This window comes from Notamacropus eugenii, chromosome 2 (genome assembly GCF_028372415.1).
Source record: "Notamacropus eugenii isolate mMacEug1 chromosome 2, mMacEug1.pri_v2, whole genome shotgun sequence".
NCBI classification, from domain to species: Eukaryota; Metazoa; Chordata; class Mammalia; order Diprotodontia; family Macropodidae; genus Notamacropus; species Notamacropus eugenii.
Genome location: NC_092873.1, coordinates 10,906,777 through 10,974,232, shown reverse-complemented (window position 1 = coordinate 10,974,232; position 67,456 = coordinate 10,906,777). Strand labels below are relative to the sequence as shown.

The window sequence follows — 67,456 nt, the reverse complement described above, 5'->3', positions numbered from 1 at the left end:
GGAAGAAGAAGTTGTTGCTATTAGACATCATCTGGAAATTCTTAAGCTAAAATGCAGCTAAATGGCACAGAATAAAAACATGATCTTGATGAACGAGCATGGCTGGAAACTGATGAAAAACCAAAGGAACTCCATACATTCCTCCAGGTAACTTCATTTACCACGACTATGATTGTCAAATATTTCAATGTAAATGAAATTTTAGGATATTTTTCCCGGTTCTACACCCAAAGTAAGCATTCCCGGAGATTCTGGAGTTGAAGACAACTTTTGGAATTATACATGTTTTTTGGAATGATCCTAATACTAGCACCAGAGTAAGTACCAGAGTGCAAACTAATGACTAACTTCCTGTAGAAATAGGGCTGTTGTTGCTTTTAGTTAAAATTTAATTCAGATGAACTTTATGATCAATACTTTCAAAGTTCGAATGTATTTTTAGAAATTCAGAATCGGTCTCTGGATCTCTGACTGAAATTAAAGTGAAAGCTAAAAAGTAGACATCTGTTAATTTCCACGATAAAACTGGGCAGTTTCTCATTAATTTCATTCTTTGTTTTCCGTTTGGTTTAGACTCAGCAGAGACAGACAAGTTAGAACAATGAAGAGAAAATAAATTAGAAATATTTATAATTACAAATTAGAAAATAAGAATGCTGATCTAAGGAACCAAATGGAGCAACCAATAAGAGAACTGGAATCCCAACTCTCAAGAATGACAAACTCATTTCAAGACGGTACTGAGGGAGAGAGAGACAGAAATATGCCCAGCTTTCTTTTGAAGATTTAAAAATGAGACAATTATTGTCAAACAAATTATACAGGAAGCCGAGGCAGAGAAATAATACTTGAACTTATCAGATTGCTCTTGAGCTTTTCGATGATGATTTTTAACAAATCCTTAAGTCACAAATCCATGACTCCATTGGGAACTCGGTATCAAGAGTAGACATTATATTCATTAATAGAAATGAGTAAACCATTTTTTTTCAAAGTTAACTAGGTAGACAGGAATGAAGTGTGGTCCATTGGAGAAACGTTGGCTTGGCTGTAGAAGCAGAGGACCTGAATTCAAATTTTGCCTGTGATGCTTAGTCCCTGGTCTCTCTCATTCCCTGATCCTGAAACCTCTGGTTATTTATTCGCTGTGTCTATCAGATAAAACACAAACTGAAGAAAATGAGTAATAACCTTCATCTTTAAAAAACAATCTTATGTATCTGCTTTCGAAAGGCTGTTAATGTTCAGACTCTTGACAGCAAACAGTGACTGAAGAAAAATGTAGGCAATAGGAAGTCAGAAATATAGATAGTAGGAAATGAGTTCATTGGAATCAGGAAGAAAAAGAAACAAAGAACTCTCTTACTTTCATAAAGTTTGAGGGAGGGTATGAAGGCCTCAGTCTATACTGGGAGTTCTTATTACTGAGTTTTACCCAGACATATGTTTTCCCTCCCGAAATTCATTTATTCAAGAATAGGTTATGCTTTTTGCTCTCACCCTTCTTTGCACCTTTTGCCTCCTTTTCTTGGCGTGTTGCTATCTTGATATGTAGTCTAAGGATATTCAAATGTGGTGGGCATAGGGTAATGTACAAAGTCAAAAAAAATATTTCCAATACCCAGCAGAAAAACACACCTTCCAGGAAATGTTCAGGAGATGAAGGAGCGCTGCCTTCTAGGACCCTTGACAGTAGGACTCTGACCAGTCTTAATTCATCCTGCTCGTCTTCACTCTCATTTTTCAGCCAAACTGCTCTACCACTTACTCTGTATTTTGTCCTGCTCTGTATCCATTCGGGCTATCTGTTGAAATCTCTCTCTTCCTTCAGACACTTTCACAGGTGTAAATTCCAGGAAGCTTTCCTGGATTTTGCTCATCTCCCTGATAATCATTTCCCAATAAATTGATTTATTTGTTTCTTTTAAAGGCATACTAAATAAAAACTCTATCAATTAATGTAACAGAGTACCTACTACTACATGCATGATAATGTAATCCATCCCAAAGTTTGCCAAACTTTGACGTAACAGCCATTTTTTTTCTGAACTATTCATAAAGGGAAAGAGTGGACCAATATTAAATAGAAATGACAATGATTATATGTAAGTGTTCAATTATCCCAGGGATCCCTGAATTCATTGGTCTAGACTCTAGCCCAGATTCCCTAAAACTGATACAGATTGAACCCGAGAACCTTTCTCCATCTGGTCTGAGTTACCTAGAGACTTTTTTATTCACTTCTCAGCAAAAACAATCAGCACCTTATTGCCAGGATTTGATTGATCCCCACAAGAATGTACATATAGGGACCAACTTTGATCACATCCAGTAGCATAAGCTATCCCTCTCTCCTGGAAATTAAACCCGTCTTCCAGTTGCCAATAACAATTCCACTGTATCCTTCCTCAACCTGAAAATGCTTCCAGTATGTATGTCCTCTGTTCTCAAAGCAGACCAAAATGACATCATTGTGCTTGAGTCCAGATTCAGTGTGTCTGACTGTGGCTGATGATACCAGTTCCGACTAGCAATGGTCTACCTCACTTTAGGCAGAAATGGTCCTTGTGAGTAGTTGTGAACAAATTTGGGTATCCTGTGTTTCCTTTGAGCTATCTCAATTCAGATTTGTTCACAGAGCACAACACCTTTTATGATGTGGTCACCCCATGATGAGCAGTCCTGTGCCAGTGTCTCCGATGTCACATAATGAATTTCAAAGTTCTTAAGAGAGACCATGAGAGTGTCCTTGCATTGCTTCTTCTAACCACCGTGTGAATGCTTGTCCTTTGTGAGTCCTTCAAAAAAGAGTCTTTTTTGCAAGCGTAAGTTTTTCATTCAAACCATGTGACCAGCCCATCAGAGTTGGAGAGTTTGAAGGCCTGAACATTCAATATCTAGAAAAGACCTCAGTCTGGTACCTTGTCCTTCTAGATAATCTTCAGAATCTTCCTAATACCATTCAAATGGAAGAGATTCCGTTTCCCGCCATGGACCTGCTATAGTGTCCAGGTTTCACAGGCATACAACAGTATAATACAGTTTCTCTTCCATAATATGCTTTGGACCCTCCCAAACACTGAGTTAGGTCAGTGAGTGCCTGTGTCAGCCTCATTACCAAGGCTGTGATGCTAGGTAAGGTGATGAAAGAAAAAGACTTCAAAAAGTGTGATCAGATTTAGCAGTGAAGATACCATTGGCAACCTTGGAGTAAGCAGTTTGAGTAGAGTTTTAGGGTCACAGTCAGATAAATGGGTTTGAGGAGTGACTGTAAATAACTCTAATATTTAGACAGGGAAAAGGAGGGGAGACACTACATAAAAATATCCTGAAGGGATGCCAAATTCAATGAAGATAGGAGAAATTTTAAAAACCCAGAAATTAAACATATATTGGATAGTGTGGTGTTTATATCACCTTTCATACATCATTGTCCTTAATTTGCACTTTTTGAGCCTAGTATAAAGGTCATGTTATAATATCTGAAATGAGAATACATAAACTCTATAAATTGTTATTTGCATTTTAGATTTTTAATGCATATCGAAAGTTAAAAGGTTAATCATGAAGAATTTAGAGTAAACTTTGAACTACCTTATATTCTACTCACATTAAAATCCGTCCTTGGAATCCTAGCTAACTCTGTGGTGCTGGACAAGCCACCTAACATCTGTGAAATGAGTTTGAGTAATGTTTGTCTCACAAAATGGTTGTGAGGATGCCACAAGATGATGTATATAAAGTGTTGTGAAAACCCTCATGTGTGAGAGAAATGTTAGCCACCGTTATTATTTTAAAGATTTCTGATTTTTTTTTTGAATTTTCCCCTACTGTTACTTATTTTACAGGACAAAGTGGTGTGCAAATGATTGGGAGGACGTCACTTAGTCCTCTGAGACAAATAAAGAGGATGACGATTTATCTCCCTTAAACTGTAAGAATATTTTGTTATTGGTTGAACAGCTCAGTAGTGATTGCAAAGGTAAGTACAGTTTAAAATTTCCAAACATAATAACTGTTAAACAGAAATCGAGGACGTGCGTGTATACAAGAAGAGACCATTGCAACCTTATGCCATTCATTCACAACAAAATAGAGGAAAGCCAATCACTGACAGGCCTTGGCCAAGGGGAAAGGGATTGTGTTGATTGCAGGGTCATAAATTTTTCAGCCATCTTCTACTTGTGTCAGTTCAAAAACAATTACTAAGTACCTATTTTGTGCTGAATACACAAAGTTTGTATAAGTTATCTCACTGAGTGTGCAATCTAATAGGGGATATACCCTACCTAGGTAACTCGAATACTGATATGTATATTCATATAAATATAAGTGCATGTGTACCTAAGTAGATATATGTGTACACATGTATATACACGTATATAAATACATATATATGTATTTATATATATAAATAGTCATACAAATGCATATTTGTATATATACGCATATGTATGAAATGCACCGTCATAATGCTCTGTGAGCTTCAGTGGGGGAAAGAACACTAACTTTCAAGAAAAAATAACCTGTGTGTGAAGGTAGCATGTGAGTTGAGTTTTAAAGGATAGCTATAGATCATGGGAGTATAGGGAGGTGAAATGAACCTTTGAACTATGGAAACTGAGTAAAAAGGCAGAAAAGTGACAGCGAAAAATCGAGTTTTTCTGGACAGTATTTAGCAGTGAGAATTAAATATGGAAACTTAGGGGATTACAAATTTGCCGAGGGCCGAGATTTTTTCTGTTGCCAAGTCACTTAAACTTGGAGCTTCAGTTTCTTAATCAAGAAAATACCATAGTTCACAGGATTTTTTGGGGAGTGGAATGTATCTTGTAAGCCTCTAAGTGCTATATTATATAATGTGTGTTATTAATACTTCATGGTAGGATAAGGTGCATTAATTTTATTTGCTTGGTTGGTGAAAGGAGAACCATTGAAGAGATTGACTTGACTTCAAGTATCAAGAGATCAGGCAGTGATCTCTTTCATGAAAAGAATGGTTAAATTACTAAAATTTTCCATAAAACGGCACAAAATGTCAACAATCTTGTCAGTGTTCTGCCTAATTTTTGTAATTCTTCTGTCAACATGACATATAGTACAGTGTACTGGACACCATACCAGAAATGGCTAGGTTCAGATTCTGCCTTATACACATACCAATTGTGTGAGTATTAACATGCCTTTTGACTTCTCTGTGCCACAGCTTCTTCCTTTGTTTTGAATCTTTCAGCTTATCATTTCTCTTACCGTCAGCTTCACTTCCTGCTACAATCAGTGTGGCTCCATCTAGCAAGCGAGTTTTGTCTTGTTGCCTCAGTTTTGCTAAACACTGAAATATACGAAGAATTGAAAGTTACCAAGGGAAACCCAATATTCAAATCTGTTGAATCTGTAACTTGACATAACACACGTTACTACCTCTGGGTTAGGTAACAATTTGGCTCCATACCTCTCTGAAGAGTAAAGGGGCAGCTATTTTGCTTAATACTATAAAGAATTTTTCACTTTCCTCTGCTGTTTCAGCTATATTTGTTTCAAGTTACTAGAAGTCTGGCCAATGAATAAACGAAGATTGATATTACCATGTGAATCTTGAACGGTTTTTGCTATTATAAATCTCTAAAGGAGAAGCCGTGTTTCCACAGAACTTTGTAAAATAAAACGCATTTATGATACTTATAAAATCATTCAGTATATTTGAAATATATAGATATTAGGTATAGCATCCATTATATTAATCTTATTTGTCCCATCCAGAGTCCACATCAGAATATTTACTTTCCACATATATTTTTCTCATAATGTGAAGAATTCTGAGTTTTCATATATTTTTTTCTATTAAGTAATTTATCCCTTAGTGATCTTTTATCATTTTCTTCAATGCTCACAGAAAAATAGGTTATTCTGATACACAATGTGAAGTTTTTGACCAAGTAATATTTTGTTATATTCTCCGGATTTATGCTTTCATATTATTTTGCCATTGCAAGAGCATTTCAGTTCTGGGAATACTGCTACTGTCTTGCAGATTTTAAAATACTCATATTTTTATTTTGTGTTTTTGTCTGTATACATCTTATTAAACTTGTGAAACCTGAGGATGCTGTTCCTGGATAGGACTGATCACTACAACGTGAAAAAAGGCATTGCCCACTACTCACCAGAAAAGTTAAGAGTTTACAAAGCAAGATTCGTGGACTACAGGAAGAATGGCCAGAAACAGGACAAAGGATATGTGAGTTCGTACACCAAAAAGCAGAATGGAACAGAGAACTCCATGGCCTTAGGTATGAAACTCGCGATTTTAAAGAAAGCCTTGGAAGCATTTTTCTTACTGTTGAAGAAATGTGACAGGGGATTTGAGATTAGAAAGGCAAAAGGACTACGTCATTAAAACAGTATTATTGTTGAGCCTTACTTATTCATTTGCACTCTAGGGATGTAAGGAAGAGATGTATTTTCAGTGAAATTTGAAAATGGTAGCACAATTATTTGTGTTTTATTTTTCAAAATGAAGTAAAAAAGTCAACTCTGAATAATCAATAGTGATGGGAAAATGGATAGAATTTTATGTACATGCCCTTCTACACATTTCTCCAGAGTCATCCCAATGCATCAAAACTCAGGAATAATGAAAAAAGTCTGTTGTTCTAGCTATATAGAATTTATGGAATTCCTTTTCATTGAATACAAAAAAGAAGTTGTACACAAATAAGAATATGACCCATTTTTCATAGAACTATAATGCCCTAAAGTAGCCTGGATAAAAAATGGGTTCCTCACTGATTTTGATGAAGGCTAGAAGGGGGGCAGTGAGACCCTTGCCAAGATCATAGTACAAGGGGCAGTTCACTTCGAATGAATGCAAAGACTCAAGCATTTCTGAACTCAAAGTAAAGATTTACCTTTTTCAGCGGACAAGGGTCCTTAGGGCACCTGCAACCTTATCTGTGTACAGGTAATGTTTCTAGAGCATTTTCTATAGTAAAACATGTGTCAAATAGGCTAACTAGATGATTCAAGGTGGGATTAGGGAATGGTTACTTCTTAAAGGAACATGTAGTTTTGCTACTGGGGAGGTATTTTACCCAGCATGCGTCTGGAAACGAATAAGTGCCACTCCATGGAGGTATGATTTTAGGCCTGAAACCTCACTAAGTCAACTAGTGGTCAGGACTGACCACTGGCCACAGGACTGGCTAAAGAATACCGTCCTGATCTCATGAATATCTTGTTGGAGGAGATAAATGAAAGGGAGTGTACTTATATCGAAGTCTAAGATACATATGATTGGTCAGTGAGTAGTGAATGTCATTATGATCAAGTACACAAACAGGTCAGCCAGCATACAGCTGTTTAAACTCATGAATTCTCTAGTTGGAACTTGCTACTGTATCAGTAAATGAGAAAATAGTGGTTGCTGGGGCAGGCTGTGTTCTTGGCCTGGGGGGAAACTGCCTGAGATAGGGTTTTGAGGCTAAGAACAAATGTTATCTTTGAAGAGAAATGTGATTTTAGAATAGGAGTCCAATCACATGCACCCAAGCACCCCATCAATTTCTAACATGTCCTGACTTTGTGGGCCTGTGCAGGCCAACAAATTCTCAGTGCCACAGGTAATACGAAAAGGTAAGCTTCAAGGGGTAGAGCACGGACCACTCTGCATCAATAGAGGGAGTTTCTTGACAATGAGTTCCCTACATGGATTTAGTTCAGCTGAAATGAACATTCTTTTTCTTTTAGACATCCAGATGAGTATATTCAAATGGCATTTATTACTTCCTTCCACTGAACTGTCATTGAAAAAAGGCAATTTTCACGTAGGTTTACTCTGAAACAAGAGGAAATGAAGCAAGTGACTGCAGAAATGCTATTTGAAAATATTAGACATCAGTTAAGGAAAAAAGAATGATGATGTAAAAAAGTGGAGCTCAACAGAAACTTCAATGCTTTCTCAGAATTCTGGACCTTGAACTGAGAACAGTAGCAAATCATTTGAATCAGGGAAAATGAAATTTAAAAGACACGATTTCCATCTCTTTTTGTTAAGAATATGTATGGGTTGCCTGGAATAGGGAGGTGAGTATTATAGTCTTTTTAATCTTAAGAAAGGGCTATGATTTTTATATCACATAAATCTAAATTGGTCCCAGGTCATAGAAGAGCTCAGAAAGGATTTTGAAAATCACATAAGAGAAATAGAGGGAAATTTGGAAGAGAAAAGAGAGTAAGGCAAAAAAAATCATAGGCAAAATAGGAGTCAACAAGTTCATAAACGAGACCAAAAATATCTTGAAGGAAATAACGTGTTAAAAAAGTGGACTAGACCAAAGGGCAAAAGAGGTGGAAAAAATCAATGAGGAGAAGAATGCCTTAAAAAGCAGAATCATCCAAATTTTAAAGGAAACTCGAAAGTTCGTTGAGTAAGTGAGTCCTTAAAATTAGAATGGAGCAAACAGAAGATAAAGAGTGTATCAGAAATGAAGAAATGACGAAGCAAAACCAAAAGAATATAAAACACAAAATAATCTGAAATATCTAACCGAAAAACATCTGACCTGGAAAATAGATGCAGGAGGAATAATTGAAAAAATCTTCGACTACTTCAAAGACATGATATAACAAGAGTCTCTACATCATATTTCTAAAAGTTCTAAAGGAGAACTGATATTCTAGATATTCTAGAAACAGAGGATAAAATAGAAATTGAAAGCAGGCACCTATCATCTCCCGGAAGAGATACGAAAAGGAAACCTCCCAGAATGCCATAGCCAAGTTCCAGAGGTCCCAGGTCAAGGATAAAAAGCAGCCAAAAAGAAATCATGCAAATATTGTGGAACAACAATCCCAATACCACAAGAATTGGGCGCTTGGGCAATATAAAAGTCAGAGAACTTGGAATATATTCTAGAGGTCAAAGTAGCAAGGATTAAAACTGAGACTTACTTACCTATCAAAACTGAGTGGGGGAAAATTATATTCAATGATGCAGAGGAATTTAATACATATTTGAGTAAAACAGAGCTCAACAGAAAAAGAATCTTACAAATACAAGACTTAAGAAAAGCATGGAAAGGAAAGTAGGAAAGAGATATCATAAATAACTTATTAAAATGAAACTGTTAACATTACTATATGGAAAAAAATTTGTAACTCATGAGACTTTTCTCATTATGATAGTTGGCGGGCACTGGGTGAGTTGAATATCAAAGGATGGTATTGAAAAGTAATATAAAAGTTGAAAGAGGAATGTACCGGGAGGAGGAGAAAGGAACAAGGGACAGGTGGAAGGGAGCAATTTATCTCACACAAAAGTGGTAAGAGAACGCTTTTACAGTGGACGGGAAGAGGAGGGAGGTGAGAGTGAGAGAGTCAACCTTACCATCATCAGAATTAGCTTAAGGAAGGAATAACATCCACACTCTCTTGGGTATGGACATCTATCTTACCGTACAGGAAAGTAAGGGGAAGGGCATAAGAGGGGGGGATTGACAGAAGGGAAGAAGTTTGGGGGAGGGGGTAATCCAAAGCAAACACTTTGAAGGAGGAACAGGGTGAAATGAGAGACGAGAATAAATGGGAAGTGTGATTGGATGGAGGCAAATATAGTTATTCTTTCACAATATGATTATTTTGGAAGTATTTAGTATGACTTCAAATGTATAACATATATTGAATTGCTTGAATTCTCAATAAAGGTGGGTGGGGAGGGAGGAAGGGAGAGAACTTGGAACTCAAAGTTTTGAAAACAAATGTTATAAAATTGTTTTTACATGGAAATGGGAAATACAACAGGCAATGCAGTTTACCAAGCTACTTCATCCTAAACAAGACATAAAATAAATAATGTCTTAAATAAATAAGTTATGTTCAATCATTTGTAAATATGTACACATAAATATAAAACAAACAAAAAAATTCCCGTCTAGTATCATTTGAATGTAAAATTACAGTCTAAAAGGCCATGGAAAAGTACAATGGAATTGGTACTTTGTGAAGTATTTCTCCCAATACAGAATCAGCATGATGTAATGAATACAATAAGCCTCAAGTCTTCTGTTTTAGGGAAGCAAAGATTTTCCCGAACTTGAGGAACAATAAGTTGACTAAATCATCTTGAACGATTTCTTAATTTGTAAGGATTCTAGTGTTTGGTAATATTGAGACATTTTCCCAACTCCCAGCAGGAGTTGGGGGAAACTCCTAGAGAGGTTTTGAAAAACAAGTGTTCAAATGTGTTCCCACTGATAATGCTTAAAGTGGTATTTAAATGCTAACTAATAGTAATACTCTTTTTTTCTATGTCAAGTGACTCCTTGGAAACATATCTTAACTCTCATCAATGTTGATAGATGATATCTTCTGTCTTGCAGTTCTCATCAATATTTACCATAAAGAATTAACTTCTTAACATTTATTGAGGATTGGTCCTCTGGAAGGCAGTGGTGGCATATTTTTTTATTGATCACTTATTTCAGTCTGTCCTCTAACCCCTGGGTCTGAAGGAATAATGATCGAGTCCTGTTTAGCTTGTTGGTTTATTCTCTTAAAGCACATGGGGAGCAGGAAGAGGGCCATTTGACAACAGAAGCTCTGAGAAACGATGTGCTGTCCCTGGGTACTGTCACCTGAGTGTTGAGAAAGACCTCTCTGGTTTTCCCTGGCTCTGTAACCCAAAATCCTACCATGTGGCCTTCAAATGGCTATAAATGTAATTACTTTCTCACTGAAGTTTCTGAACATAGAATCAGTGTTCTCATTAGAATGAGAAAGGAAATTTCATGTCTTTCCAAATTCCTTTTGAGATGTCTTGCTGCCTTAGACCTGGCATACTTGAGGAAGAATTTATTAATCTCCTTCGAATATGAATTTCTTTGATATCTGCTCACTGTATTAAGGGCTGAAAAAAAGATGCATGAGAAAATGAGAGATCACAGAAGACAATATGGGATCAAGTGCAAAATGTGGATTGCACAGAGTATCAGAATGAATCAAAGAAATTCTTGGTTTGTCATTTCAGTCTTAATTTTGTTTTTGATTTGTCACTTTACCTCAATAATCATTTCAAGAAATACAATTTGTAGCTATAATACGTAGAGAATGATGCATTTAATTACAACTGAATTCCAAATAATTTAATGTTATCAGTTTAAAATTAGTCTTTAGTTTGAAAGACCTAAATTGAACTGGTGTAATTTGATAATGTTATTTTATACAGATTAAATACCTTACACAACAATTGGAAGCAGCATTTTCATTTTAAAAACACTTGGGATCAATAAATCAAAATCTTCAAGACGAGGTTTTTTTCATGACAATCTTGCAAAAGAAATGTGACCAGTTGGAAGCAGACAGCAAACACCTGGAAGAAGACGTCGTTACTATTAGACATCATGTGGAAATTCCTATGCTAAAATGCAGCTAAATGGCACAGAATAGAAACATGATCTTGATGAACGAGCATGGCTGGAAATTGATGAAAAACCAAAGAAACTCCATACATTCCTACAGGTAACTTCATTTACCACCACTCTGATTGTGAAATATTTCAATGTAAATGAAATTTTAGGATATTTTTCCCGGTTCTACGCCCACATTAAACATTCTGAGAGATTCTGGAGTTGAAGACAACTTTTGGAATTATACATGTTTTTTGTAATGATCCTAATACTAGCACCAGAGTAAGTACCAAAGTGCAAACTAATGACTAACTTCCTGTAGAAATAGGGCTGTTGTTGCTTTTAGCTAAAATTCAATTCAGATGAACTTTATGATCAGTACTTTCAAAGTTCGAATCTATTTTTAGAAATTCAGAATCGGTCTCTGAATCCCTGACTGAAATTAAAATGAAAGCTAAGAAGTAGACATCTGTTAATTTCCACGATACAACTGGGCAGTTTCTCCTTAATTTCATTCTTTGTTTTCCGTTTGCTTTAGACTCAACAGAGACAGACAAGTTAGAACAATGAAGAGAAAATAAATTATAAATATTTATAATTATAAACTAGAAAATAAGAATGCTTATCTCAGGAACCACATGGAGCAACCAATAAGAGATCTGGAATCCAAACTCTCAGGAATGACAAACTCATATCAAGACGGTACTGAGGGAGAGAGAGAGAGAAACATACCCAGCTTTCTTCTGAAGATTTAAAAATGAGACAATTATTGTCAAACAAATTATACAGGTAAGCTGAGGCAGAGACACTAAGGAAATAATACTTGAGCTTATCAGATTGCTCTTGAACTTTTCGATGTTGATTCTGAACAAATCCTTAACTCACAAACCCATGACACCATTGGGAACTCGGTGTCAAGTGTAGAGATTATATTCGTTAATACAAATGAGTAAACCAATTTTTTTTTCAATGTTAACTAAGTAGACAGGAATGAAGTGTGGTCCATTGGAGAAACGTTTCCTTGGCTGTAGAAGCAGAGGACCTGAATTCAAGTCTTCACTCTGATGCTTACTCCCTGGTCTCTCTCATCCCCTGATCCCGAAACCTCTGGTTCTTTATTCACTGTGTCCATCAGATAAAACACAAACTGAAGAAAATGAGTAATAACCTTCATCTTTAAAAAACAATCTTATGTATCTGCTTTCGAAAGGCTGTTAATGTTCACACTCTTGTAACTTTGGACAAGAGATTCCATAGGCTGATGACAGCAAACAGTGACTGAAGAAAAATGTAGGCAATAGGAAGTCAGAAATATAGATAGTAGGAAATGAGTTCATTGGAATCAGGAAGAAAAAGAAACAAAGAATTCCCTTACTTTCATAAAGTATGAGGGAGGGTATGAAGGCCTCAGTCTGTTCTGGGAGTTCTTATTACTGACTTTTACCCAGACATATGTTTTCCCTCCCTAAATTCATTTATTCAAGAATAGATCATGCTTTTTGCTCTCACCCTTCTTTGCACCTTTTGCCTCCTTTTCTTGGCATGTTGCTATCTTGATATGTAGTCTAAGGATATTCAAAAGTGGTGTGCATAGGATAATGCACAAAGTTAAAAAAATATTTCCAATGCCCAGCAGAAAAACACACCTTCCAGCAAATGTTCAGGAGATGAAGGAGCTCTGCCTTCTAGGACCCTTGACAGTAGGACTCTGACCAGTCTTAATTCATCCTGCTCGTCTTCACTCTCATTTTTAAGCCAAACTGCTCTCTCAGTTACTCTGTATTTTGTCCTGCTCTGTATCCATTCAGGCCATCCGTTGAAATCTCTGTCTTCCTTCAGAAACTTCCACAGGTGTAAAGTCCGGGAAGCTTTCCTGGATTTTGCTCATCTCCCTGATAATCATTTCCCAATAAATTGATTTATTGGTTTCTTTTAAAGGCATACTAAATAAAAACCCTATCAATTCATGTTACAGAGTACCTACTACTACATATATGATAATGTAATCCATCCCAAGGTTTACCAAACTTTGACCTAACAGCCATTTTTTTTCCCTGAAATTTTCAGAAAGGGAAATACTGAACAAATGTTAAATAGAAATGAAAATGATTATATGTAAATGTTCAATTATCCCAGGGATCCCTGAATTCATTGGTCTAGACTCTAGCCCAGGTTCCCTAAAACTGATACAGATTGAACCCGAGTGTCTTTCCCCATCTGGTCTGAGCTACCTAGAGACTTTTTTATTCGTTTCTCAACAAAAACAATCATCACCTTATTGCCAGGATTTGATTGATCCCCACAAGAATGTACACATACGGACCAACTTTGATCACATCCAGTAGCATAAGCTATCCCTCTCTCCTGGAAATTAAACCCATCTTCCAGTTGCCAATAACAATTCCAGTGTATCCTTCCTCAACCTGAAAATGCTTCCAGTATGTATGTCCTTGTGCTTGAGTCCAGATTCAGTGTGTCTGACTGTGGCTGATGATACCGGTTCCGATAGGCAATGGTCTACCTCACTTTAGGCAGAAATGGTCCTTGTGAGTAGTTGTGAACAAATTTGGGTATCCTGTGTTTCCTTTGAGCTATCTCAATTCAGATTTGTTCACAGAGCACAACAACTTTTGTGATGTGGGCACCCCATGATGAGCAGTCCTGTGCCAGTGTCTCCGATGTCACATAATGAATTCCAGAGTTCTTAAGAGAGACCATGAGAATGTCCTTGCATTGCTTCTTCTAACCACCGTGTGAATGCTTGCCCTTGGTGAGTTCTTCATAAAAGAGTCTTTTTTGCAAGCGTAAGTTTTTCATTCCAACCATATAACCAGCCCATCAGAGTTGGAGAGTTTGAAGGCCTGAAAGTTCAATATCTAGAAAAGACCTCAGTCTGGTTCTTTGGCCTTCTAGATAATCTTCAGAATCATCCTAATACCATTCAAATAGAAGAGATTCCGTTCCCCGGCATGGACCTGCTATAGTGTCCAGGTTTCAGAGGCGTACAAGAGTATAATACCGTTTCTCTCCCATAATATTCTTCGGACCCTCCCAAACACTGAGTTAGGTCAGTCAGTGCCTGTGTCAACCTCATTACCAAGGCTGTGGTGCTAGGTCAGATGATGAAAGAGAAAGACTTCAAAAAGTGCAATCGGATTTAGCAGTGAAGATACCATTGGCAACCTTGGGGTAAGCAGTTTGAGTAGAGTTTTAGGGTCACAGTCAGATAAATGGATTTGAGGTGTGACTGTAAATAACTCTAATATTTAGACGGGGAAAATGAGGGGAGACACTACATAAAAATAACCTGAAAGGATGCCAAATTCAATGAAGATAGGAGAAATTTTAAAAACCCAGAAATTAAACATATATTGGATAGTTTGGTGTTTATATCACCTTCATACGTCATTGTCCTTTATTTTCACTTTTCGAGCCTAGTATAAAGGTCATGTTATAATATCTGAAATGAGAATACATAAACTCTATAAACTGTTATTTGCATTTTAGATTTGTAATGCACATTGAAAGTTAAAAGGTTCATCATCAAGAATTTAGATTAAACTTTGAACTACCTTATCTTCTACTCACATTAAAATCCGTCCTTGGAATCCTAGCTAACTCTGTGGTGCTGGACAAGCCACCTAACAACTGAGAAATGAGTTTGAGTAATGCTTGTCTCACAAAATGGCTGTGAGGATGCCACAAGATAATGTATATAAAGTGTTATGAAAACCTTCATGTGTGAGAGAAATGTTAGCCACTGTTATCTTTTTAAAGTTTTCTGATTTTTTTTGAATTTTCCCCTACTGTTACCTATTTTACAGGACAAAGTGCTGTGCAAATGACTGGGATGACCTCACTTAGTCCTCTGAGACAAAGATAAAGGATGAAGATTTATCTCCCTTAAAGTGTAAGAATATTTTGTTATTGATTGAACAGCTTAGTGTCGATTGCAAAGGTAAGTACAGTTTAAAATTTCGAAACATAATAACTACTAAACAGAAATCAAGGATGTGCGTGTATACAAGAAGATACTACTGCAATCCTATCCCATTCATTCACAGCAAAATAGAGGCAAGCCAATCACTGAAAGGCCTTGGCCAAGGCAAAAGGGATTGTGTTGATTGCAGGGTCATAAATTTTTCAGCCATCTTCTACTTGTGTCAGTTCAAAAAGAAGTATTAAGTACCTATTTTGTGCTAAATAGACAAAGTTTGTATAAGTTATCTCACTGAATATGCAATCTAATAGGGGCTATACCCTACCTAAGTAACTCGAATACCGATATGTATATTCATATAAATATAAGTGCATGTGTACATAAGTAGATATATGTGTACACATGTCCTATATATGTATTTATATATATATATTCATACAAATGTATATTTGTGTATATACACATATGCATGAGAAGCACAGTCATAATGCTCTGCGAGTTTCAGTGGGGGAAAGAACACTAACTTTCAAGAAAAAATAACCTCTGTGTGAAGGTAGCATGTGAGTTGAGTTTTAAAGGATAGGTATGAATTCAGTAGCTATAGATCCTGGGAGTATACGGAGGTGAAATGAACCTTTGAACTATGGAAACTGAGTAAAAAGGCAGAAAAGTGACAGGGAAAAATCGAGTTTTTCTGGACATTATTTAGCAGTGAGAATTAAATATGGAAACTTAGGGGATTATAAATTACCCGAGGGCCTAGATTTTGTCTGTTGCCAAGTCATTTAACCTTGAAGCTTCAATTTCTTAATCAAGAAAATATCATACTTCACAGCATTTTTTTTTTGGAGGATGTATCTTGTAAGCCTCTAACTGTTGTATTATATAATGTGTGTTATTAATATTTCATGGTAGGGTAAGGTGCATTAATTTTATTTGCTTGGTTGGTGAAAGGAGAACCATTGAAGAGATTGACTTGACTTCAAGTATCAAGATGTCAGGCAGTGATCTCTTTCATGAAAACAATGGTTAAATTACTGAAATCTTCCATAAAATGGCCCAAAATGTCAACAATCTTGTCAGTGTTCTGCCTAATTTTTGTAATTCTTCTGTCAACATGACATATAGTACAGTGTCCTGGACACCATACCAGGAACAGCTAGCTTCAGATTCTGCCTTATACACATACCAATTGTGTCAGTATTAACATGTCCTTTGACTTCTCTGTGCACAGCTTCTTCTTTTGTTTTGAATGTTTCAGCTTATCATTTCTCTTACCGTCAGCTTCACTTCCTGCTACAATCAGTGTGGCTCCATCTAGCAACCGAGTTTTTCTTGTTGCCTCAGTTTTGCTAAACACTGAAATACATGAAGAATTGAAAGTTACCAAGGGAAACCAAATATTCAAATCTGTTGAGTCTGTAACTTGACATAACACACGTTACTACCTCTGGGTTAGGTAACAATTTGGCTCCATGCCTCTCTGAAGAGCAAAGGGGCAGCTCTTTTGCTTAATACTCTGAAGAATTTTTCGCTTTGCTGTTTCAGCTATATTTGTTTCAAGGTACTAGAAGTCTGGCCAATGAATAAATGAAGATTGATATTACCATATGAATCTTGCATGGTTTTTGGTATTATACATCTCTAAAGGAGAAGCCGTGTTTCCACACAACTTTGTAAAATAAAACGCATTTATGATACTTATAAAATCATTCAGTATATTTGAAATATATAGATATTAGGTATATCATCTATTATATTAATCTTATTTGTCCCATCCAGAGTACACATCAGAATATTTTCTTTCCACACATATTTTTCTCATACTGTGAAGAATTCTGAGCTTTCATGTTTTTTTCTGTTAAGTAATTTATCCCTCAGGGATCTTTTTTCATTTTCTTCAATGCTCATAGACAAATAGGTTATTCTGATATGCAATGTGATTTTTTTGACAAAGTAATATTTTGATATATTCTCCGGATTTATGCGTGAATATTATTTTGCCATTGCAAGAGTATTTCAGTTCTGGGAATACTGCTACTGTCTTGCAGATTTTAAAATACTCGTACTTTCATTTTGTGTTTTTGTCTGTATACATCTTATTAAACTTGTGAAACTTGAGGATGCTGTTCTTGGATAGGACTGATCAATACAACGTGAAAAAGGAATTGCCCACTACTCACCAGAAAAGTTAAGAGTTTATAAACCAAGATTCATGGAATTACCAGAAACAGGGCAAAGGATATCTGGGTTCAAGCACCAAAAAGCAGAATGGAACAGAGAACTCCGTTGCCTCAGGTATGAGACTCGAGATTTTAAATAAAGCCTTGGAAGCATTTTTCTTACTGTTGAAGAAAGGTGACAGAGGATTTCAGGTTAGAAGGGCAAAAGGACTACGTCATTAAAGCAGTATTATTTTTGAGCCTTACTTTTTCATTTGTACTCTAGGGATATCAGGAAGAGATGCATTTTTAGTAAAATTTGAAAATTGTAGCAGAATTATTTGTGTTTTATTTTTCAAAATGAAGTAAAAAAAATCAACTCTGAATAATCAATAATAATGGGAAAATGGGTAGAATTTTATATACGTCCCCCTCTACACTTTTCTCCAGTCATGCCAATGTGCCAAAACTCAGGAATAATGAAAAAAATCTGTTGTTCTAGCTAAATAGAATGTATGGAATTTCTTTTCATTGAATACAAAAAAGAAGTTGTACACAAATAAGAATATGACCCATTTTTGATAGAAGTATAATGGCCTCGAGTAGCCTGGATAAAAAATGTGTTCCTCACTGATTTTGATGAAGGCTAGAAGGGGGGGCAGTGAGACCGTTCCCAAGATCATAGTACAAGCGGCAGTTCCCTTCGAATGAATGCAAGGACTCAAGCATTTTTGAACTCAAAGTAAAGATTTACATTTTTCAGCAGGCAAGGGTCCTTAGGGCACCTGCAACCTCATCTGTGTACAGGTAATGTTTCTAGAGCATTTTCTATAGTAAAACATGGGCCAAATAGGCTCTTAAAGGAACATGTAGTTTTGCTACTGTGGAGGTATTTTACCCAGCATTCGTCTGGAAACGAATAAGGGCCACTCCATGGAGGTATGATTTTAGGCCTGAAACATCACTAAGTCAGCTAGTGGTCAGGACTGACCACTGACCGCAGGACTGACTAAGGAATACCGTCCTGCTCTCATGAATATCTTGCTGGAGAAGATAAATGAAAGGTAGTGTACTTATATGCAAGTCTAAGACACATATGATTGGTCAGTGAGTAGTAAATGTCATGATGAAGTACACAACCAGGTCAGCCAGCATACAGCTGTTTAAACTCATGAATTCTATAGTTGGAGCTTGCTATGGTATCAGTAAATGAGAAAATAGTTGTTGCTGGGGCAGGCCGTGTCCTTGGACTGGGGAGGAACTGCCTGAAATAGTGTTTTGAGGCTAAGAACAAATGTTATCTTTGAAGAGAAATGTGATTTTGGAATTGGAGTCCAATCACATCCAGTCAAGCACCCCATCAATTTCTGACATGTCCTGACTTTGTGGGCCTGTGCAGACCAATAAATTCTCAGTGCCACAGGTAATTCAAAAAGGTAAACTTCAAAGGGCAGAGCACGGACCACTCTGCATCAATAGAGGGAGTTTCTTGACAATGAGTTCCCTACATGGATTTAGTTCCCCTGAAATGAACGTTCTTTTTCCTTTAGACATCCAGATGAGTATATTCAAATGGCATTTATTACTTCCTTCCACTGAACTGTCATTGAAAAAAGGCAATTTTTACCTAGGTTTATTCTGAAACAAGAGGAAATGAAGCAAGTGACTGCAGAAATGCTATTTGAAAATATTAGACATCAGTTAAGGAAAAAAGAATGATGATGTAAAAAAGTGGAGCTCAACAGAAACTTCAATGCTTTCTCAGAATTCTGGACCTTGAACTGAGAACAGTAGCAAATCATTTGAATCAGGGAAAATGGAATTTAAAAGTCACTATTTCCATCTCTTTTTGTTAAGAATACTTATGGGTTTCCTGGAAATAGGGAGGTGAGTATTATAGTCTCTTTAATCATAAGAAAGGGATACGATTTTTATATCACACAAGTATAAATTGGTCTCAGGTCATAGAAGAGCTCAGAAAGGATTTTGAAAATCACATAAGAGAAATAGAGGGAAACTGGGAAGAGAAAGGAAAGTAAGGCAAAAAGAATCATACGCAAAATAGGAGTCAAAAATTTCTTAAACGAGACCAAAAGCATCTTGAAGGAAATAACGTGTTAAAAAGAAATGGACTAGACGAAATGTCAAAAGAGGTGGAAAAAATCAATGAGGAGAAGAATGCCTTAAAAAGCAGAATCATCCAAATTTGAAAGGAAATTCAAGAGTTCGTTGAATAAGTGATTCCTTAAAATTAGAATGGAGCAAATCGAAGCTAACGAGTGTATCAGAAATCAAGAAATTACTAAGCAAAACCAAAAGAATATAAAACAGAATATAATCTGAAATATCTAACTGAAAAGGCATCTGACCTGGAAAAATAGATGCAGGAGGGATAATTGAAAAATTCTTCGACTACTTTAAAGACATAATATAAAATGAGTCTCTACATCCATATTTCTAGAAGTTCTAAAGGAGAACTGATATTCTAGATATTCTAGAAACAGAGGATAAAATAGAAATTGAAAGCAGGCACCTATCATCTCCTGGAAGAGATATGAAAAGGAAAACTCCCAGAATGTCATAGCCAACTTCCAGAGTTCCCAGGTCAAGGATAAAATATTGGAAGCAGCCAGAAAGAAATCATCCAAATATTGTGGAACAACAATCCCGATAACATAAGAATTGGGCGCCTGGGTATTAACAAAAGTCAGAGAAGTTGGAATATATTCTAGAGGTCAAAGTAGCAAGGATTAAAACTGAGACTTACTTACCTATCAAAATTGAGTGGGGGAAAATTATATTCAATGATGCAGAGGAATTTAATACATATTTGAGTAAAACAGAGCTCCACAGAATAAGAATCTTGCAAATACAAGACTTAAGAAAAGCATGGAAAGGAAAGTAGGAAAGAGATATCATAAATAACTTATTAAAATGAAACTGTTAACATTCCTACATGGAAAAATATTTGTAACTCATGAGACTTGTCTCATTATGATAGCTGGCGGGCACTGGGTGAGCTGAATATCAAAGGATGGTATTGAAATGTAATATAAAAGTTGAGAGAGGAATGTACCGGGAGGAGGAGAAAGGGACAGGTGGAATGGAGTAATTTATCTCACACAAAAGTGGTTAGAGAACGCTTTTACGATGGAAGGGAAGAGGAGGGAGGTGAGAGTGAGAGAGTCAACCTTACCATCATCAGAATTAGCTTAAGGAAGGAATAACATCCACACTCTCTTGGGTATGGACATCTATCTTACCGTACAGGAAAGTAAGGGGAAGGGCATAAGAGGGGGGGATTGACAAAAGGGGAGAAGTTTGGGGGAGGGGGTAATCCAAAGCAAACACTTTGAAGGAGGGACAGGGTGAAATGAGAGACGAGAATAAATGGCAAGTGTGATTGGATGGAGGGAAATATAGCTACTCTTTCACAATATGATTATTTTGGAACTATTTAGTATGACTTCAAATGTCTAACATATATTGAATTGCTTGAATTCTCAATAAAGGTGGGTGGGGAGGGAGGAAGGGAGAGAACTTGGAACACAAAGTTTTGAAAACAAATGTTATAAAATTGTTTTTCCGTGTAAATGGGAAATACAACAGGCAACGCAGTTTACCAAGCTACCTCATCCTAAACAAGACATAAAATAAACAATGTCTTAAATAAATGAGTTATGTTCAATCATTTGTAAATATGCACACATAAATATAAAACAAAAAAAAATTCCTGTATAGTAGCGTTTGAATGTAAAATTACAGTCTAAAAGGCCATGGAAAAGTACAATGGAATTGATACTTTGTGAAGTATTTCTCCCAATACAGAATCAGCATGATGTAATGAATACAATAAGCCTCAAGTCCAGAAAGATCTGGTTTCAAATGTTGACACAGAGTTCATCTTACCTGACTCTGAGCCAGAGGTCTGAAATTGGCCCGAATTTCTCCACAAAACTCAGTCCTGGGGGAATCTATTTGACACCACTGATCTCTCCTCACCTTCCATAAGAATGTAAGTTCCAGAGAAATCCTCTCTTTTTACAGAGAGTATTTCCTTACCTGAAAATTCTTGGCGAATGAAATTTCAAGATCATTCCGTTTTGCTCTTTCTTACATTACACTTTAGTATACATCCCTCACTATTTCAGAATAGTTCGTTGTTCTCTAGGATCTTTATCTTTTACTTATTTTCTTATTGATTTACGTAAAATTATTCAAGTCTTTCTACATGGGGGAAAGGCAAAGTCTTCATAAGTCAGAGCACTGGATGGAACCTGTTAATCACATGAAATTCAGTAAGAATGAATACAAAATTATATAATTAAATACAAAATAGTTTCATATGCATAAATTGGAAGAAATAGAATTGGACAGCATTTTGTCTGAGAAGATGTTAATCTTAGTCAGTTCTAAACTGAAGCTGAGTTAGTACTGTTATCTGAGAACCCAAAAGCTAGTGTAATTTTGCATCCTATTCAGAGAAGCATAGCTTTCAAAACAGACAAGGTGAAAATCCCTGTGTACTCTGAAGTGAATAGATTTACTTATCCTGATTAATTCATTTGTGACTCTCACAGAATTATGATAAATAGTAAGAACGATGCCTAACAGGAAGACCCTGGGGGTCCATGACTTGTGAAGATCTGTTAAAGGAACTAAAGATATTGATTCTTATGTCTTCAGGATTTTGAAGGACAGTCATTTTGAAGAAAGATGAAGCATTCTGTGCTTCAGACTGAGGATCAGAGCTCGGAGCAATGGATCAGAGTTTCCAAAATGTACATTTTTAGGGTGAATGTCAGGAAAAAATTGTTAACCAACAGAAACATCTTGAAACAGAATGCGCTCACTTGAGACGTGGTGGCCACCCCCACCTGTGAAGACTTCAGGTTGAGGCTTGTAAGAGTTAGGTCCCTAAGAATTGATAAGGCTTGCCTTGGTTACTGACTGAGGTTGCTTTCCATCTTTGAAGTGCTATAATATTTTGGCTTTTCATTTTCGGTAGCCTGCATTTCTTTGAATCTATAAAGCTATTTTCCTTGCTTTTTCACATTATATATTCCAGTTGAAGGTCAAATGTTGTTGCTGACTTTGGAAGGAAAAAGGATGATTAAAAATTTTCTGAAATTGTTGTCCCCAGGACGAAGAAGAGCTCATCTCAAAGAGACTTTTTTCTGGAGCTGAAAGCCAGAGTTGAACAAGGTGGAATTGTGAATAATCCTCTTGGAAGCAGAAAGAAAAAGAAGTAGCTTCTTCCCAAATCACTGAGATTTCTGAGGTATTCACTTTGATCACTTTCCAACCTAAGTCCGTATTTTAAAAATCAGGATCGTGCTTCTTCATTTTGGGACATATTTGTCATCCTCAGTCCCGTCCATCTGTCTACAGCACACAAGTCGGGACATGGCTGGTTATCAAAATCCGCACACGCTGTTTGTTAAGTTTGGTTGTTCCTTTTTCCTTTTTCCTTCAATGGCCATTCCTGAGACCCAACTCTACTTCAACTCAAAAAATTCCTGGATTTCAGTAATGCCTTTGCCTTTTCTGGTCAGAGAAAAGGAGGAGATCATCAGTGTCATTAACCCCTAAATTAGTGGGAGAAAGGAATGCAAAGAGGTAGAAAGTGACACCTCCAAAACAAACCATTTTTATTCCTTGATTAAGTGATTCATCTCTTTGTACTTTTCACGAGAGAGATTAAGGGTTACTATTTATATATGTAGAGAGAGAGAGACCAAATACATATAAATAGAGCAATAATATATAATAATATATAATATGTAATATAATAATATAATATATATACATATATATATACATATATATGTATATACACACACACACATATTATTAATTTGCTGTATTTCACTTTGTTGTCTCATTCATGTTCCATGAAAAAGAAGTAAAAAAATATTTGCCGCAGAAAAACTTTTCTTAGATTCCTGACCTCTGGCTTTATCTGTGACCTGAATTCCTACATTCGTTCTAATTCAATATTGCTCACCATGATAGTAATACATATTCATCAAATTCTAAATTTACAATTTTGCATTTTCATATTTTCTTCAAAAGTTGTTTGAAGGAAATCATTTGTGTTGGTGGCCCCCAGTAATCCTTGGTTAACGGTGCCTTGGAGTGCTGGTTTTAACTCAGCTGAAACCTCCTCATACCCTCCTGCTAGACTCCCAGAAAAGATGTCACAGAATGGAGCTAATAAGCTTTTTGATATAACTCTTTCCACCAGTCCTGAATGGGGAACAATGATCCTGGACCAGTTTTACTATGATAGGAGTGCAATATGCACTTTTTACACTTTGGCCTCAGTAATGCTTTCATCATTCTTTTAAAATATGATGGTGAAGGGTAGGTTACCATCACGAGGAGACCGCACTGCAGATCTCACTTTTTCCATCCCGAAAATGAGAGGTTTTGACTTAACAACTTCTAAAAGTTTTAAATCAGTGTTGCTGTGAAAACGTTACAGCTATCAGCAAAGAGAATTTTCTGAGGACTTCTACTAAGAAATTTATGACTTATCACTTCATTGTTCTGGAGATAATATAATTGTAACAAGACAATGATTCTAAACGTAGGACAAATGCTTGTCTTCAGCTCCTAAGAGGAATTAGCTATTCCAACAGCATCTTTGATTTGGAGTTTGAAGAGATGTGGTTTGAAACACTGCTACTACTACGTACTGAGTGTGACAATGGGCAGGTTATTCAGTAATGTGTCCTACCGTAAATCCTGATGTGTAAAATGGGGAGAATAATATAAATATTTCCTTCATAAGTGTGTTGCAAATTTTAGCCGTGATAATATATTGGAAGAACTTTCTAAAATACCTTAAAAGGCAATGTGGCATGAAGACTTCACACAGGCCTGAAAGGATTTATTAGAAGTGATGATTAGTGATACGAGCAGAACCAGGAAAACTCTGTACACAGAAAAAACCACAGTGTGCCACGAATTTTTCTGGTACACTTAGTAATTCATTGCCATGCAAGTACCTAAAAAATTCTGAATGGCCTTTAGAGGCAAAACGCCTTGCACATCCTGAGACAGAAATACTGAACTGGATCACAGAATGAAGCAGACCATTTTCCTTTGGATTACGTTTTGTTTTATGGTTTCTCCCATTCATTTTAATTGTTCTCTGCAACGTGACAAACAGGAAAATGTGTTTAATAGGAATGTACGTGTAGAACCTATATAAGATTGTACACAGAATCAGGGAGAGAGTGTGTAGAGAGAGGTGATGGAGGAGGAGGAAAGGGAAAACATCTAACCTATATGGAAGTGACTGTAGAACACAGAAAACAAAAAAATAATTTAATATATAAAAAAGGCAATGTGTAAATATTAAATATTTTTATTTTTATTGTAGCGCTTTGACTAAGCAGTTTGGAATAGAATGGATACAGCAAAGGAAATAAAATATGCTGAAAGGCAGCTTCGTGGGACTAGACGTTCACTTCATATCTTCTGATTGATGAAGCACTTTTAAGACCTGTTCTTTATGAAAACTGAGTCTGACAGAAATGTGAAATAGGTGAAACTCCCTTAATTTAATTTTTTCTGAGGAAACTCTGCTTCTTGATATCTTAGCATTTATTTTGAATTACTAAAGAAAATCAGAATACATAATTTTTTTTGAGTAATAATTTTTTCTGTTTGTTATATTTAGATTCCTAATGGCAATGAGAAAGAAAAAAATGTCTGTTGCATAAAAATCTAATCCTACACGACGAAGTTGCCAACCTCAAACTCGAACTAGACACAGTAATAATTAAGGATGAAGAAAAAGAATGTCATTGTATGGAAGATATAAAAGTTTGAAAATAAAAGATTGTGGAGCTTCAAAAGAATTACAACTGAATGAAGAAGTCTTAAGAAAAATTACATTCCAGTGCAGTGGAAAAGTACATGATCTGACGACTGAAAATGCAGTGCTGAACTTTAAATTGGACAATGCAAAGCAGAGACAGACTAGAGAGGGTAATTGCATCATGTAGTTCCCATGTGATTTCTGCTGTTCTCGATCATGAGCAAAGTCAGCCATCAAACTAGCCCACGAACATTCCTTTCAGGGAGAATGAGATGAGTGGCTTTGTTTACAATACAAGCTATCATGACACGCCTAGCTTAAGAGAGAACAATGGTGTCCTTCCTCATGAGCTGTCTAAAGCTGAAAGAAAAACCAGTAGTTTACAGCATGAGCTGTCTGGTGCACGATTGCCTCAGGGAAAAGATACTCATTTGAAAAGCATACAGAGAGAATTAAACCTTGCCCAACAGAAGAAAAGGCACTTCAACACACAAATCAACTGAAAAAGGGGAAACTGAACAAATACGTTATCAAATGGGAATCTATCCAAGAAAGATTAGCAGAAATCCAGAGTGAAAATATGTTGTTTCAGCAACAGCTTGAAGACACCCAAAAGAAAACCATGACTAAAGAAAATTTCTTGAGTGATTCCCAGGTACTGTTCATTGATCTCTTGAATAAAGTTTGTGCTGACGCTGAAAATCAAGTTCTTACGGTAGAATAGAGAAATAAAGTGTTGACCAGTGAATGTATGTACTTAAGAGAGCAAATGTGTACATATGAAAATGCGAAAGCTGAAAGCGAGGTAGGGTTTTAAATATTCAGCTTGGGTAAACATTTAACTTTTTGAAATCAAAGTCAAAATTGTTTTGATGAAGATAATTTAAGCATTTGAATTTTCAGCAGGCACCCAATATTATTAACTATTATTGTCAAAATTTTGAAATGTAAGAAAGAAGAACGAGAAACAATAGAATGATAAAATAATACCATAAGAATGCACAAGTAAGTGTGAATTTAATAATAGTAATGAAATGTAATACAGTAAAATACAGGTAATAAAGTTAATAAAAGTAAATACTTAATATATAAAATTAAAATTTTTATGAAATAAAAATAAATTTTCATAAAGAAAATATTTATGTAGAAATAAAAAAAATAAAAATATGTAAGCATAAAAATAATATTAAAAAATAAAGTGTCAATATCATCTTTTAGATAAGATGACTCACTTTGCTTAAAGAAATTGTATAGTCAATGAAATTTTCTTTTCATTAGTATAGATAGTGTAATCTCTTGTGCATAGATATTGATAAATTGATTATTCTAATTCCTTTCCAAATATTCCATTTTCCTAACGAAATGGAATAAATTATTGGAAATGCTAAAACTTCTGAAGAATCCTACAAAATTTTGCTAGGAATAATGTAGCAATTAAAATCACATATCTCCCTTGAGATACTGGTGAGTATTAGCATTACCCTTTTCATAAGAATTTTAAAATGTTCATCAGTCTGACGAGTTTTTATTCATACTCCTTTGAACTAATTTTAGAAACTTTGAAGAACGAATCATATTTTTAGTGGAATTCCAATGACTAGTCTCTACTTTCCTTTAAAATTTAGGACAGTATTTCTATTAAAACGAATATAATTATGCACTAAGCATTAATATTTTCTGTTACTAAGCTTATTATTTTTTGTTTTTTGCAGCTGCAAAGTCAACCAGTACATATTTACTTTTGGGGGGATTTTTAAAAAAAATTTATTTATTTAGCTTTTAACATTCATTTTCACAAAATTTTGGGTTCCAAATTTTCTCCTCATTTCTCCCCTGCCCCACCCCAAAACACCAAGCACTCTAATTGCCCCTATTACCGATCTGCCCTCTCTTCTAACATCCCTCCCTTCCCTTGTCCCGATCTTCTCTTTTGAACTGTAGGGCCAAATAACTTGCTATACCCCATTAGTAGTATTTCTTATTTCCTAGTAGTAAGAACAATACTTGAGAGTTGTTCCTAAACTTTGACTTCCAACTTCTCTTCATCCCTCCCTCCTCACCCATTCCCTTTGGGAAACAAGCAATTCAATATAGGCCATGTCTGTGTAAGTTTGCAAATGACTTCCATAATGGTCGTGTTGTGTAACACTAACTATATTTCCCTCCATCCTATCCTGCCCGCCATTGCTTCTATTCTCTCTTTGGATGCTGTCCCTCCCCAAGAGTGTTGACTTCAAATTGCTCCCTCCTCCCAATGCTCTCCCTTCCATCATCCCCCCCACCCTGCTTATCTCCTTGTCCCCCTCTTTCCTGTGTTGAAGATCAGTTTTCATACCAAAATGAGTGTGCATTTTATTCCTTCCTTTAGTCGGATTGATGAGAGTAAGCTTCATGTTTTTCTCTCACCTCCCCTCTTTTTCCCTCCACTGAAAAGTCTTTTGCTTGCCTCTTGTATGAGAGATAATTTTCCCCATTCCATTTCTCCCTTTCTCCTCCCAATGTATTTCTCTCTCACCGCTTAATTCCATTTTTTTTAAAGATATGATCCCATCCTCTTCAATTTACTCTGTGCTGTGTGTGTGTGTGTGTGTGTGTCTGTGGGTGTGTAATCTTACCAACTACTCAGATACTGAAAAGTTTGCAGAGCTATAAATATTGTCTTTCCATGTAGGAATGTAAACATTTCAACTTTAGTAACTCCCATATGACTTCTCTTTGCTGTTTACCTTATCATGCTTCTCTTCGTTCTTGTGTTTGAAAGTCAAATTTTTTTTTCAGCTCTGGTCTTTTCATCAAGTGTACTTGAAAGTCCTCGATTTCATTGAAAGACCATTTTTTCCCCTGAACTAATATACTCAGTTTTGCTGGGTAGGTGATTCTTGGTTTTAGTCCTGGATTCTTTGACTTCTGGATAATCACATTCCATGACCTTCGATCCCTTAATGTAGAAGCTGCTAGATCTTCTGTAATCCTGATTGTATTTCCCCAGTACTTGAATTGTTTCTTTCTAGCTGCTTGAAATATTTTCTCCTTGACCTGGGAACTCTGAAATTTGGCCACAATGTTCCTAGGAGTTTCTCTTTTTGGATCTCTTTCAGGTGGTGATCCGTGGATTCTTTCAATATTTATTTTGCCCTCTGGTTCTGGAATCTCAGGGCAGTTTTCCTTGAAAATTTCATGAGAGATGATGTCTAGGCTCTTTTTATGATCATGGCTTTCAGGTAATCCCAAAATTTTTAAATTGTCTCCCCTGGATCTCTTTTCCAAGTCAGTTGTTTTTCCCATGAGATATTTCACATTATCTTCCATATTTTCATTCTTTTGGTTTTGTTTTGTGATTCCTTGTTTTCTTATAAAGTCATTAGCCTCCATCTGTTCCATTCTAATTTTTAAAGAACTATTTTCTTCAGTGAGCTTTTGGACCTCCTTTTCCATTTAGGTAATTCTGCTTTTTAAAGCGTTCTTCACCTCATTGACGTTTTGAAACTCTTTTGCCAATTAACTTAGGCTATTTTTGAAGGTGTTATTTTGTTCAGCATTTTTTTGGGTCTCCTTTAGCAAGGTGTTGGCCTGCTTTTCATGCTTTTCTTGCATCTCTCTCATCTCTCTTCCCAGGTTTTCCTCCACCTCTTTAACTTGATTTTCATATTCCTTTTTGAGCTTTTCCATGTCCTGAGCCCATTGAATATTTATTTTGGTTGTTTGGGATACAGAAGCCTTGACTTTTACGTCTTTATCTGACGGTAAGCATTGCTTTTCCTCATCCAAATGTATGAGAGGAGATATCTGCTCACCAAGAAAGTAACCTGCTACAGTCTTATTTTTTTTCCCTTTTTTGGGCATTTTCCCAACCAGTTACTTGACTTTTGGGTCCTTTGTCAAGAGTAGGGTATTCTCCGGGAATCTGTGAGATTTCACTTCCTCCAAAGTGGCACAATCAAGCGTGTCCTGGTCTGGATGCAGAGAGGGATTTCTATGCCAAGAATCTTAGCAGATACCTCTCCACTGGCACTTGGCCTCGAGTTCCCAAGTCAGCACTTGGGGCTGATTTTCAGATAGGCTGGATGGCAGGGCCATCATTCAGTGTGAGGCAAAGAGCAGCTAGCCCAGGGCCTCCACCCAGGGCAGAGGCAAGACTCAGCTCTTCAATGGCCCCAGGGGTTTTTACGCTCCAACAAGGGAGCTTCCATAGGGGCTGCTGTGCAAGATCTGTGGCCACTGCCTGCTGTCAGAGCTATGGGAAAGCCGTCTCCCTTCCTGGCCTGCTGATTGAACCCCGTCACTGACCTTTGGTGCCTGTGGGCCAAGGGGTCTGAGGCCTCACTGTTGCAACTGCAGATTCAGCCCCTGAGGTGTCCTCACTAATCTTACTTTTTAATTGTTTGGGCGTCCCTACTAATTTTTTTTTTATCTCAGTATTTTTTATTGTTTTAATAACTATCCTTGCTCAGTGTCCAAAATTGCAGTTTCTGGAATCATTGCCTTTTATTTGTTGAATATGCATTGCCCCTTACAATCTACAAGCAGTTCTCATTCTCTCTGATTCATCATCAATTCAATGGGGAAACACGTCATAAAAAAATTTTTAAATTTTATTTTTAGTATATATGGTCATGAATTTGAATCCAGTCCTTCCATACTACAATTCAGTTTACTTGTATGAATTCAGTTAATTAGGTCAGTTTTATTTTCACAAGTTTTTATTGCCATCTTTCTGCTTTCTCCTTCCTTCAAAAATTTACTAGACGTTATTTAAATTTAGTGTTACAAGGCACTTAATATTATCTAATAAGAGATAAAAAAGATTTGGTTCCTTTTATTTTTTGGTTTCATTTTCTCTTACTCATTGGTGCATTCATATACTTTGCTGTATGGTGAAGTGAAGATGATATTTTGTAGCATATCTCTCTATGCATTTGTGACTGTGTATTTCTGTGCATATTTGGACATATGGATATGTGCATATGAATGAATATACTTATGTATGTAGAAACACTGACCTTGCAATATACTGTGTATACATAAGTGGAAAACTACCCTATTTTTATTGTTTCCATTTTCTCTGCCCATTGGCTACAGCCAGACGTGTAATTCCTATTCTAATGGATAAGAGAATTGCTTTGAAGGCTTGGCAAAGAGAGTTGAACATGTGAAAGGTAGTTAACAACGATATATGTTGCGGTTTTGGCTGCGAGCAAACTAAAACATACTTGTCAAGTCCTTTTACTAAGCCTGATAAGGATATCAGCGCCTATGTTCATTCTCCAGGTGAAACTCCGAGAGGAACGAAAATTCATCCCTTTCTTATGCATGTCTTCTTCATTGTAAAGGCAGGAGCAGAGAAAGAAAGTAGTTCACGTTTCTGAAAAAGGGAAGGGGAAACCCCTAATGTTTCTATCAAATATAAAAACTATTGATTATACCCACTCCATTACATCCCCTTCCATGTCAATTTCAGATAAAAGGGTTTAGTCCCTAGGTAACTTTGGAGGTCTTTTAATTTTTCTCTGAAAGAGGTAATGGGGAAATCAGGTTGAATGCATTGCTTAATGGGGAGTACACTGAGCAAGAAGAAGACAGCATTTGATCCATGCTGAGTGGAGGTGAAGTTGTATAGTTAATTGAGCTTTGTAGTCTCAGGAGCCAAGTTCCAATCCTTTTCTCTCTCAATGACTGCCTTTAGGACCGTGAGTAATTCAATTAACTTTTTTGGCCTTCAGTTTTCATGTTGGCAAAATGAGGTGCTTGTATTAAATAGTCCTTAAGATATCTCTAGCTCTAAATCTATGGTAATTATGAATATATAAATGAAGTTAAGTTGAATGAGAAAATATTAATTTCTGTTCATTTTAAAAGTGTATTCGTTTTTTTATGAGCTAATATCATGTCATGGAATCATGAACAGAAATAATTTGGAAATATTTCACTCAGGTTACAGTAAGAAAGCTTCAAGAAGAACTTGCTGATTCTTTGTGATATCAGTCCATGACAGTAGTTTCACAAGTTGCATCATTTTATCGAACTGATTTTGAAAATAAGAAAAAACTACAGAAGAAATTAGATCAAAGGAAAAGTAATGTATGTATGCATAAAATCTGTAATTTCTCACTGGTTAATGGAAAGTGTGTTGAGGGTGCTATTTCCTTTATTTCATCAATATTATAAATTTTCTGAACACTATGCCTGTCATTTACACTCACATAAAGCCAGACATAAAAACTCCATCACCTGTACACTTGAATTTTAATATATTAAATTAAATTGATATTTAATATTTTTTTTTATTTTTCATTTGTAACATATTTCATATCACATAAAACAATTCCCACCTTTGGTCGGGTGATGTCTCTTTTAAAGTGTTCACAATGTAGACCACAATGTAATTTTTTTTAGCGGTATTCCACTGAGATAGTAATGATAACTATGTATGCTTATGAAAGCCCTTGTTCTAATTGTCTCCACATTCCTACTAAGAAGTAGACGACCTTAGCTTACTGTTGTTGTTCTAAACTCCTAAGCCTAATAGCTTAATTTTAGACTTGACCTTGGATGTTCCCCTACCAACAAGCTATAATTTAATTGATCTCGTATTAGGCTTACCACCCTTTTGACTAGAGGAAATTGCCACTAAGTGTTAGGACATTGCAGCGAAAAACAAATCTCCCCAAATTCCTGTCAGTTTCAGGCAGGAATAGATTGTCAACTTGCATTCACTGAGGCTTCGAGTCTGCCAGCTATCAGTGGGGAAATTGAGTCAGGAGAATCCTACCTCAGCCCAGGCTGTACAGCCGCTCTCCCACCCTTCCCATGAGATCACCTTTTTCAATTCCTATACAGGTTTAATGGCATCATGGATTGGAGGCTCAGATTACTATTTTGCTATCCATATATGGAGTTAGATTCAGAAGAACAGTCACTTAGTAGTCTCATAGCATCTTCCAATAGCAAGTTGCAATGACCACGGTTTCAGTTATGACTATAATTTCACATTGGCTAAGGCACATCTTTTGAGAGAAGTCTTAAGTGACTTCCATGCCGTTCTATACCTGTTTTAGTTTCCACTTAAATAATAATCATAAAAACAAATTTACCAATCAAACCTTAACCTTTCCATCAATGCCAATTTTACCCCAGGTTACCTGACTCTAGGAGGTTTAGAACAAAATTCATTTCCCCAATCTAACGATGTCTCTGATGTAGTCTCAGTAATTAATTCTGTCAATTGTTTTAATGTTAAGTGCTTTAACATCACTTTGTAACATGTCCAATTATTCTCCCTATCTCTCCCGTCCCCACACGAACTAATTCCCTGCATTCTGATTACCCCTTCACTCGATGAGCTCTCCCTTCCATCACACCACACCCTTCCCTTTTCCCCATCTTCTGTCTTATTTTTTAGGGCAAGATAAATTTCTGTACCTCACTACCTGTGTTACTTGTTTATGGGTTATATGCAATAATAATTATCAGCATTCCTTTCTACTGCTTTGAATTCAACCTTCCTTCCCTCCCTCACTCTTTCTCTCCCTCCCTTCCTCCCTACTCCTCCCCTTGAGAAGGCAAATAATGTAATACAGACTAAATACAGGTCGTTTTGAAGAAGACTTCTGTAATGATCATGTTTTCTGATACTAAGTATATTTCCCTGTATCCTGTTCTATTCCCCGTTATGTTTTATTCCTTCATTTAACCTTCCTCCTTCCCAAAAGTGTTTATATCTAGTTATTCCCTTCTTCCATTTGCCCTCACTTCTATCATTCCCCTCACCCCTCTTGTTGTCTCCTCCCCTACATTCCTCTAGTATAATAGAGACTTTTATACCAAATTGAGTGAGCATTTAATTTCCTCCTTTAGATGAATGTAGAGAGAGTAGCATCACTTACCCCCTGTCCTCTTCTCCCTTTTCTCCTCCATTGAACAAGATTTTTCTTTATCTCTTGATGAGTTATAGCCTGTCCCATTGCATTTCTCCCTTTCTCCTCCCAGTATTTTACTCCCTCACACTTTAGGTTTTTTATATATATTTTTTGTAGATATCCTCTCTTCTGATTCAACACAGCCTGTACTCTTTGTCAATGTGTGTGTGTGTGTGTGTGCATGTGTATACAATCCTTCCACCTACCCAAACACTGAGAATAGTCTCAAGAGTTATAAATATTTTCTTTCAAAGTAGGAAGATATACAGTTCAGCTTTAGAAAGTTTTCTATGACTTTTCTTTCCTGTTTATCTTTTCAAGCTTCTCCTGATTTTTGTGTCTGAAAGTCAAATTTTCTATACAAGTCAAGTCTTTTCAACATGAATGCTGCAAAGTCCTCTATATCACTGAATGACCATTTGTTCTCCTGAAGTATTGTACTCAGTTTTGCTGGGTAGCTCATTCCTGGTTTTAATCGCATTTCCTTTGACTTCTTGAATATGCTTTCCCTAGCCCTTCCATCCCTTAATGATGAAGCTAACACATCCTGTGTTATCCTGATTGTATTTCCACAACACTCGAATTCTTTCTTTCTAGCTGATTGCTGAATTTCCTACTTGACCTTGGAACTCTGAAATTTGGCCACGATATTCCTAGGAGTTTCTCTTCTCGGGTGTTTTTCTGGAGGTGGTAAGTGGATTCTTTCAATGTTTATTTTGGCCTCTCGTTCTAGAATATCAGCACTGTTTTCCTCAATAATTTCATGGAAGATAATGTCTAGGCTCCTTTTTTGATCATGGCTTTCAAGTTGTCCCATAATTTTTATATCGTCTTCCCAGGATCTATTTTCCAGGTCATTTGTGTTTCCATTGAGGTGTTTCAAATTATCTTGTATTTTTTCAAACTCTTTTTTGTTTGTTTTCTAACTGCTCGGTTTATCTTACACTCATTCGTTTCCCTGAACTCAGTTCTCTGTTTCAGAGAACTGTTTTGCTCACTGAGCTTTTGAACCTTCTCCTTCTTTTGCCTAATTCAACTTTTTATTGCCTCCTTCTCCTCCCTGGCTTTTTGGACCTCTTTTTCCAATCGAGTCAGTCTCTTTACAAAGGTTTTATTTTCCTCAGCATTTTTGTGATTGTCTTTGAACCAGGTGCTACCTTGCTTTTCGAGTTTTTCCATTGCCTGAGTCTACTTTAAGTTCAGTTTGGAGGCCCTGGAGGCAGAGGTCTTAACTTCCTGTGACAGTAAGTCTTGTTCTTTCTTGTCTGAAAGGATGGGAGGAGACAGCTGGTCACCAAGAATGTAACCTTTGATGGTCTTACATTTGTTCCCTTTTTGGGGCACTTTCACAGCCATTTACTATCACTCAGGGATGACGTTTAGATCAGCTGCTCCCTACTGCCAGAGGCTTTCAGTTGAGCTTCTTGAACAATGGACCCAGGTTACTTCCCACCCTCTGTGGCTTCCCGTGTCTGCTCCTGGCCTCTGCCATCACTTTGGGCTATTGCTGAAGAAATCCCTTTATCTCTCCCCAGCTGGGAAATCGCTCCCCCATTGACTTTGGGTGATTTCTGTGTTGCTTGTGGGTTGAAGTAAGTGGGATCCTCCCTGTTAGGAGCTCTTCCCAGAGGTCTGTTCAGGTCCTCTTCCTCCCAGTGCCACATGGCCAGGGTTGAGCTCTGCTCTGCTCAGGGTCCTATGAGAGAGACCTTTCCTGTAAGATAGACCTTTCCTGTAAGCCTGCAGGTTGCCTTTGACTGGAAACCTCTTTCGCTCTGTTGCTCTGGGGCTTCTGTTGCTCTACACTTTGTGGAGAGACCTTTTTACCGTTATTTTGTGGGCTGTGGGGGAAGTGCTAAAGTATATGCATCTTCCTACTCCTCCATCCTGGCCCCACCCAATATTTAATCATTTCATAGCATTCACTGTTTATGTATTTGACAATTTTGTTTATCTAGCCTTACACAAAGAATCAGGTATTTTTCCAACTGCCAATAATAAGTAAATCATTTCTATCATACTTCATATTTAGAAGGACCTTTACATTTATTTCCTGATTTATTCCCCCAAACAGCACTGTGAAGTAGAAATTATTTGTCTCCTTCTCTTCGAACTACTCCTTGAATAAAAGCAAAATGTCATTTCGTCAAAATTTGTAAATACGTAAAATACACAAGCAAAATGCCATTGAGAATGAAAGTAATTAGGTGGAGAATCTCATTATTATCTTCTACCTTAATCAAACTGACCTCACCATGCTGATTTCCAGCTCCATACCTTCATCACCCTCTTCTTCTCACTCAGTAACACTTCCCTATTTAGTATACCTATCCAAAACCTATCTACTCTTCACTTCAAGGTGACTTTGAATTACAAAAGTATGATTCTTTTGCCATAACGCTTTTTGAACTTTTCATACCTATTGAATTCCTAATCTCCTGAATTCCACTTAGATTTGGACAAACCATAATTTAGTGGTTAACTTTATACTGATTGCCTTATGGTGTTCACATCTGTTAACAAATTATCATGTCCTGATTCTAAGTCTTTCTTTTCCAACTAGATTGTGGTTCCTTGAGGACAAGAATTATTTATTCTTCATTTACTCAATAGAGCTTCCTTTTCCCAAAGTGTTGGCAGTATAAGTAAGTGTTATTACTGTAGTAGTACAAGAAGTTGTAGTAGTTGTTCTAGCAGTAGTAGCACGAGTAGTAGAAGAGGAAGAACAAGGAAAGTAAATGTTTATTTGTTGATTTTACCATGAATTGAAAGTTTACGTAACATTAAATTTGTTCTAAGGCAATAGTTGGCATTTTTTGTTTTTCTAGTCTTATTTTTTATGCATTTTCAATTTCCCAGAGACCCAGTGGCAAAATAGAAATTCAGTATAAAATTATTTCATTCTCAACATTTTTAGTATTAGAAATTGTTACGATGAATGTGAAGTTAATCATAGAATAGCATGGCAGTCAAATTCTCACAACCTGCTCCCTTTATTACTATCAAATACCTTTCTCCATAATCAGTTGCTTTCCCACAGTTACGTGTCATTATGTAGTAGGCTATTTATCATGATACCAGCCCAAAAGTATAGAAATAGATATTTCTGATAACCTTCAAAACACAGTTTCAACCTAGTACCCATCATACGTGGAAAACTAAGCAAAATCTATGCCAAAGCAGTCAAAAATAGAACTTTGGATGGTGAGAGTTTGCAGAGATACATTGGGGGAATTTTGTATAGAAATTTGGACCTAGACTTACAAAGATCTGCCCTCATATATGGTCTCAGGTGCTATCCGTGCAATCCTAGGCAAGTCACTTAATCTTTTTCAGTTTCCACAACCATAAAATGGGGAATATGATTGCACCTACCTCCCAGGAAGTTTGTGAGAATTAAAGGAGATAATAATTGTAAATCTCCTAACTTTATGGCCTTTATACTTGGCACATATTAGACAGTTATTAAATATTAGTTTCTGTGCTAAAGAAAGATAAAACAGCTGTGAATTATATAGAAATTATTACTGCCTGCCACATTTTGATAAGCACCTCCTAATATTGCAGAAGAGTTCTCTCAACCTGGTTGATATAAGTATATCTGTATTAACTAAGAAATTATTGTGAGATCCAATTTACTTCTTAAAAAAATTCTTCTATTTTGCATTTGTATGCTTGAGAAATTTTTCTTGGTTTCAGAGATCAGTACTGGAATGAAATATTTTTGTTTCTGTACTAACTCCCCTATCACAGGTCGTCTTCATTTCCCTCACATTCCTTTTGGAACACATAGGTGAAAATATTCACCTTCAAATGCTTTTGGTTTCAGGCTGCAGTCGAGAAAGTAGGCATGGACTGAGCTCTCGAAGGTATAGCAAGGAAGCAACAATTTAGAGTCCATCTCTGACAACATGAAATTGGTCATTTAATTCACATTCAGGGGAAAGTGGCACCATTTCTTGTCTAATTTTCCTGATGATGAAAGTGTTCACTATGTAAGACTTCAGTGAAATGATAGTTACTTTCTTGAACAAAATTTATTTCATCAACCAGTGACTGTTAATTATGTGAATAGTACTATGATAGGTTCTGAACAGGTTACAAAGACTTGGTGTAAGACATGGCCTGTTGCCTTGAAGAATTTTCAATCTCACTGGGAAGCCAATACAAAATAGAGGAATTTCATTTATTATACAAGGTAGAACTTAAAGAAGTATTAAATAAATGCTATACCTGTAAGTATTTATATAAAGGAGAGATCACTATAGTTGGAGATTCGCGCAGGTGGTGTTGATCCATTACTGGGTTCCCAACACCAATAATATTCCGTATAAATTTGCTAAGTTAGTACCTCTGCTGGAAGTACAATTGCCAAGTACCTACATTATATATGTATATATGTATATATCTGTATATATCTATACACACATGCATATATATAAGCATATGTGTATATATGTATATCTGTTCCTGTATATATATATATATATATATATATATATGTATATATATATGTATATCTGTTCCTGTATATATATATATATATATATATGTATATATATATATATATATATATATATATATATGTATGTATATATATGTACACAGAAAAATATGCATGTGTACATACACAAATTTGTTCAAAATCTGCGTCTGAGTGTGACTTTTACCAGATTTTGAGTCCTAGCTCAGTCCATTGCCATCCAGATGATTTTCAACAAATGGCTTCCTGTTTCAGGCCTCTGATTCCTCATTTATTCCATGATGTGCTGACTCATCGCTAGTATCCCTTTCTGCTTTCACAATCTATAGTTCTAAAAGAGTAAACTGCACTTCTGTTACACACCTAGCAATGGATATGAATTGGACTGAATAGTTGTTGAGGATCCCTTACAATTTTGAAATGATATCCTTATTCCCTTTCGTTTTCAGTAGCCTCCTTTTCTTAGAATTTTTATCTCTTTTCCATCCTTTTTCACATTCTATATTCCAGTTAAAGTTAAAATGTCTCTGCAGAATTCTGAAGAAAAAAGTGATGAAAAACTTTACAATATTGTTCTCCCCAGGTTGAAGAAGAGCAAAATGACACTCAAAGACAAAGGCAGGGTCTGAGTGTCAGTTCTTTGCAAGATGGAATTCTGAATAAACCTCCATGAATGAACAAAGAAATAGAAGCTACTACTTCCAAAATGACTCAGGCTGGTCACCATTTCAAGTGAGCAGTAACGCCGATGGGTGAGTGGCGATACAAATATATGGAAGACAACACTCCATCAGGAAAAAGCTGTTCAGAATGTCTCTGTCAAGCCAACAGATGGCTATTGCCAACCCCCTTCCACCAGAGTACATAAATGCCAGAAAGACTGGCCTCCTCACAAACCAACTGCAGTAATTGCAGAAGGTTGTCCTGAAGGCTCTATGGCAGCACAGTTTCTCTTTACCCTTCCAGCAGACTGTGGATGCGGCCAAGCTCACTCTCCCAGATTATTACAGCCTCCTAAAGCTCTTGGAACATAAATAATATGCGGAAGCCTCAGAATGTATAGAAGACTTGAAAATATTGTTTTGCAATTGTTTTGCAAGCCAGGTGATGACATTGTTCTAATGACACAAGTCTTAGAGAAACTGTTTCTGCAAAAACTGTCTCAAATGCCTTCAGAACAACTAGTGGCAGGTGGAAAGGAAAAGAAAATGAAAAGGTACTCAACAATCTTTAGGAGTTTCCACTATGAAAGAAAAACCATTCCCTAGGGCATCAGAAAAGGTAGCTAAACAGCAAGTGATTCCATCTCCAGTATGTCCTGAGACATTACTTTCTGCATTGCACATTGCTAAAGCCGCTCCACCACGCTATAACACACAACTGTAACATAAGTTAAAAGGGGTGTGAAAAGGAAAGCAGATACTACAACCTGTATAACGTGGATAGATACATCAAGTAGCGAATCTTCATCAAGCCTGGTTGAGCACAAATCTGCTAAAATACCACTTGTAATAGAAAAAGTAGGGAAGAATATCATACCAGATTCTCAGCAAAAATATAGAGTTGGGAACATGTTAAATTAACTGAGTAATTAAAATACCGTAATGAAATTCTTGAAGAAATGTTTTCAAAGGACAAGGTAGCATATACTTGACCTTTCCATAAGCCTGTTGCTCTAGAACTCCATAAGTACAATGATGTTGTCAAAAATCCAATGGACCTTGGCACAACTAAAGAAAAAGGTATAACCAGAAATGTAAGGATGCACGTGAATTTGCTGCAGATGTTCAGTTAATGTTTATGAATTGCTCCAAGTATAACCTACCAGATCTTGAGGTGGTAGTGATGGCAACAACACTTCAGATGTTTTTGAGATTCAGTTTCCAAGATCACAGATGAACCCATTGCAAGAATGTCTATGTGCTATATAGAAACGGATGTCACCAAAGCATTCTGTAGAGAAAGTAGCAGTGGTGCTTCCTTTGAAGACAACTCTTTTGGAGAGTCTCCTGATGAGCGAGTGCAAAACTTCAGGAGCAACTTAAATGTATTCATCAACACGTGCAAGTTCTGTCTAAAGTACCTTACCATAAGTTGAAGAAAAAGAATGAAAGATCTAAAAGACAGAAGCAGAAAGAAACAAAGAAATGTATCAAGAAAGATGAAAGTCAGAGGGAAAAAAATAAGCAAATAACTACAGAAAGAGCTGAAAAATTGCCTGCCAAACAATTCAAGGAACAAATGTTGGCAATAAATCTGGGGAGGAAGATAATGCTAAGCCTAGGAACTATGATGAGAAAAGGCAGTTAAGCTTGGCTATCAACAAACGCCGCAGAGATAAACTTGTGTGAGTCGTCCACATAATAGTGTCAGGAGAATCATCTTTACTGAATTCTAATCCTGACAAGATAGAAATTGATTTTGAAACACCAAAAGCATCAGTCCTGAGAGAAGTAGAAAAATACGTTATGGTGTGTCTGAGAAAGAGACCCAGGAAATGTCACACTGTGAAAACACAAGTGTCCAAGGCCACGCGGGGGGCGGGCACAAGGTTGAGCCAGAACAGCAGCAGCAGCGACGGCGGTGGCAGCAGCTCCTCACCCTGGGGTAGCAGCAGCAGCAACTCGACATCTTCTAATAGCAGCGATTCCCATTCAGGTTAGTGTCCCTTTTCCATCTCTCTGTGTAGGTGGCACACCTGTTCCTTGAAAGACCAGAACTGTTCTCTTTATGGAGTATTTGTTGCATGCAACAGCAACGTGTGATTTGTACTGCCAGGTCCATTTGCCTTGCTTTCCATCCCAATCTTTCCTTCCCACCTTCAAGTATGTGAACTTGTACAAGACTCTCATAGACTGGTAATGTTCCAGAGATATTAACAGTTGACGAAAACAGGGACGATAGCTTAATAAAACGTTTGAAAATGTGAAATCTCCATCAGCTTATCACAGTAATAAAGGGTTGCTAAAGGCATGTCACTTTATAGTGACTGTGACTATCATCAGGTTCCTCATGGAAAGCAAGCCTACAAAACGTTGTCTCTGGTGTGGGATATTTCATTCATAAATTCTCATCAGCAAAATGGGGAGGATGACTACAAATATGTGTCTCATAAGGGTCATCCAAGTTGTAGGTGACATGATGTTTTGAAAGTACTTTTGAAAAACCTTAGAAGGCCCACATAAATAATTAGGTTTTGTTACTTTTATTGTAACACCGTGACTAATCCGTGTGGGATAGAATGGATAGAGCAAAAGAAATCAAATATACCGAAAGCAGACAGCTTTGTGGGCTTAAAATTACAGTCCATATTTTCTGACTGATGAAGCACTTTTAAGACCTGCTCTTTAGGAAAATTGAGTCTGACAGAAATGTGAAATAGATGAAACATCCTCAGTTTACTGAAAACACTATCCTTCTTGGCCTCCTGGGGTTGATTTTGAATTTCTAAGCAAAACTCACAATACATGAATTGATCTTGAGTAACATATTTTCTGTTTATTATGTTTAGGTTCCTGTTAGGAATGAAAAAGAAAAATATCTTTTGGATAAAAATGGAATCATACAGGATGAATTTGCCACGTTCAAAGTGGATGTAGACACAGAAATGATTAAGGATCAGGAAAAATAAAATCAATATATAGAAGACACTGAAGTTTTAAAAGTAAAGAATGATGAACTTCAAAAGGAATTACAACTGATTAAAGAAGCATTAATAAAATTCATATTCCACTAGGGTGGAAAAAATAAAAGTTCTGACAACTGGGAATGCAGTGCTGAACTCTAAATTAAACAATGCAAAGGGAAGGACAGCAGTCTAGAGAAAGAAATTGCATCATACTGTTCCCTTCTGATTTTTGCTGTTCATGCTCATGAGCCAAATGGGACATCAGAGAGAGCTCTTGAAAATTCCTTTCAGGGACAACGTGAAGAATAGCTTCGTTTACAACACAAACTAAGTCATGACTTTTCTAGCCTAAGAGAAAACCGTGGTTTCCTTTCTTAAGAGCTCTCTAAAGGTGAACAGAACCAGTAGGTTAGAAAAAGTGGTGTACCATGTACATGATTCCCTCAGAAAAAAGACATCCATTTGAGAAATCATACAGAGAGAATTGCACCATGAAAAACAGAAGGCAAAGGAATTTGAAAACACAATAGAACAGGAAAAGAATGAACCGATCAAATGTGTTGTCAAAGGGGCATGGTCAAGATGATGGAGTAGAAGCACGCACCTCTAGCACTCTCCTCCCACAGCCCATTAGATACGTGTAAAAATTAAATCTAAACAAATTCTAGAGCAGCACAAGCCACAAAATGTCAGATTGAAAGAGATTTCCAGCCCAGAGCAGCCTGCAAGTACACAGAAAAGGTCTGTCATGCTGTGCAGAGTGAACCACGGAATAGGTGGCACAGTGACAGGGACAAGACTGGAGCAGGCCTCAAGAAAGCACCAGCAGCAGCTGCATGTCCCATATTCCTCAACTCACAAATGCCAAAGACAGCTTCAAAGGTCAGTGAGAAAGCTCTTTCATTTGGGTGAAAAGGGAATGCAACAGTCTAATGCAGGACCCAGGCAGCTGCATCTTCCATTGTTGGAGCCCTGGCCTAAACCCCTGGGTGAATTGAGAAACTGATGTGGATCTCAATCCTGAGTGGGGACCTTGGGGTGAGAAGGAGTGGTAGCTGGTGTGGTGGAGTTGGTGGAGTCTCTGTAGAGGGAATACTGCTCAAGACCTGATCAGAGGCCAGGAGAGGAATCAATCCCTCCCCCTTGTTTTTGCCACCTCGCAGGCACTGAGAACTTACATGTACCTAGAGTATACCCTTCTCTTGATTAAGGATTCAAAAGTCAAGAAACTGGCTGGGGAAAAGTTCAAACAAGGGAAAAAACATCAGTATAAAAGACTATTTTCTTTGTGAACGGGTATTTCTTCCATTCTTTGGATGAGGAAGAATAATGCATAACATCAAGGGAAGTCAAGTCTTCTACATCCTAAACCTCTAAAATACATATGCAGTGGTCTCAGGCCATATAAGAGGTCAAAAATGATTTTCAAAATCAGCTAAGATAGGTGACGAAAATTGGGAAGTGTTATGAGAGTAATGCAAGAATATCATGAAAAACGAGTCAACAGCTTGCAAAAAGACAACCAAAAAAATACTGAAAAATTTAGCACCTTTAAAAATAGACTACCTCAAATGGCTAAAGCAGCCCAAAAAGCCAATGAGGAGAAGAATGCTTTAAAGAGCACAATTAGTGAAATGGAAAAGGAGGTTCCAAATCTCACTGAAGAAAATAGTCTTTGAAAAATCAGAAAGGAGCAGATGGAAGCTAATGACTTTATGAGAAACCAAAAAATTACAAAACACCACCAAAACAATGAAAAGTAAAGAAGATAATGTGAAATATCTCACTGGAAAATCAACTGACCTGGAAAACAGGTCCAGGAGAGACAACTTAAAAATTAAGGAACTACCTGAAAGCCATGATCAAAAATAGAGCCTAGACATCACCTTTCATGAAATTATCAAGGAAACTTGCCCTGATATTGTGGAACCAGTGGGCAAAATAAATACTGAACGAATCCACCAATCACTTCCTGAAAGTGATTTGAAAAAAAAACCACCTAGGAATATTGTAGGCAAATTCCAGAGATCCCAGGTCAAAGAGAAAATATTTCAAGCATCCAGAAAGAATCAATTTGAGTATTGCAGCAACACAATGAGGACAACACGGGATCTGGAAGCTTCTACATTACGGGATCAAGGTGCTTGCAATATGATATTGCAGATGTCAAAGGAAATAGGACTAAACCGAAAGATCACCTAGGATGCGAAACTAAATATAATACTTTAAGAGAAAAAAAAGGGTCATTCAATGAAATCGAGGACTTTCAAGCATTCTTGACGAAAAGACCAGAGCTGAATGGAAAATCAGACTTTCAAGCACAAGAAACAAGAGAAGCATAAAAAGGTAAACAGTGAAGAGAAATCATAAGCTATATACTAACCTGAAATATTTACATTCCTACATGGAATGATAATATTTTTAACTTTTGAAACTTTTCTCAGTATTTGGTAGTTGAAGGGGTTATACACACACACACACACACACACACACACATATATATGTATATATATATATATATATATATATATATATATATATATATATATATATATATATATATATATATATATATATGTAAGTATATACGTATATATGGAGAGAGGGGGAGAGAGAGGGAGAGAGGGCAGAGATTGACTTAAATAGGAAGAGATGATATGTAAACAAACTTATGGTAAGGCAGAGGTGAGAGGGAAAAAATGAAGCTTGCTCTCATCATGTATGATTTAAAGAGCGAAGAACATGCAAACTCAGTTTGGCATGAAAATTTATCTTACACTACAGGAAAGTATGGGGGAAAGGGATAAGTAGGGTTTGGGAGATGAGAGAAGGGAGGGTAAATGGGAGGAGGAAGTAATTACAAGCAATCAGTTTTGAGGAGTTTCAGAAATGACTCTTGTGAATTGTTTTTTCACATAACTGGGAATAAGAAATACAGGTAATGGGGTGTAGAAATTTATATGGGGTATAGAAATGTATCTTGCCCTACTGGAAAAGAGAGAATATAGAGATATGGGAAAGAAGGGGTGTGACAGAGGGAGGGGAGACTGGGGGAAGGGGTCATGAGAATGTACGCTGTTTTGGGGTGGGAGAGGGGAGAGATAGGGAGAAAATTTAAAACTCACAATCTTGTGGAAATGCATGTTGAAGATTAAAAATAAGTAAATAATTTGGGAAAAATACGCAAAAATACATACTGTCAAAAACGACTCTATCCAAGAAATACGTGCCCAAATTCAGTGTGAAACTATGTCACTTCAGCTACAGCTTGAAGACACCCAAAAGACAGTCATCCTTCAAGAAAAGCTATTGAGTCTTGCCCAGGTACAGTTTCTTGATCTCTTCAATAGAGTTTATGCTGATACTAAAAAGGAAGTTCTTGTGATAGAAGAGAGAAAAAAATGGTTAAATCAGTGAATGTAACCAATTTAAAGAGCAAATATGTAAATATGAAAATGAGAAAGCTGAGCAGAGGTAGGTCTTTAAATAATGTATTTGAGAAGCATTTAACTTTCAGAAATGGAAGTTAAACTAATTTTGATCAAATTAATTAAGGAATTTAAATTTTCGGCAGGCAGACATTTTTAACTTTATTGTAAAAATTCTGCTATGTAAGAAAGGAGCATGAGAATCAATAATATGACATATGACAAGAAAATAATGACACAATAGTCTCTTATTTAATATGAATGTAATAAATTAGTGTAATAAAATACAGGTAATTAAATAAACAAATGAAAATAATCTTAAATATAAAAATAAAATGAAAATAAAATTATACAAATAAAATTTTAAAATCATCTTTTAGGCTAGATGGCTCACTTTGCTGAAAGAAATTATGTACTGCATGAAATTTTGACAATAAATATTGATAGGGGAAATCATTAATGCAGAAATACTGATAAATTTATTGTTCTAACAATATTCCTAATGTTCCATTTTAATACTGCACTGGAATAAATTATTTGAAATGCTAAAACTTAAGAAAAATTCTACAATGTCATGCTAGGAATAATATCACAATTCAAATCAGACATCTCTTTTGAGATACTAGAGCATATTACCATTATATGTTTTACAAGAATGTAAACATGCTGAATGGTCTGAGTAGTTGCAACTCAGACTGCTCTGAACTAATTTTTGAAACACTAAAGATTGTATCATATTTTTAGTGAAATTCCTAACATGAACCACCACTTTTCTGGAAAATTGAGGACAGTAAATTCTGTTCAAAAGGATTATGTTTATGCATGTAGCATTAAGTTTTTTGTGTTATTAATCTTATTTTTTAATTGTGCTTCCCTAGAATTTTTTCATTTATCTCCATTTTTTTATTGCTTTGGCACTTATTCTTGCACAGTGTCCAAAATTGCAGATTCTGGAAGCTAATATTGATTTATGAAATCTTTAACAGAAATTATTTGGACATATTTCTATCAGTCTAAAGTCAGATACCTGCAACAAAATTTCGTCTTTCCCTCAAATATCAATTGCAGACCGCAGTTTCACAGCAATTTTATCGAATGGATAATGAAAATCAGAAAAAAATACAGAAGGAAATAAAGAAAACTAAAATCAAATTACGCAATCGGTAATTTGTCCCTGGTTAATGAAAAGTATGTTCAGTATGATGTTTCTCTTTTTTCACCAACATTATAAATTTTCTGAAAACTACTACTACTAATACTAATGCTACTACTGATGCTACCACTACTACTAGTACTACTGCTGCTGCTGCTGCTGCTACTACTACTACCACTACTACCTCTACTACTACTACAACAACTACTCCTACTCTACTCTTCAACTTCAAGAGACTTTTGACCGAATGTATTGCCATGCTCCTTTTTGGACTTTTCACCTCTCTTGCTTTCTTTATCTCCTGAATTCCACATGTTATCAGATATCACATAATTTAGGATTTAACTGTATATTCATTATGGTGTTCACATCTGTTATCAAACTATCATTTCTTTTTTCTAAGTCTTTGTAACTCAACTAGAAAAATGTTCCTAGAAGACAGGGATTACTTATACTTTGGTATTTTTGAAAGGATTCCTTTTCTCAGCATGTTAGCAGTAGAAGTAATTTTATTATTGTAGTAGTAAAAGTAGTAGGAGTAGTTGTAAGAGTCGTGGTAGCAGTAATTCTAGTAGCAGGAGTACGAGTATTAGCAGTAGTACTAGTAGTAGTAGTAGTAGAAGAAGAAGAAGAAGAAGAAGAAGAATAAGAAGAAGAAGAAGAAGAAGAAGAAGAAAACTAAAGATTTATTTGTGGACTTTGCCATGAGTTGAAAGTTAAGCTAAAATTAAAATTGTTGCAAGGTGACATTTGGACTAAAGCATTTTGAGTTTTTCTAGTCTGATTTTTTAAAACACATTTTCAATTTCCCAGAGCCCTCAATGACAAAATACATATTCAGGACATAATTATTGTATTGTCACTATTATTATTATTGGAAATTATTACAATGAAGGCAAAGTTAAGCGTAGAATAACATTGTAGTGAAATTTTCCTAAAGTGTTCACTTTATTACCATCAAATAGATTTCTCCATTCTTGGTTGCTTTCTCATATTTGTATGTAGTTATGTGTGCTATTCATCATTATGCCAACCAAAAAGTATGGAAGTGGATAATAGCGATGTTCTTCGAAACATATTTTCAACCTAGTACCCATCATACGTGATAAAGTAAGTGAAATTTAAGCCAATGTGGTCAAAAACAGAATTTTTGAGGATGAGATTCTTTTCCACTTAGAGGTACTTTGAAGGAATTATGGATAGAAAGTTGAGCCTGGGGTTAGAAAGATCTGAAATCAAATGTGGCCTCAGATGCTATCTGTGTGACACAACTCCTTTAATCTTTCTCATTTGGGGGATAATAACAACAGCTATTTCCCAGGATTGGTGTAAGAATCAAATGAGATAATAATTGTAAATCTTTTAGCTTTGTGGCCTTTATTTTAGGCACATATTAGACACATGATAAATGCTACTGTCTCTGCTCCAAAAACATAGTGACCATTGTCGATTATGTTAAACTAATCACGGCCTCCCACATTTTCATAAGCACTTCCTAATTTTAAAAAAGTGTTCTCTTCACCTGGTTCATTTCAGTTTACTTGTCTTAACTAAGAAATTATTGTGAGGGCCAGTCTCATTCTTATGGAAACTTCTTTTCTTTTGCATTTTTATGTTTGAGAAATTTTTCTAAGTTTCAGAAATCAGTATAGCAAAGAAATAAGTTTTGTTTTCCATTTAACTCCCCTATCACTCATTGTCTTCATTTCCCTCCTTCTTTTAGGAGCACATTGATGGAAATATTAACCTTCCAAAGCTTTTGGCTTCAGGCTGCAGTCAAAAAACTAGGTGTGGACCGAGCCCTCGAAGGTAAAGCAAGGAAGCAATAAGTTAGAGTCCATCTTTGGCAGTACAAATTACCTCATTTTATTTGTGATCAGGGAAAACTGGCAGCCTTTTTCGTCTAATGTCCCTGAGCATGCAAGTTTTCAGTACGTCAGCTTTCAGTCAGATTACAGTTTCTTCCTTGTTCAAAACTTACATCATCAACTAGTGCATGTTAATTATGCTAATTACACTATAGTAGGTCCTCAGTAGGTTGCAAAGACTTTGTGTAAGACATGCCCTCTCTCCGTGAAGAATTTACAGCCTCAATAGGAAGCCAATGCAAAATAGAGGAATTTCATTTTTAATATAAGGTAACACATAAACAACTATTGAGGGAATGATATACATATACGTATTTATAAAAGGGAGAGATCACTACAATTGGAGATTACAGTGGATGGGATTAATCCCGTGGTGTTCTTCTTAATACGAGAAACACTCCATGCAAATTTGCGGAGGTAACACCTCTACTGGAAGAACAATTGCCAGATACTTAAATTTTATGCATGCAAATGTACTTATGTTTTTATGGATCAACTCTCCTATGCCATCTGTTACTTCCTCAGTTGTAGCCATATATAAATGAACACATTTCATGTACCCGTGAGAAGTGCCATTCATATTCCTTAAAATGAATTCTAGACACACAGGGAGACAAGATGGCGGAGTGAAAGCAACGACTCACCTAAGCTCCTGGAAAAACTCCTCTGGATATCTCTGAGGGGAGAGTCTGACCAGACTTTGGAGGTGTAAAATCCAGTGGGTGACGGACTTTGATGGATTCGGAGCCCAGGCTGTACCGGAGGGTCCAAGGGAGGGATCTGTTCCGCGGGGGTAAGACCCCGGCGCACAGCGCAGCGTGGTCGGCGCGGCAGGGCGGAGGGGACCAGAGGAGCCCGAGAGTGGCGGGCGAGACCAGCGGAGCAGGAGATAAGCCAGGCCGAGCCGGTGAGAGCCGCTGAGTGCCAGACATCAGCGCAGCAGCCCTTGAAATCTTCAGCCTGAAGACGGACTTCGGTGGGTCACTACTTGAACTTCCAGGAACTGGGATGGCAGAGTGATCAGTAAGTGCTCTCTCCTCCCCCCTGATGACCGTGAGGGAACCATAAAATTCTTCCCCAGATTAATCCTGGATCAGCGGGAACAGCAGAATGGGGCAGGTGGTCTCATAACACCAGAGGCTGGAAAAGTGGCAAAGGGGGATTCTTCCTACTGTGGTGGAGGCGATCTTCAGGGACAGATGACCCAGGGCAGAGAAAATTCGCACTGAGACCCAGGCAAGCCTCAGAGCCGGGAGACGAGCCCCAGGAGGGGCGGGAACACGCATTAGCTTCTAGGCGTGCCCCAGCCCTCCAGGGGAAAAGGGAAGACAATAGGGAAGCTGGGATTACCATCCCCTGACCTTGCCTTTGCCTCAAGTCAGCTGAGGAGATATCCTGAGACCAGACCACACCTCCCACACACCTAACAAGCTAACCCCAAGGTTAATTGGGGAAACAAAAAACAAAAGCCTGCTTTTAGCCCAGACACACATCAGCTCAACTTAAAGATCTGTACCTTCTGACTGAAAGAACCAAAAGCTACAACACTCAGCCAACATGATGAATCGGAAAAAGCAGACGAAAAGTGAAAAAACCATAGAATCTTTCTATGGGGATAAGGACCAAAACACAAACACCAAAGAGGTTAGAGCTGAGACTGTACTTCCATCTGAAACCTCAGATGGGACTATGAATTTCTCGCAAGCACAACTAGATTACCTGGAACGTCTGAAGAAGGATATAAAAGAAAAACTGGCCAATGATTTTAAAACTATAAAAAAAGAATTCACTGATGAGAACATCACCCTGAAAAAGAAAATTGAAGAAATGGAAAAGGAAGTTCAAAAATTAACTGGAGAGAATAATTCCCTAAAAGGAAGAGCTAATCAAATGGAAAAGGAAACCCAAAACCTAATTGGGAAAATTGATCAGATGGAAAAGGAAACCCAAAACCTAACTGGGAAAATTGGTCGATTGGAAAAAGAAGTACAAAAATTAAATGTAGAAAATAGCTCCCTAAAGGGAAAAATTGGTCAGATGGAAAAGGAGATGGAAAAGCTAACTGAAGAAAACACTACGATGAAGATTAGAATTGGGCAAGTAGAAACTAATGACTCAATGAGGCAACAAGAATCAGTCAAACAAAATCTAAAGAATGAAAAGATAGAAGAAAATGTAAAATATTTAATTGGAAAAACAACTGACCTGGAAAATAGATCCAGGAGAGAAAATCTAAGAATTATTGGCCTGCCAGAAACCCATGATGAAGAAAAGAGTCTGGACAATATCTTCCAGGAAATCATCAAGGAAAACTGTCCAGAAGTACTAGACTCAGAGGGCAAAATAGTCATCGAAAGAATCCACCGTTCCCCTCCCGAAAGGGATCCCAAACTCAAAACCCCAAGAAATATAGTTGCCAAATTCCAGAGCTATCAAGTGAAGGAGAAAATACTACAAGCAGCCAGAAAGAAACAATTCAAATATCAAGGACACACAGTCAGGATCACACAGGACCTTGCAGCTTCTACATTAAAAGATCGAAAGAATTGGAACCCAATATTCCGTAAGGCAAAGGAGTTGGGACTTCAACCAAGGATCAACTACCCAGCAAAGTTCAGCATAACATTTCAGGCAAGGAGAAAGTCATTCAACGAAATAAGGGATTTCCAGAGCTTCCTGACCAAAACACCAGAACTCAATAGACAATTTGATCTTCAAATGCAGGTCTCCAGAGAATCATAAAAAGGTAAACAGAGGGGAAAAAACAAAAACAAAAACTTGCTACTCAATTAGGGCAAACTGTTTACCTCCCTATAAGGGAAGATGATACCTGCTAATCTTGAGAACTGTGCAGCTATTATGATAAAAGGGATATATGTAGAGGGAACGGGCATAAAGTAAATGATGTCATGTCAAAAATATGATTTAAGTATGAGAAGGGAATGTAATAGGAGGTGTGGAAAGGGGGAAACAGAAAATGGCAAATTATATCACAGGAAGAAGTACAAAACTATAGTAGAGGGAAGGAGGGGAGGGAGATGAGCATTGTTTGAGAGGTACTCTCATCTGATTTGTTCAAAGGAGGGAACAATAATCTTAAGTAGATAAGCCTAACTAGCTCTATAGGTAGTAGGAGGGGAAGGGGGAAGAAAGGGGAGGGTGGCTAAAAGGGAGGAAAGAAGCAATAAGAGTAAAGGGAACTAAAAGGGAGGGGGGTCAAAAGAAGGAGGGGAAGGCTGCAGGAGGAGGGGGAGAAAAGTGAATACTATTGAGGAGGGGAAGGGAGACAGGAGAGCTAAAAGCACAAATGGTGGGAAAGAGGTTGGAGGGAAATACACAGATTGTAATCATAACTGTGAATGTGAATGGAATGAACTCTCCCATAAAACGGAGACGGATAGCAGAATGGATTAAAAGCCATAATCCATCAATATACTGCTTACAAGAAACACATTTGAAACGGGGGGATACACATAGGATAAAGGTCAAAGGATGGAGCAGAATATATTGTGCTTCAGCTCATGTAAGAAAGGCAGGAGTAGCAATCCTAATCTCAGTCAAAGCAAAAGCAGAAATAGATCTAATCAAAAGGGATAAGGACGGAAACTATATCCTGCTAAAAGGCACCATAGACAATGAAGCAATATCATTACTAAACATGTATGCTCCAAGTGGTATAGCATCCAGATTCTTAGAGGAGAGGTTGGGGGAGTTGAAGGAAGAAATTGATAGCAAAACTATACTAGTGGGGGACCTCAACCTCCCCCTCTCTGAACTCGATAAATCCAACCTCAAAATAAACAAGAAAGAGGTTAAGGAGGTAAATAAAACTCTGGATAAGGTAGATATGATAGATCTTTGGAGAAAATTAAATGGGAATAGAAAGGAATATACTTTTTTCTCAGCGGTACATGGAACATTTACAAAAACTGACCATGTACTAGGACATAAAAATCTCACAATCCAGTGCAGAAAGGTAGAGATAATCAATGCATCCTTTTCGGATCATAATGCATTAAAAATTACATGTAATAAAAGGCCATGGAAAGAGAAACCAAAAATCAGTTGGAAACTAAATAATCTAATTCTAAAGAAGGGTTGGGTTAAAGAAGAAATCATAGAAACAATCAACAATTTCATTCGAGAGAATGACAATAGTGAGACAACATACCAAAACTTATGGGATACTGCAAAAGCAGTTATTAGGGGAAGTTTTATATCTCTGAATGCTTACATAAATAAAATAGAGAAAGAGGAGATCAATGACTTAGGCTTGCAGTTGAAAAAGCTAGAAAAAGAACAAATTGAAAATCCCCAAGTAAATACCAAATTAGAAATACTGAAAACCAAAGGAGAGATTAATAAAATTGAAATTAAGAAAACTATTGAATTAATAAATAAAACCAATAGTTGGTTTTATGAAAAAACTAATAAAATTGATAAACCTTTGGTCAATCTGATTAAAAAAAAGAAAGAAGAAACCAAATTACTAATATTAAAAATGAAAGGGGTGAACTCACCTCCAATGAGGAGGAAATTAAAACAATAATTAGAAACTACTTTGCCCAACTTTATGCCCACAAATTCGATAATCTAAATGAGATGGATGAATATTTTAAAAAATACAAATTGCCCAGATTAACAGAAGAGGAAGTTGAATACTTAAACAACCCCATCTCAGAAAAAGAAATTGAACAAGCCATCAATGAACTCCCTAGGAAAAAATCTCCAGGGCCAGATGGATTCACCAGTGAATTCTATCAAACATTTAAAGAACAGTTAATTCCAATACTACATACACTATTCTTGAAAATTGGGGAAGGAGTCCTCCCAAATTCTTTCTATGATACAAATATGGTTTTGATACCCAAACCAGGAAGAGACAAAACAGAGAAAGAAAATTATAGACCAATTTCCCTAATGAATATAGATGCAAAAATTTTAAATAAGATTCTAGCAAAACGAATACAGCATCTTATCACGAGATTAATACATTATGATCAGGTAGGATTCATACCAGGACTACAGGGCTGGTTCAATATTAGGAAAACTATTAGCATTATCGATCACATCAACAACAAAGCTAACAAAAACCACATGATTATCTCAATAGATGCAGAAAAAGCTTTTGACAAAATACAACATCCATTCCTACTAAAAACATTGGAGAATGTAGGAATAAAGGGAACTTTCCATAAAATAATAAGCAGTATCTATCTAAAACCTTCAGCAAGCATTATATGCAATGGGGATAAGCTAGATGCATTCCCAATAAGATCAGGGGTGAAACAAGGTTGTCCATTATCACCACTATTATTTAATATGGTACTAGAAATGTTACCTGTAGCAATTAGACAAGATAAAGATATCCAAGGAATTAAAATAGCCAAAGAAGAAACTAAGTTATCACTCTTTGCAGATGATATGATGATTTACCTAGAGAATCTCAGAGATTCAAGTAAAAAATTACTAGAATTAATAAACAACTTTCGCAAAGTTGCAGGGTACAAAATAAACCCACACAAATCTTCTGCATTCCTATATATTAGCAACAAAGTCCAACAGCAAGAGATAGAAAGAGAAATCCCATTTAAAGTTAGGGTAGACAGTATAAAATACTTAGGAGTCTACCTGCCAAAACAAACCCAGGGATTATATGAACACAATTACAAGACACTTTTGGCACAAATAAAGTCAGATTTAAGTAAATGGAAAAACATTAGTTGCTCATGGGTAGGCCGGGCTAATATAATAAAAATGACAATTCTACCCAAATTAATATACTTATTTAGTGCCATACCAATTAAACTATCAGACAATTACTTCCTAGAGCTGGACAAAATAATATCAAAATTCATTTGGAAAAACAAAAGGTCCAGAATATCAAAGGGACTAATGAAAAGAAATGCTTGGGAAGGTGGCCTAGCGCTACCAGACCTCAAACTGTACTATAAAGCAGCAATTATCAAAACCACTTGGTATTGGCTAAGAAACAGAGAGGTAGACAAGTGGAATAGACTTGGCACTCAAGATGCAGTAGGCAAGGAATCAAACCTTCTGTTTGATAAACCCAAGGACCCCAGCTTCTGGGATAAGAACTCATTGTTTGACAAAAATTGCTGGGAAAACTGGATAACAGTGTGGCGGAAATTAGGCATAGACGCATACCTGACACCGTACACAAGAATAAAGTCCAAATGGGTACATGATTTAGGTATAAAGATTGATACCATGAATAAACTGGAGAAGCAAGGAATAGTGTATTTATCAGATCTATGGAGAAGGGAAGAATTCTTTACTAAAGGAGAGATAGAATGCATTATGAAATGCAAAATGGATAACTTTGATTACAGTAAACTCAGAAGTTTTTGCACAACCAAACCCAATGCAACCAAAATCCGGAGGGATGTAGTAAATTGGGAAAGAATTTTTACAGCTAAGCTTGGGGATAAAGGCCTCATTTCTAGAATATATAGAGAACTGATCCAAATGTATAATCATACAAGTCATTCCCCAATTGATAAATGGTCAAAGGATATGAACAGGCAATTTTCAGAGGAAGAAATTAAAGCTATCTATAATCATATGAAAAAATGCTCTAAATCACTATTGATTAGAGAGGTGCAAATCAAAACAACTCTGAGGTACCACATCATACCTATAAGATTGGCAAACATGACAGACCAAGAAAATGATAAATGCTGGAGAGGATGTGGGAAAGTTGGAACACTAATTCATTGTTGGTGGAGCTGCGAGCGCATCCAACCATTCTGGAGAGCAATTTGGAACTATGCCCAAAGGGCTACAAAAATGTGCATACCCTTTGACCCAGCAATATCGCTACCAGGACTATATCCCCAAGAGATCATAAAAATGGGAAAGGGTTCCACATGTACAAAAATATTTATAGCTGCACTCTGTGTAGTTGCCAAAAACTGGAAGTCAAGGGGATGTCCATCAATTGGGGAATGGCTGAATAAATTATGGTATATGAATGTAATGGAGTACTATTGTGCCATAAGAAATGATGAACAAGAAGACTTCAGAGAGGCCTGGAAGGACTTATATGACCTGATGCTGAGTGAAAGGAGCAGAACCAGGAGAACTTTATGCACAGCAACAACCACAGTATGTGAGAGTTTTTTCTGGTAGACTTAGATTTGTGTAATAACACAAGAACTTCTTACCAAAAAAAAAAAAAAAATCCCAATGGAGGATCTCAAGGCAAAATGCCTGCCACACTCAGAGAGAGAAATATGGAAGTCACTCACATATTGTAGCAGATCATGTTTGTGTATGTGTATGTGTTTGTGTATCATGTTCTGATTTGTTATACGATTTCTTTCATTTATCTTAGTCTGACTACATAGCATGACTATAGTGAAAATATACTCAATAGGAAAGTATATGTAGAATCTATACAGAATTGTATGCAGTCGTGGGGAGGGAGGGGGGGAGTGGGTGGTATGTGGGGGGGATAAAATCACAATTGTATGGCAGTGATTGTTAAACATTACAAAATAAAAAAAAAATAAATAAAATGAATTCTATTTCCTCTTTAACCAGTTCTTAAAGATGGGTTTTATCTCCTCTGATTATTTTCCCATGGTACTGGCATCTTACCACTTAAAACACAGTCTTTCTGTGATCCTTCTGCTTTTTTTAGAACGTCTTCAACATCTATATAAAAAAAAAAACCATACCCATATCAACACATCTTTTTTATTCAATACTGTAGAGAAATCTTTTGCAAAGTCATCACATATAATATACAGAATTACGTCCTAATTTAGTTATTAGTATTAGTAAAGTACTAATAGTAAAATAGTATATTAGTAAATATCCTATATGTATGCGTATTTTCTTCAACTAAGTTTAGAAACTTAAAAGATATTGCATATCTATGGCATCTTTCTCTCCCTTTATAAAACGTGCCTAATTCTAAGGACCTCCCAGAGCCAACATGATAAATGTAATGCAGTCAACATTCAATACAGCAAATGTTTCATTTTTTTTAAAGACACTACTAGAATGCCTTAAAAATATATGTACTGAATGTGTTAATCACTCAGGGAAGATCAAATGATTAAGCATTTTGGGTCAGTGTCTAGTAATCTTCTGAGTGATTTTGATATAATGAAACATGAATAAAAGTTAACAAACATGTCTTCATCGTGAAGTTTTAATTAAAACGTTCATTTTGAAAACAGATAGCTTTGCAATTTTTAGGAAAATATTGCATGAGAAAGTCTCCTTATTAAGCCATAGTTGACCACTTTGTTTTACTTGTACATAGATAGGAATTATAATCACTCCTTCCCTTTGCCAATCAGCTCACCTTCACTTCATTTTATTTCATTGAACCGTGTGGTATAAGATCTATACATGTGTTCTTACTTCTGCAGCTCCTTAATCAACAATTTGTTTCACCCTTCTGTTCTCTGCAACTATATCCATGAAAATGGGTGTACTCAATATTACTCAATGGTCTTACTTGCTCTCTGTTCATGGCTTGGACCACCATAGATGCTGGGGCATCTATATCACCATATAATTGCCTTATGAATAGAAGTTTATTTTTGCCATTAAAAAAACAACAGCTAGTCTATATTCAGATTGTAGTCAGCTGGTTCTGATGTCATTTCCAGGAATCAATCTTTTCTTCTCTCATAATAACCAATTTCATTTCTTCTTTGTGTGTGGTTTTCTTTTGCTTTGGGTAGTTACCTTCAAATTCTTCTGGAAAAAAATCATCAGAAGAGACATGCAGACAGAGAAATATTCTAAATCATCTTAAAAGCCTTTGTTCTCTTTCATTTCTCAAACTTGAGTTATGTTTTTCAGCATACCTTCTAGAATCCCCTTTTTTTCCATCTTTGTTCTGAAGTCACTAAACATCAAAAGAAGTTATGATTTGAATAAATACCTCTTTATTTCTCACAGAAGGTCTCTTCTTTGCTCTATTCAACACATTACTGGCATGGAGGTAACAATTATCTTCATGGTGGTCTTTTTATAAAGACTTGTCGTAATCATTGCTGTATGTGATGGCCAATTATGTGGAAAGATGGATCTTGTTGCTTTGGAGCACGTAGTGAAACCAACAATGATCGATCCTTCTAAGCTATCTTTCAGTTTCACTAGAATTTTATTTTGTCTTCTCGCTTATTGTGGTGACTTCATTAAGTGTGTTAAGGATTTTTTGCAATAACAGAGCAATTTCTCAGTCATCGTACACTGAAATTACCAACGGTTGAGTTAATATTCATAAAATGACTTAAACTATGATTGTCAACCCATCTCCACTGTGTGGAAGGAGGGATGCCTTTGAGAAGGACTAAAAGCCATTTATGCTTTTATCTAAGCAAGTACGAAGCATATACACACTACCTACAAGGTCATTTGTTTTGCACGGTGGGCAAATGAACTCGGAATGAAAATAGGACTTGGACGCACTTGAACTGAGCTTTCAAATGATACTGGGTATTCTGAAGACCCAGGGAAGGTGGGATTATATGCTGGCATGGGAGAAAGTCTTTGGAACATCTTGGAGATAGAAGATGGAATAACATTTTTTCTTTTTTAATTATTATTTTATTTGTTTCCAGTGTTCTACAATCACTTCCATATATCTTAGATTTTTTTCTCGTCCCTTCCCCCCCTTCCTCCTATCTGCACCCGCCCTCCATGAGAAAACATACAATTTCATATGGGGTCTACACATACATTCCTACTCAATTCATTTTCACCTTATTCATGTTCCTTAGAAGAATTAAAACGAATGGGAGAAATCATCAAACAAAAGAAAACATAATACAAAAGAAAATGTTCTGCTTCATTCTGTGATCCAGTTCCGTAGTTCTTTGTCTGCATGTGAAAGGCGTTTTACCTTAAGAGACCATTCTGAATTTTTTAAGTCCTTGCATTGCAATGAAGGACTACGTCTACTAGAAACATTTCTCACACACTGTGGTTGGTGCTGTGTGAAAAGGACTGATGGTTCTGCTCCTTTCACTCAGCATCATTTCATACAAGTTTTTCCAGGTCTCTCAAAGTCTTCCTCTTTATCATTTCTTATAGTATATTCACATTCCATTACAGTTAAATACCACAGTTTATTCAGCTGTTCCCCAATTGATGGTCATCGCCTTGATTTCCAGTTTTGGGCCACCACAAAGAGAGCTGCTATAAATATTTTTCTCCATGGACACGTACATGTGTTTGTTCTTCATCCCCGAAGAACACCTTCCCATCAAAGAACTGATGACACTTGAATTTGTTCTGAGTGAGGGAGGGCTGTGCAACGTCAATAGAATCACTTCGTCCCCAGAGCCATCTGAATCTAGTGAAGTGATATTCCTCAGGAAGCCTGGAGATGACCACAGATGCAATGGGAGACCTTGGCACTTTTAGGCCAATGGCTATACAGGTATTCCCTTAGGGTGACTCCTTGCTCATTCATTGAATAGGCCTCTTTAAGAAGTAGTCAGAGTATGGACACTCCTGCCTTCAGAGTGATTATTAAGAGTCCAAATACTAAGGCCCAAAATAAACCCTCACGTCAAAGCATAGATACTCTTTTCAGGGCTGAAGGGCAAGACTATTGTGACTCTGTGCCTCGTTAGAAATTAGCAAAACATGTCTGAGGCCCATTAATGGATGGGGAGGTCTTGAATTCTTCCCCCATGTACCATTAACCTTACATTCACCTTACGTTCAGCGCGAAGGGCATCCTTGACCCTTACGTAGGCAACAAACATTATCATTACTTAGGTAAACACGAAATAATTCCCACAAACCCGTCTTGAACTTCACATTTGCAGAATACAGAACGCAAAAACTAATTACGAGAGTGGCCTTAAGAGTGGAGGCACAAAATTATAGTACATGAGAAGTCGGCATACTCCACACCAGGTCACACTCAATACAAACAAAATGTCCAAATAATGGTGTATGTGTATGTTGTAAGATTGACCTCATATCTATCTATACTATTCAAACTATTTCATTTGTCTCCTGAAAGGGAAACTATACCATTTTAATCGTTATCAACAGTGATTTCTCATTTCATCTTCTCTTTCTGTATCTATGAAGTGGTTTTAAGAATTGAAGTAATGAATGAGGAAACAATCTTTCCTTCCTTCTTTACAAGTTAAAGATGGAAGTAGAATTTATCTTAGCGTGGTTTCTAAAATCTGCACAAGGAGAAAGCATGTATTTTGAAATTCAAATGAAATCAGTGTCTGCCTGGATAAAGAAATAATTCGAATGTAACAGACAATGCAGGAGCGGCTTTCATTTAGTACTCTCTGCCCTTCCTTGGCGATAGTGTATTGTATTTCATCATTTCCAGGAATTTTCTTTTCTGTTAAGGACCACTTACGGGTCATTTTCTGTTTATACTGAAACTTAATGAAGACAATTTTAATGTTTGAAATTAAGTATTTTAAGCATAGAATATGAAATTGATTTTCTTTTTAACGAAAAATGTTATATTGATCCAATGGAAATAAAGAGGGCACAATTTGCTTAACACAGACGAAAATTGTATTCCCAGCCTGAGACATGACTACTGTGCTAAAAATGTTCACATGTCTCTTTGTATTTAATCGTGAGAAATTCATGATTGTGTTCATAATAATATTAATTTATTACATCAATAGCTTTTCTGTTGAATGTCTAAAATCAAATATACTGAGGTCTTAATTTTATTAGTCATTTCTTTGGATGTCTGCATTATTTATAAGATTTTTTGAGTTCTGTGTATTATCTTGACTTCCCCTTTCCTCATTTACCTCACTGTTCTGACTTGTCTTTTCATTTGACTTCAGATGTGACAGGAGTTGGAAGAAAATATAACTAGGGAATTCAATGAAGGTATGTCCTAACTGGTCACAAATAAAATGTTATAATTAGATACTATACCTGATTTTTAAATATGGTGAAAAACTTCCACAGAGGTGCTGTTTCATTTCCACATCCCTCTTCTTCATCACGTTGAAGCATCCAGGGATTCTTCTTTGCAGGTGAAGTGCAAGATTTAGCAGCTTCTTTCCAATAAGCTAGAAAGGTGGCACAAGCCCTCTTGTGTCTGTTTCCAGAAGAGAAGCCTGGTCAATTACAGAGAGACTCAGATGCCGAAGCCTGGTCAGTAAGTAATGAATCTTTGGCCACCATATCCCATGAAACAGAAGAAAGAATAGTGCTGAGTTCTCGGTAGCACCTTCTGATCTTCAAATGAGAAATGAGTCACATTGGGCGAATGCCCTCAGGATGATAGAGGATCAAGGACTGTCTGGATTAGAAAGCTATTGAAGTCATATTCAGTCCTGAGATTCTATTATTCTGTTTAATCCTGTGATTCTACGATGATTTCATGAGGGTGAAGAGAGAGGGGGCAAACGGTACTAAGAATGCCAGGATTGAAAAACCGTTTACAAATATCAATATGATTGTTAGTACCTCAATTGACACTCTTTTTCCCATGACCAACAGTACTGAAAATCAAATCAAAATTTTTATTGACGCCCTGGTTATCAGTTTAACCAAAAGATACAAAGAAGTTGCCGCTAACTGCTATTGTGGTTCTTATTTTCTTGAAATAGGCAAATCAAATTATTGGCATGATTGATTGTGTGGTGAACTCAAAAGCAAACATCAGCATTCTTAAGTAGGAAGCATAGTTCAATATGAGCATAAGTAAAGAGGTTTTTATGAACATCATCCTGATTGTTATGTATATAGTGATTTCTACAGCAAAAATTTAAAAGGAAGATCATAGCAACAATTGGCTGAAATCAAATCAACACATATCTTAAGTGTAATAAAAAGATGAACTTTATTATAGCACTTGAAACATTGAAAGCCTTGTGTTTGAACTTTAAAACACCTTGTATGGTAGATGACTTCCCCAAGAGCTTGAGTTCAACTCATCCCTATGATAAGACACATGCTGCCTATGACACCATGACCAACTTCCTTCACTTCAAAGGGCTCAGGACACTCTTAGGCTCAGTTGGACCAGTGACAATTTTCATGCTTCTCACACACAGAATTCCTTCCTATAATGAATCCTTTGTCCCAAGTAAAAGTAAAGAATTGCACACATACATATATGTGGTATGTGTATACATACACACATATAGACGTACATATATATAAGGTCAATTGATTTTCCTTCTTTGCTTTCCCAGCAGCTACTGATAAACTTTGATTACAAACCTTGACGGACTTCTCCAGTAGACAACAGACTAAAAAATCCTTGAGAATGCCAAAGATGAATCAGCATCCGGAAATACGCTTAGAGGAAGAAAAAATGTTTATGTATCAAATGAACTATGTGTAACAATGTTTACTGCTTTTCCATTAAATATACAAAAGTGAACAAATCTTGACTTCGAAAATATGTTGTGTCATGTTTTAATATGCACCATGTGTATATGTATGAAAATATGTTTGTACAATCCTTTATTAAAAAAGTTTATTTCACTATATTTTTAACAGTGTCCCTCAAATTGTTAGTTGTTGCAGGAATTCTAGAGACCACTAAATTGGCTAGAACACTTTAATTACCTATCATTGAACGTTATAATGTAATTTCTATTTAAGAAATAATAGAGAAGACAGGTTTACATCTTATTCAGATACAATTGCTAAACTAGTTGTCATTTTTTAATTAAAAAAGAAGACAAGCTTACTTTCAGATGTATTTTTCCTTCCATTTTGTGTACTGGAGAACACTGGTCCAACATACATGAGTTCCTGCTGCTGATTGCTAACATCTTAGTGCATCAACTGAGAGTTAACTTCGTGTTGTGTTGATTCTCATGTCTCTAACCAAGAATGATTTAGGACATTTTTCCTGTCACCATACGTAACGTTAATTACTTCCTCTAAAAATTACCTGTTCATATCGTTTGACTGTTTATCAGTTGGGGAAGGCCTTGTATTCTTCTCAACTTGAATGAGTTTTCTATATATTTTAGAAATGAGGCCTTTCTCCAGCCAATATTCATAAAAATCCCAGTTTTTTGCTTCCCTCCTAATTTGGGTGCATTGGCTATGTTTGTGCAAACTTTTCTAAATGTAGTGTAATCAATATTATGCATTTTGCATTTCATAATATTCTCTATCTTTTATTTGGTCATAAATGTCTCCATTCTCCTTCAACTGAGAAATAATCTCTTCCTTGCTCCCTGATATTTTTATATATTATCAGCCTTTATAGCTTGATTGTGAACCATTTGGACTTCTTTTTCGAGCATATGCTGTCAGGCATTGGTCTATGACCAGTTTCTGCCATGCTATTTTCCAGTTTTCCCAGCAGGTTTGGCAGACAGTGAGTTTGTATCCCAGAAGCTGGAATCCTTGGGTTTCTCAAACAATAGGATCCTATAAGCATTGATTAATGTCTCTTGTGTACCTAACCTATGCCCAACCAACTATGTCTTAGCCAGTACCAAGTGGTTTGGATGATTGCTGCTTTTTATTAGAATCTGAGGGGGCTGTTTTGCAAGATGGGAGAGGGAGAGCGTGTACTCCCCTATGCTGTACCAGAAATTCCTTCAAATATCTCTAAAAGGAGAATCTGAATAAACTTGACTTTTCACCACCTCCTCCTGCAGCCTTCCCTTCCTTCTTTTGACCCCACTCCCTTTTACTCTCCTTTACCCTTACTGCTTCTTTCCTCCCTTTTATCTTCCCTCCCTTTTCTTCCCCCTTCCCCTCCTACTGCCTCTGGAACTAGTTAGGATTATCTAATTAAGGTTATTGTTCCCTGCTTGAAACAAATCAGATGAGAGTACCTCTCAAACAATGCTCATCACCCTCCTCTCTTTCCCTCTACTATACTTTTGTACTTCTTCCTGTGATGCAATTTACCATTTTCTGCTTCCTCCTTTTCACATCTCCTCTTAGAATCCTTTGGGCATACTGCAATCATATTTTTAACATGACATCATTTACTTTATGCCCGTTCCCTCTGCATATATCCCTTTGATATTTCATAATAGATGCACAATTCTCAAGATTAACAGATATCATCTTTCCTCATACGGAGGTAAGCAGTTTGCCCAAATTGAGTAACAAGTCTTCTCTCCCCCCCCCCCCCGTTTACCTTTTTATGCTTCTCTTGAGACCTGCATTTGAAAATCACATTGTCTATTACTTTCGGGTGTTTTTGTCAGGAAGGTCTGGAAATCCTTCACTTCGTTGAATGGTGGTCTCTTTGCCTAAAATGTTATGCTGAAGTGCGCTGGGTAGTTGATCCTTGGTTGTAATCCCTGCTTCTTTGCTTCAGGGAATATTGGGTTTCAATTCCTTCGATCTTTTAATGTAGAAGCTGCAGGGTCCTGTGTGATCCCGACTGTAGCTCCTTCATATTTGAATTGTTTCTTTCTGGCTGCCTGTAGTATTTTCTCCTTCGCTTGATAGTTGTGGAATATGGCCACGATATTTCTTGGGGTTTTGAGTTTGGGATCCCTTTCGGGAGGGGAACGGTGGATTCTTTCGATGACTATTTTGCCCTCTGGATCTAGCACTTCTGGGCAGTTTTCCTTGATGATTTCTTGGAAGATACTGTCCAGACTCTTTTTTTCATCATGGCTCACTGGCAGGCCAAGAATTCTTAAATTGTCTCTCCTGGATCTATTTTCCAGGTCAGTTGTTTTTCTGGGTAGATATTTTACATTTTCTTCTATCTTTTCATTCTTTAGATTTTGTTTGACTGCTTCTTGCTGTCTCCTTGATTAATTGGTTTCTAGTGGCCCAATTGTAATGTTTATGGAATTGTTTTCTTCAGTTTACTTTGGCATCTCCTTTTCCATCTGCCCAATTTTTCCTTTGAAGAAGTGTTTTTTTCCAGTTAATTTTTGTACTTCCTTTTCCATTTGCCCAATTTTCCCAGTTTGGTTTTGTTCTTCCTTTTCCATTTGACTAAGTTTTCCTTTTAGAGAGTTATTTTCTCCAGTTAATTTTGTATTCCTTTTCCATTTGTTCGATTTTCCTTTTCAAGGAGATGTTCTCATCAGTGAATTCTTTTTTTATCATTTTAAAATCATTGGTAAGTTTTTCTTCTATTTCTTTCTTCAGGTGTTCCAGGAGAGTTGTTTGTGCATGCGAGCTGTTTCGAGACCATTCTGAAATTTCTGAAGGAAGTACAGCCCCAGTACTGACCTCTTTGATATTTCTGTTTTGGTCCTTATTCCCATAGAAAGATTCTATGGTTTTTGCCCTTCTGCTTTTTCTTGTTCATGATATTGATTGTGTGTTGTGGCTTCTAATGCTTTCAGTTAGAAGCTGCGCAACGTGGTGTTGAGCTGACTTGTGAAAAAGCTAAGAGCAAATTTTTGCTTTGTGTATCCCATATCAGCCCTGAGGTTAGCTCCTTAAGTGTGGGGAGGAGTGGTCTAGTCACAGGAGATCTCCTCAGTTGCACTGAGGCAAAAGTAAGCTCAGGGGATGGTGATCACAGCTGCCTTATTGTCTTCCCGTTTTCTCCTGAAGTGCTAAGACACTCCTAGATGCTAGTCTGAGTTCCCACCCCTTCTGGAGCCCCTCTCACGGTGCTGAGGCTCGGCTGGGTCCCAGTGCGACTTTTCTCTGCCCTGGGTCCTCTGACCATCTGGTTTGCCTCTGCCACAGTAGGAGAAATTCTCTTTACCTATATTCCTAGCCTCAGGTGTCATGAGACTATTTGCCCCCTTTGCTGTTCCTGCTGACTCAGGATTTTTATGGGGAAATATTTTATGGTTCTTTCACAGTCATCAGGGTAGGAGGAGAAAGCACTTACTGATCACTCTGCCATCCTGGCTCCCAGGAGTTCAAGTAGGTTCACCTTGTTTGATCTGAGGGCTGAAAGTCTCAGGAGCTGCTTTGCTGATATCTGGCACTGAGTAGGTCTCACTGGCTTGGCTTTGATGGCCTCCCAAACATGGTTGCAGCTCAGCCCGTTCTGCCTACTGCTATGAGGTTTCCCGGGGCCCCTCCACTCCACTGTGCTGGATACACTGCACTGTGCGCTGTGGGTTGACCCTCACAGAACCGATCCTTCCCATGGACCTTCCAGTCTGTCCTGGGCTCTGAATCCGCCACAGTCTGTCTCTCACTGGATCGCACACCTCCAAAATTTGGTCAGATTCTGCCTTCAGAGGTATCCGAAGGAGTTTTGCCAAGAGCTTAGGTGAGTCGTTCTTTTCACTCTACTATCTTGACTCTGCTGCCCTGTTACAATTACCCTGAATCAATCCGAGAGTGGCAGAATCCACTGTGAGATGGAGTGTGGCAGATTTCCAACCCAGGACGGTCTGGAATTTCGATGGGAAGAATCTCTAACATGGGGCTGGGGGAGCGTGGAGTGCACATGCTGCATCAGCACAGAACACACCATAGTGGAGCACCTGGCTGGACTGAAACTGAAGAAGGTATGCGAATTCTCCAACATATCAGCCCAGGAAAGGAGTCCTGTGTAAGTGAGGGAGAGAGATGTACAGGACCCTTGGTAACAGCAGCAGTCACTCCTGTGACTCTCAGCCCACAGATCCAAAGTCTGTAAGTTATCTACTTGAACTTCTGGGAGCCAAGATGGAGGAGTGATTGTTCAATGCTCTGCCCTTCCCCTTGCTGATCTTTGAAAAACCCTTTAAATAATTCCCCAGGACAAATCCTGGAACAGTGGGATCAGCCAAAGTGGAAAACAGTCTCTTAGCCTGTGAGGTTCAGAATATCTCAAAGGGCTGGGAGGTCCACCTTGCTAAGGCTGAAGGGGACCAGTATTGTAGGTGTTCTGGAACTAACCTGGAAAATATATGCAGGAGAGAAAATGCAAGAATTCTTGGTCTAACAGAAAGCCATGGTGCAAAAAAGGACCTGGACAATATCTTCTAAGAAATTATCAAGAACTTCAGCGAACAAGGAAGAAATGTGAAACCCCAGTGCGTTGGAGTCCACAAACCAACACCAGGAATCTATACATGCCTCAGCATCCTAGGGGACTAGGGAAGACAGTAGTGCAGACACGTTCACCAACCACCGAGTGTTCCTATGCTCTAGTTCAACAGAGGAGATCTTCTGTGGCCAGACCACTCCTCCCACACACTTAAGGCAGCTAGCTCTCTGGTAACTGCTGGGAAATCTTGAATGATTTCATCTAGCCTCTGCTTTCTCACAACAGCCACCTCAGGGCCAGGTAAGCTACAGCTTTTATTCATTCATTGATTCATTCGTTGATTTCAAGTGTTTATTTATTTTTAGTTTTCAACATTTATTTCCACAAAATTTTGAGTTCCAAATTTACTCCCCATGTCTCCCCAACCCCACCCCAAAACAATGAACATCCTCACTACCCCTTCACCCAATATACCCTCCCTTCTATCATACCCCTACATTCCCTTGTCCCCGTCCTCTCCCTTGTCTTGTAGGGCAAAATAAATTTCTGTACTCCATTATCTTCCCTTTATTTCCTTTTTCCCAGTTGTATGCAAAAACAATTCTACAAAATATGTTCCTCAAACTTTGAGTTCCTACTTCTCTACCTTCTCCCACTGAAAGCTACAGTATTCACTGTAATATATCTGGGATTCTACCTGTCAGAAGAAAACCAGGGGCTATATGAACACATTGACAAAACACTTTTGACACAAGTAAAGGCCGATCTCAGTAGGTATTAAAGCACCTGTTGCTCATGGGTAGGCTGAGTCAATATAATAAAATGATAATTCAACTGAAATTACATTATTTCTTTAGTGCAATACCTATCAAACTACCAGATAACTATTTTAGAGACCTACAAAAGATAGAGAAAGAATCACAATTCATCTGGAAGAACAAAAGTCCAGAAAATCAAATGACCTAATTTAAAAAATGCGAGTGGAGTGGGGGTAGTACTTCCAGATCTCAAATTGTATTACAAAGCAGCATTCATCAAAGCCATTTGCTACTGGCTAAGACACAGAGGAGTAGACCCGACCAGGGGAAAAATATAGGTACACAAGACACAATAGACAATGAATGTCCCAATTTATTGTTCGAGAAAGCTGAAGATTCCAACTTCTGGGAAAAGGACCCACTGTTCGACAAAAATTCCTGGCGAAACTAGATAGCAGTGTGGCAGAAACTGGACAGAGATCAAAGCCTGATACCTACACAAGAATAAAGTCCAAATGATCTCGGTATAAAGATTGATACTATACACAAATTAGAGGAGCAAGTAATACTGTATTTGTCCATTTTATGGAGAATCGAGAAATTTTTGACTGAAGAGAGAGAGAACATTATGAAGTGCACAACGGATAAATTCGATTATATTAGCTTGAAAAGTTTTTGAAGAATCAAATCCAATTCAACCTAGATTAGGAGGAAAACAGGAAACTGGGAAAGAAGTTTTGCCACTGGGGTCTGTGTAAAAGGTCTAGTTTCTACTATATAGAGAGAACTGAGTCAAGTGGACAAGAATACAAGTCATTTCCCACCTGGTATGTGGTCAAAGGATAGGGATAGGCACATTTTAGAGTAAGAAATTAAAGCTACTTGTAGTCACATGAACCAGTTCTGTAAATCAATACTGATTAGAGCGATGCAAATAATAAAAAACTTGGAGGTGCCATATCACACTTATAAGATAAGCTCACATGAGACAACACGAAGATGA

General features: G+C 36.9%; 1 long non-coding RNA gene and 1 pseudogene across 2 annotated transcripts; both read left to right on the top strand.

Annotated features, from left to right (window-relative positions):
• Positions 1-7,838: 7,838 nt before the first annotated feature.
• Positions 7,839-20,616, top strand: LOC140524358 (uncharacterized). 2 transcript variants are annotated; one of them, XR_011973688.1, is made up of 6 exons: positions 7,839-8,082; positions 11,222-11,514; positions 11,941-12,191; positions 14,020-14,172; positions 15,227-17,640; positions 19,136-20,616. It is a non-coding gene; the product is annotated as an uncharacterized lncRNA (long non-coding RNA). The 2 variants fall into 2 exon arrangements; XR_011973687.1 differs by lacking the exon at positions 19,136-20,616 and having other exon boundaries at positions 15,227-19,125.
• Positions 20,617-20,661: 45 nt separating this feature from the next.
• LOC140524357 (bromodomain testis-specific protein-like) lies at positions 20,662-42,125 on the top strand (annotated as a pseudogene).
• The last annotated feature ends 25,331 nt before the right edge of the window (positions 42,126-67,456 follow it).